Source organism: Capsicum annuum, chromosome 1 (assembly GCF_002878395.1).
Source record: "Capsicum annuum cultivar UCD-10X-F1 chromosome 1, UCD10Xv1.1, whole genome shotgun sequence".
NCBI classification, from domain to species: Eukaryota; Viridiplantae; Streptophyta; class Magnoliopsida; order Solanales; family Solanaceae; genus Capsicum; species Capsicum annuum.
Genome location: NC_061111.1, coordinates 249666872 through 249721027, shown reverse-complemented (window position 1 = coordinate 249721027; position 54156 = coordinate 249666872). Strand labels below are relative to the sequence as shown.

Here is a 54156-nt window from a genome sequence, read left to right as displayed (position 1 = left end):
TGGGAATGGGGGCGGGTAAAAGAAGAAGATGAAATGGGTTCTTGATTTTTTTTAATTTTATATATAAATATATATATATATATATATATATATATATATATATTTATATATAAAATTAAAAAAAATCAAGAACCCATTTCATCTTCTTCTTTTACCCGCCCCCATTCCCATCACCCCCTCCCCACCCCAACCCACCATCATCATCAATTGTCACACCCTTTTTACAACCAAGAGAATTGATTTTTAGGTTTTGAAAGAGTTTTATTATTAAAGTGACAAAGGGATGAGAATTTGTTTCGAAAAGGGATTATTTACGTTTCAATTCAGAGTCGCCACTTGGCATAATCCGGTGTGCCAAGTCACCTTTGGAAAATCCTTTTCAAAATAGTTTTGACTCTTTTAAACTGATCCACGAATAGAGATTCCGGCTAAGGAATTCTGTTGACCGAGGGGAAGGTGTTAGGCACCCCTCGATTCCGTGGTTCGACCATGGTTGCTTGGTAGAGGTATCGGCTAATTTGGCATTACAAATGTATAAAACCACACAAATCCAAGCCAACAAACAAATCAAACAAAACATCCAAACCAAAATAATGTCCAGTCCAATTATACAATCCCAAAATAGAAAAAGAATGCAAAAATATAAACCTACTCTATTCTAGGCTAATCCTAAACTACGCTCCATGGATTTACTCCACCCGATGTTTCGGGCCTTGATTGTGCGTCGTCTTCAAGTACATGATACTTCGGGGCATTCCCCGGTGAATAAATACAATTCCTTCGGGGTATTCCCCGACAAATGAATACAATATCAATTTCATGCGATAAACTAGAAAACATCCCAACACATTCGACACTCCACGCATTCACCCAAACATCATTCCTAAATTTACCACCCATTTTGACATATCATAATCCTATCGCGTTCCAACAATATCATGCTTATTCCGAATTAAACAACAATAAACCAAAGTTAATCTAAATTCACCCTTTTATCAATTTCTCAACTCCACCCCCAAATTCCTTTTTATCAATTTCTCTATTGAAACTAATCAAATTCATTCCTCATATCATCGGAGTCACATCACCAAGCACATGATCATAACATCAACAACATCAAACAACTACAATCACCCAACACATAATCATAACAATTTCAACAAAACAAAATAAAGAAGAAAGAATGAGAGTAAAGAGATGGACCGCAAGAGCTTTCGATTGATTTTAATAAGAGAAATAAGAGTCATCCCGATAACCTCGACGGATACCCAATCTCAACTATCAACCCACTCGAACACGAAAACTTCCTCGAATAGGATTTGAACACAATTCTACAGTGAAGAACAGATAACCCAAACGAGAAACTGCACAAACCAAACCCATACATGATTTTCGGTGAAGCTCTGCCGGAATCAACTAAAAAATAGGCTGATTTTGGGTGATTTAATCACTGGTTTTGCTTTTCTCTATGGTGGGAAGTGGATGTTGGTCGTTTGTGGTGGTGGTTGACCAGCTGGTTGTATTTCCCGGCGAGGAGGCGGGCCGTTTCCGGCCAAGAACGCCGGCCAGATCGCGTTTTCAATCCGCACCTCTCAGATTCTCACCATTTTTTTACTCTCCCTCATCGATTTCTCTCTCAAACCCACTTTTTATCACTCGACTTTCTCTCTGTGATATGGTGTATGTGTGCCTTCTCCCTTAATTTCACTATGTCCCTCCAATTTCTCTCTCTCACACCTCAAGCTCTGTTTTTTTCTCAATCTTCGGTGTGTGGAAGTTTTTTTTCTTTCTGACTGAATTTAGAGTGTGGTGTCGATGAGGTGCAAAATTGTCAAGAGAAAAGGAAGGAAGAGTGGTGTGTGCGTCCCCAGGGAGCCATGGTCAGCTGTGTGCCTCTATGTTCTCTCTGTTCCTCTAGAGAAAAGATGAAAACTCTCGTGTTCTCTGTGGATCCCCTATATATCTATTCCCCCTTATTCTGTTGTATATATTTCTATATATATGGAGGAGGATCAGTGGTTATCCCCCTTTTTTGTTCCCATATTTTGTTAAGAAAAGGGAATAACATATGATTTGGTAGGGTGGGGGGTACACGTGGCAGGAGTAGGAGTGGTTAGGATATGATAAAAATTGTTATGAGTTTTTTAAGGGTTGTTATTTTGTATTTTTATGGGGTATAATCACATGGGTGAGGATACGTGGTGAGGTGAGCTAAAAATGGATAAAATCAGACTTTGAGGGGGACAAAATTAGGTGTCTACATAAAAAAAATAAAAAAATAAAAAAATAGACTGAAAAAGGAGAGGGGGCGTCGGAATAGTGGGCTGGTGAGAGGTTCAATTTTTCTCTGAGCTTTTTTAGGCAAAACTTGCCATGAAATTGATCTTTTGTTCGTCGTCCGTTTGACCCATCTATAGAAATATCAAAATTTCTTCATTTTTCTTATGATTTCTGAGTTAGATCTGGCCGACGACATTGAATTTAACGATGGTCTTTTCATATACGGGTCAGGTTTGTGCTGTTGCGATTTCTGTCTCGAGTTTATCGTAGTCGTTGTTGGTTCGGGGATTTAGGTTTTGGTTTCTCCTGACTTGTTCGTTGAGTTCAATTTTGGGTCTCAGTTCTTCGATACCGAGCTTGGATTCCATCGTTGTTGAGGTTCCCCTATTCGGGTTTTCGGTTTGGGCTTCTTTAACGTTATTATCAACGAAAGTTGATATCGAAAGGTCCATTTCTTTAACCCATTGCCTCTTCTCTATTTTAATTTGTTGAAACGACTATGATTATGTGTTGGATGATTATGAATGGTTGATGTTGTTGATGTTATGACCATGCGCTTGATGATGCGACTTTGTTTGTTTGAGGAATGAATTTGATTAGTTTTAATGGCATAAAAAGGAATTTGGGGTGGAATTAAGAAATTGATAAAAGTTGAATGTAGCTAAATTTTGGTCTGTTGCTATTTTGTTTAATTCGAGATAAGCATGAATGTGATAGATTTACGATACGTTGAAATGGATAGGCAACATAGGTTCGGCTAGGCAAAATTTAGGAGTGATGTGTTTATTGAATGTTTAAATGTGTGGGTGAATGTTTGTTTCTAGTTTATCGTATTTATTTCAAATGTATTCATTTAGCCAGGGAATTTCCCAAGACACATTGTATTTATTCACCGGGGAATGCCCCGATGGCGGAAGACGTTCGTGATGAAGGTCCGGAACATCGGATGGAGTAAAGCATCGGAGCATAGTTTAGTACTAGTGTAGGTTAGAATAGGATTTATTTTTCGCATTTTTCTTATTTTTGGACTGTATAATTGGACTGGACACTAAACTTTGAATTGTTCTGTTTTGTTTATTATTTTTGCGTGCTTTGTGTGGTTTATACATTTGTAGTGTCAAATTAGCCGATACGTTCCACCAAGCGACCATGGTCGAACCACGAGATCGAGGGGTGCCTAACACCTTCCCCTCGGTCAACAGAACTCCTTAGCCAGAATCTCTATTCGCAAACCAGATTCAAAGAGTCGAACGGTTTTGAAAAGGATTTTCCAAAGGTGACTTGGCATACCGTATTATACCAAATGGCGACTCTGAATAAAAAATGTAAATAATCCTTTTTCGAAACAAACTTTCATCTTTTGTCACTTTAATTATAAAAACCCTTTCGAACCTTAAAACCTAATCTTTTTGGAGTTAAAAAAGGGGTGTGACAGCTCTGGCAACTCTGCTGGGGACTTTTCAGAATTCGAGCTTATTTATCTGGGAGTTGTATCAGCTTAGTTTGGCACTATAGGTGTATAGACATTTTGTTTATGTTGTTTTGTGTTATTGTTTATCATTGTTGAGTGCCCACGTGCTCTTTGTTTACAGTTTTTATCGTATGTGTTACTGCTTTATATCTGGCATCATGTGCATAACCTGCTGCAACAAGTCCTGGAGTGTACATTGTGCACACAAACTCTAGTTGAGTCACCCTTATTTTAGGAGGGGAAGCCGTCGGACGTATGGAGTGGGTAGAAAGCAAAGTAGCCACTATCGACCATATACTCCCCCGAACAGCCTTATTAGTAAATCCCAGCGTAGGTCAGCCTTTAGGTCATGCTTATCTGCATCATATTGAGACCTAGAGGGACCCACGTGGCCCTTTGTAGGAGACTCACCTTTAAAGCATCTTTACGTGCCAAATATTGCATCTTTAAGGGTAATATGATCATTTGACGGATTGATTTGGGAGAAAGCATGTGCTAGAATTAAAAAAAGTGTATAGGCAAGGAATAATTAAAAAAAAAAAAAGAAAAATCGAGTGTGTAGGCAAGGAAAAATTGAAAAAAAAAGAGGAAAAAGAAAGAAAAAGTGAGTCGAAAAGAAAAAAAGAGTTTCTGAGTTTTTAGAGTTCTTTATGACTTTTATTTTTCACAATTCAAAAATTCAAAAAGATTTTTTTTACCTTTCGCACTCATTTTCTCAAAAATATCAAAAAGATTTTCCTTTTGTTCCTTTACTATGCATTCATAATTCGAAAATTTCAAAAATATTTTTTTCAATTGTAGCTTTTTATAAAGAAAAAAAAAATGCAAAAAAGATGGTAGAAGTTTTGTACATTTCATATAATGAAAATGCCAAAAAGATTTTTTTCTCTTTCATAGTTGTTGGTGTCAGTTTTGTGTGAAATGTCTAATTGAAAGCCCAAAAAGATTTTATTTCTCATCATCCGTCTGTAATCGCGTCTCTCAAGTCAAGTCTTAGTTCGTTTTAATCCTTAATTGTCCAATCTGGATGAACTACACACCTCTGATTCTCCTCTCTTGAGAATGAGATACGTAGGCAACCTATTATTGGTTCGGGGATCTTATTTAAAAAAAATCAAAAAAGATTTTTCTCACTCACCATTTAAAGTAGGTGTCATATACATCTTTAAAAGAAAACTACAAAAAGATTTTTCGTTAATATTTTCAAGTTTCATTTTCATATGAAATTCAAAATGAAAAAACTAAAAAAAGATTTTTCTTTGGTAATCATAGGTTTCATTTTTTTATAGAGATTTAAACCTGAAAAATGGAAAAAGATTTTCGTCAATTCTTTTGACAATTTGTTATTTTTTTTTTTTTTTAAGTTTCAAGAAAAAGGAAAAAGAAGGAAAACAGAGTTTAATTGGCCATTTTAGCAAGACTTCACGAACTACGCACACCTGATTCTCCTCTCTCGGGAGTGAGATACATAGGTGCCCTTATTGAGTTCGATGATCTTTTTAAAAAGAAAAAGGAGGAAAAGGAGGTTTAGAAAAAATGTTGAACTCTAACCCCTTTGTTACCTTTTGTTCATTTAGTTTAAGGTGGTTGGTTTGTGGTATCCTGGTTGGTCCTCCACATCACACCAAATCCAAGGAAGAGTTAGTTGTGTCCAACAAGGATATAGAGAGTGAAATCATGGATCAAACAAAGAGTAATGAAAATGAGAGTTTGAAGTAAGAGATTAGGAGACTAAGACAACAAATAATAGAAATGCACCGAGCTTGGGCCAGTGGATTGCCTCCTCCTCCATTTCCCGCTATTGATCCTATAAATACCTAGAGTTTTCCACCAAAAATGGAGAGTCAATTTCCTACTGTTGTTGATGCACCGTAACATGACTCAGAATTCAATCCAAGCCCAAAGCATCTCAATACTTCCACCACTTTTCATCTAGATCCTCATTATAAGCCTGCTACATTCACAACACCACATGTCGTCCGTGATCTTGTTGCTCAATCCTCTACTGAGGCTTGTACATTGGCTAGCCGCCCAACGGCTGTGCTTCCCCATGCTGCTAGTGGACCCTTGTTCACTACTCTTGGTGATCATTGCTATACTCCTGATACTAATTTTAAGCTAACTGGATCACCAAAATTTCTTAACAAGAAGACTAGTGTGCCAGAAGAGCCAGAGAAAATGGTTGAAAAACTGAAGAGTGCAAGAAATACTGTGAAAAGTTCCCTAAGACTTGCAAGTGAAGGAGATGTTTCATACAAAAACTGGGGCATGTCTTCAAGTGTTAACCCTCTTCCAAGCTTTGTGATATTGAAATTCGAGGAGCAAGATAGACAGGAGGAATTCGTGAAATATTTGGGACAATATTGCAATCAATTAATGGAAACTGGAGGGGAGAGAAATGAGAAAGATACAGTTGTTGTTGTAGTTGGAGAATGAGCACATCCAAAAAGACGTCGTCGTCATTGCTGTCAGTCTCAAGCCCAAGTTCATACCCAAGCTCTCTATAACCCCTCTCAAAATCCATTATACTCAATTTCCTCACCTCCATATCTAGTATACTGCGCACAACCATATGTTCAACTTCCTTATTACCAACTATGGCATGCACCAACTCATCAGAGTCATCCTCAAACTCCACAAACATACCAAAGCCCTTTTAACCTAGATTTTCGATCTAAGCCAAATAATTAAATGAGGCCGAAGTCGAGAGATAACTTCACACCAATTGGAGAGTTGTATGTCAGTTTATTCCAGATATTGGTATAGCGGGGCATGATCACTCCTCTCATTGGGTATACTCTTGATCCGTATTCAAGAAGTTTTGATCCTAATGCACGATGTGCGTATCATTCTGATGATCAGGGTCATAATATTAAAGATTGTCGGGCTTTGAAAAGAGAAATTGAAAAGATGATTCAAGATAAATCAATTATGCTGCAGACCATCCTTTCTTTTTTAACTCTATCTGAAAGCCAAGTTACAATAAAAAAAAAGACCTTCAGATCAATCTTTGAGAATGTTAAGGCTAAGCATCCAATGGATGTAATGACGCATTTTGGGAACTACTTGTCTTCCTCAGTATAAGGAATCAGGAGAGAAATGAAAATGAGAGTCTTATTGGTGAAAACCCTCACGGGCACCGTAAGACAATAGTAAGCTGAGATAGATAAAATGAGAGAGTCTTATCTGTGAAAACCCTCACGGGCACTGTAAGACGACGATGAGTTGAATCAAATTAAAATAAGAGAGTCTCATTGGTGAAAAACCCTCACGGACACCATAAGGCAATGGTGAGCTGAGAAAAAAAAATGAGAAAGGCTCATTGGCAAAAACCCTTCAAGGCGTCACTAGCCGAATGAGGTCTTAAATGCAATTAACCTAAGGAAGCAACTCACTTTTGAGGTCATTAACTCAACAACAATTGGTAGAAAGTTTTGGATGGAAAGATTAGGCAGTTTAATCCGATATACATATCATAATCCCTAGAGTTAACTGTCATTTTCAGATGAACTTTTCTTTCATTTTTTTCAACGGGGACATTCATTTTTGTTTCTTTCTTCTCTTTAGTTATATTTTTATTTTCTTGAGGTAGTTATCCAAATAAAACAAAAATTGTTGTCATTTTTCTCTTTTCTTTGAGTCAAGTCCATGTCAAAACAAGTGAGAAAAGATTTCAAAACTGGCTACCAGCTTCTTCAATTGCTCAAAGCAAGACAAAGGGCTAGCACATGAACAAAACAAGATTGCAAGTCAGAAAAAGGCATGAAAAAAGTTTTGTCAATAGACAAGTCTGGGAACTCATAGAAATACCATGGTTCAAAGGGTTTATCTGAGGAGCATGGCAAAACAGAAATACTGTGTTTGTTTCAGAGTCATTTCCGTGTTTGTTTTAGAGTCATTTCCCTTAATCTGTGTTTGGGTTAATGACATGATAAAGCAGGGGCAAGTGCCAGTAATCTAAAACAAAATGAAGGGAATGAACACTGGAATACGTGTCAGGAAAGCCAGGTGCTGCAAACCACCACTAAGTTTTTAACTGACAAATTTTCTTTGTTGAAACAAGGGCAACTTCTCTTCACTTAATTCAGCTACCATTGGAAATGCACATCCATAAAATTTACTTTCTATTTAGGACCCTCTTGGAAAATGAAAATTTACTTTCTGTTCAGGACCCTCCTCAAAAATGAGATTTTACTTTCTGTTTAGGAACCTCCTGAAAAATGAGATTTTACTTTCTATCCAGGACCCTCCTGGAAAATGGGATTTTACTTTCTGTTTAGGACCCTCCTGAAAAATGAGATTTTACTTTCTGTCAGGCCCTCCTGGAAAATAGAATTTTACTTTCTGTTCAAGACCCTACTGAAAAATGGGATTTTACTTTCTGTTCAGGACCCTCCTGAAAAATGAAACTTTACTTTCTGTTTAGGACCCTCCTGAAAAATGAGATTTTATTTTCTAGTCAGGGCCCTCCTGAAAAATGGGATTTTACTTTATGTTCAGGTCCCTCCTGAAAATAAGGATTTTACTTTTTGTTCTAGACCCTCCTGAAAAATGGGTTTTACTTTATGTTTAGGACCCTCCTGAAAAATGAGATTTTAATTTCTGTTCAGGACCCTCCTGAAAAGTGGGAATTTACTTTATGTTCAGGACCCTCCTGGAGAATGTGAAATTACTTTTTGTTCAGGGCCCTCCTGAAAAATGGAAAGTTACTTCATGTTATGGGAATTTACTTTATGTTCAGGGCCCTCCTGGAAAATGGAAAATTATTTTTTGTTCAGGACCCTCCTGAAAAATGGGAAGTAACTTCATGTTCAGGACCCTCCTGTAATATAGAAATTTACTTCATGTTTAGGACCCTCCTGGAAAATACGAATTTACTTTCTGTTCAGGATTCTCCTGGAAAATAGGAATTTTAATAATTAAAAAAGAGGAATCCTACATTGCATGATCCGTCATTGTTTGGAGTTAATTAGCATGACCAAAAATGTGAATTTATACCTAACATCCAACCAACGAAGTTGGTAAATTTTTTAGTTAATTAAGTGGCAACAAATTATCTTTTGCCCTTTTCTTTGTTACATACATTAAAGAGGTCAACTAATTGCTACCTAATGCAATTTGAAGATAAACTGCTGTTGTTAGTTTAGAAGTTAATGTAGTACGTATCTTCATTCAATTATGTAATTTCCTTTTTACAGAGATTCATTTTCATCTTTCACTATTTCATAATAACAACACACCCATGTAATTTCACTACGGGCCGCTCTACCTCATTAAAAAAAAAGGGAAAAGGACATAAATGTCACCTCGCCTAAAATATTTCCACTAATATAGCCATTGATTTAGCAATTCCAATAGATAGACATTTAGGCTTTTCTTTATTAGATAAATTTAATAAAAGATCAATCCAACAACTCGAATCACCTAAATAAATGGCCCACCCGTTGACTAAACTCATAAATCCCATTTAATTTAACCCACTCCTTTACACAGCCATTTAACTTTCACCGGGCAAAAGGAATTAGCTTTAATTTGCTGGTAGATTTAATCTAATCCATGTATCGCTTGTGCATATGACACTTAGTTAAAGCTATTTTCCTTGTTTGAATCTGGCATATTATTGTCATAAGAATTCTTAGTTTGAAGATCAGTTATACTCGATTAATTATGTTGGATAAATTGTGTTGGGATAAATTATGATAGGATTAATTATGGTGAGATTACTTTTTTTTACTGTTATACTTGCACAAATTTCACAAAATTTTAGGTGAAGTTAATAAATTCACAAATAACGAATTACTATATATGCTTGCACAAATTTTTTATGTAAAAGGTGTATTTATATGGTATATATATTGTATCAACGTGGTATAAAAGTGTATCAATATAATATAAAAGTGTATCAATGCAGTATCAAAGTGTATCAATGTAGTATAAAAGTGTATCAATATGGTTTAAAAGCGTATCAATTGGATATAGGGACTGCATGTACTTGCATAGAATTTTCTTTCTCTTTTTTAAAAAGTGTATCAATATAATATAAAAGTGTATCAATGTGGTATAAAAGTATATCAATTGAGTATAGAGACTGCATGTGCTCAATTGGGCCAAATGACTAAAAAGGGGAATTAAATTGAACTGATTGGCTAAGGTTGTCCACCTTTTTAATTATGGGCTATTTTTTTAAAAATAAATCAGCTCATGTCCTTTTTCCTAAAAAAAAAAATAGGCAACGCCTTTAGACCCTAAATTTGAGGGGCCTCATTTTTTAATAATAATATATTATAATTTACTTTTAAAAATATAAATATTATTTAAATAAAAATAAACCTTTTGCATACAAAGAATTATTGAAAGAAGTTTAATATACGTAGAATACTATGTTTCTAAGAAAAATTAAATGCACTGATTATATTATTAATTTGAAAAATTAATTAAAAAAAAATTGATCATATAATTTTAAAAATAGAATTTATTAAAATATTTTTCTTAAAAACATAAGGCCCCCATTTGATTTTGATCTTAGGCCAGAAATATCCTTGAATCGTCCCTGAATCGCACAAGTGATGTTTGGAGAGAGTAGTGTATGTGTAAATCTTATCCCTGTCTTGGGAGGTAAACAAGCCATTTTTGATTGAGCCTCAGCTCAAAAAAATTTAAGAACTCATTTTTTTGGGGGCTAAAATATAAAGTATGGTTTGAGATATACTATTGCTAGTAAGTTATTTCGTTTGCATTTTATTCAATGAGATCGAAAATAAGGTTCGCATGTGTTTCACTAACCACTATGTCACACTCTTGATTACCAACACCATTTAGATCCCTCTGCGTGGACGTGAACCAACAATAATTTGCCACACGCCCATCGTTCTCGCTGGCGGGGGGGCTTGGCTGTGCAGGATTGTCGATGTTATCTCCAAACTCTAGCTAATAATGTCAATAAATAAACCAAATTAGGAAAGCAACTTCAATGTCCACATCAATAAAGTCATCATCAACTTATTACCTAACCCATTAGTTCAAAGTATAATCAATGATTCAAGAATGATGACACACCATGGATAAGACGTAAGTAGGAAAAATTCTAAACAATTAGAATGATTCTATGATGGAATATGACTTATGAGAGTATTATGCCAATAATGGTATCTTATATTAATAATAATACCATATTGATTAGCTTATTTATTGTGATCAGAATATTCTAATCTCTGATTATTCTTGGTAAAGCTTATTTAACAAACTTATCAACTTATAACTTAGATAAGTAAAACTACAATTAGCTTGTGTGCTTACTTAAGCAACAAATTATGGTCTAATAAATGAACTTGGAACCAAACTATGCCATCAAACTAAAAAAACACCAAACTATGCCATATATTTTTAAAAGGGAAAAAGGCTCAAATATGCCACTGAACTATCAAAAATGACTCATTTATGTCATTTGTTAAAAGTTGGGCTCATTCATACCATCGTCGTTACAAAACTGGCTCATCCATGCCATTACTTTTAACTGCCGAGTTTTAGAAAACAGCTTAGCCACGTGGCGGCATATTAGAGGTCCACGTCATTTAAAAAAAAAATTAGAAAAAAAATAATTTAAAAAAAAAATTAAATTTCTTTTTTGATGCATTAAAAAGAATCCACCCAACTTTTTGATCCATTAAAAATTAGTTTGATCTATGCTTTTAAAATTTGAGATTATTTATATATTGCCCCATATCAATAGTTTTTTTTTTTTTTCCTTTTCTGGCTTTCACGTGTGACTTTGTTCACAATACGAATCAATAATATGATCATCTCCCTTTGAACTAAGTTTTACTTGATTAATTACTATTAATGAGTTAATTTTGAGATTCTTTGTGTATCGCCTCATATCATCCGAGTATTTATAGTTACCAAGCTCATCGACTTTTTTTTTTGGTTGTATGCGGCTTAAAATTGTTGGCAAATATAGTAAATTGATCCATAGACAAGCAAAGACAATAAGACAATACGTCTCATGCCGTCACTCTATCATCCTCATACTCATCCTGCAAAAATTTCAATATAGTGGCGTTGATATCAATTATTGTGCTAATTAATTACCATAAAATACTTTTAATATTGTATGATATCATTCGTTTTGAACCAAATTGACATTTTTTTTTCAAGAGACCTTAAATATCCGACATTTTATAAATAATTTCATTTCTTTTTTACTTTTTATGTGGGACATTGTCCTCTCAAACACTCATTATACTGTTCTCTTTCATCTTTTTTAATATGTTGTTTAATGTTTTGATACAATCATATATTAAGATAATTATTTGACAATCAACATTAATCATTGGAGGTAGAATATTTATCTAAATTACAATTATATTTTTCTTAAATTACAATTTGATTTAATGATATAGTTACATAAAAATTGGTGAGACGTCATAGTTTTATATCCTTATATAATTAATTTTAAGTGATCCAATGCTAATTAGAAATTGAATAAAAACAATATACAAGCCATGCATGCAAGTTACAACTCACAAGTAGTATGTATGTATAGTCTTTATCATTTCATTATATACTTAATTCAATGAATTGATTAATTCCAAAATTTTATTGTTTTTTTCTCTTTAATGAAATAAAATATCTAAGAAGAAAGAATAAAATGAAGATGACATGGAATTTGTATAATATAGTCTAAGGCCAGTTGACATATATAAAAACAAAAGTAAATCCAATATATTTTTGATAAGTTAGATAACATGGGAGTATATATTTGTGTGGGAGTATAAAATAAATTAATGTATATTTCATTATATACCTAATTCAATGAATTGATTAATTCCAAAATTTTATTGTTCTTTTCTCTTTAATGAAATAAAATATCTAAGAAGAAAGAATAAAATGAAGATGACATGGAATTTGTATATATAGTCTAAGGTCAGTTGGCATACATAAAAACAAAAGTAAATCCAATATATTTTTGATAAGTTAGATAACATGGGAGTATAAAATAAATTAATGTATATATATATATGTTCATTGATTTCTTCATATATATTTTTATGTTATTTTAAAAATTTTAATGAAAATTTTGACTCTACTATTAACCTAATCGTCATAGATCAAACTAATTTTTAATGGATCAAAAAGTTGGGTGGATTCTTTATAATGGATTAAAAAAAAAAATTAAAATAAAATTTTTAAAAATGACGTGGACCTCTAATATGCCGCCACGTGGTAAAGTTGTTTTCTAAAAATCGATTGTTAAAAGTAATGGCATGGATGAGCCAGTTTTGTAACGGAGATGGCATGAATGAGCCCAACTTTTAACGGATGGCATAAATGAGTCATTTCTGATAGTTCAGTGGCATATTTGAGCCTTTTTCCTTTTTCATATTAACAACAAATCGGAGAAAAACCCTAATTTCTAATAAACCCACTTAAACAATCAACAAAAGATGTACTTACGAATGAATTATACTTTTAATAGAACACTTAGACAATGTAATAACAGAAAGAACCAGTTAATTTCACCCAATTAATTTTTAAATTTGGAGATTAGCTAAAAATCCTAATTCAATTTTTTTCAGTTTAGGAAAAAAAAAACACCTTATAACAACAACAAGATTATTCTTTGAAAATCCACAACCAAAATGTTTCAATTAGAACAAAAATCCCCCCCCCCCGCCCCCCCCCCCCCCCCCAAAAAAAAGATGAAATCGCGGTTTAGAGAGAAGATAGAGGAGAGATGAAGATGAAAAGGTTTAGAGAGAAGAGAGGAAGATGAAAATGAAAGTGTGAAAGAGATATTCTGTTTTGTTTAGGCTTGGGCCAGACACGTGAAATGCACGGATGTCTTATTACTTGATTTATGTTGGCAGGTCAGCATTTGAGGGGATGAGGTAATATATATATATATATATATATATATATATATATATATATATCAAAAAAATAGATCAGGGGGGTAATAGGTCACCTTTAAAGGTTGAGTGTATAGTTGGGACTTCAACTAAAGGTTGGGGGATAATAGACCATTTTCTCTTTATGATTTCATTTAATTATTATTATTATTATTTTAGTTGAGGATCTATTGAAAACAACTCTTAGTAATAATAGATTAGGAGTAAGTTGAGTACATATATATATATATATATATATATATATATATATATATATATATATATTGTTGTTACTAATATTGTGCTTGAAGATCCTACAATGAACATCGACCTACCTCCAAAAATGAAAAGGTAGGCATCTCGCTTTTTTTCAACTTGTGCTCTCAATCGATAAATACTTATTGTTTGAAGAATTATGTAATCATACTTATTTGTTGTGGTTTTATTTTTTCTGTGATTTTACTTGTTTGAATTTATGTCTTGGATTTGATGGTTTGATTTGTAGCATGCATTCCTTTAATTTTCTAAGAGTTTCTCTTAATTTATGATAAATCATCATTTTTCTAAGAAAAAACACTTTTGAGAAAACATATAGAAGTCAGAAGTTGTAAAAGAATCTTAACATAACTCTAATATTTAAGACTTAAATCAACACAACCTTTACCTTATACAAGGAGTGTAATTGAATGTGTAGTAAAGTTGAAACATTTGATGATGCAGAATAAGTTGCCTGTTGAATTCAAGTTTCGGTGTTTATCTTTTCTTATTTAAATTTTCATCTTTATAACTCTATAATTGATAAATCCGCATATTTGATTAGCAAAACGAGTTGATAAGAGCATTGATAACACTCACAAGATGAAACATGCATGTATTTGCTTTATTCAGTAGTTTTAACCATTATTTTTAGTGAAAATTAACTATATAAACTTATTAGATTAGTTATTACAAGTAATAGCAATTTTTTTAAGTTTTCAAGTTATAGCAACTTTCATTTTAAAAAAATATATAAAAAAGATTTTTTTGTTGTTCAAAATACAAAAAAGTAATTAATGAAAAAGGAAAATAAATATTTAATACAATTAATGTACAATACCTTCCTTAAATGTAGTTAACCTTAATTACTGATATTTATCCACCCCAAATCCCTCCAACCGGTTTTTTTCCTCCTATTTTAATGCTTGCATTAAGAGTTTCCATCTTCATACACTACCTTTCTCTTTGTACAAAATTAATTTATGCCAGTAAACAAAACATCGTAATTTCGGCGTCAACAAATTTCTGAGTATTATAATTTGAAAGAAAAGCAAAAACAAGTATTTCTTTTGATAACAAATTTCAATCATGAAACGTCATGGAGGGAGATGAGATTCATCAGGTTTGTTAAATTTTTTTTATGAAAATGGATATTTTTCATTCAAATCGAATTTAAAGATTTGTTTTTTTGTGTTTCTTCAATTCTCTATTGTTACATTGTTGAATTTTGTATGTTTATTAATTGCATGAAAGCTAAAATTGTTGTTTAAATAGTAATACCGAGGGACTTTGGAATTGATGAGATTATGTATGATGCAACAACAAAATACAAAGGATTAGTAGAGGCAATCGCAACCCAGCTGATGATATACATATCGAACTGAAAGGTCAAGCGCAAGCAGGTAAAAACGATTGTATATTTTTAGTGTATTAAATTGGATATTATAGTTGTATGTAATTCGGGTATCTGTTTTTTGAGTATTAATTTTTTTTTAATTTAACAGCTACAATTTGATTTGTATGGTGGAGGGCTGTACTTGTTTCTTCGTTCTTCCAGAATTAACAAATCAAAGATTTTTAAGATAAGAATGTATTGTGACATTCATACATGCTCAATAAAGGATCAAGTTTATGCAAGACGTCAAGGGATGACAAAAGTGGTAGCCAGACTGATTTTAACAAATCAAAGATTCCAGAATCACCGGGGAGTAATGGTGTATTTAGATTAGAAAAGTAGTAGTGTTGATTTTTTTTTAAAAATATATATTGTATGTGACACCAAAATATATGACAATGGATATTAATGAAAATACTGAACAATCTGTTATTTGTGTTGGTATATAAGATTCTACATACAAATGACGTATTCTTATATAACTGTTTTTAGTGTATGAAACCAGTATAGTACACAATACAATATTCATAAATTGTTTAATAAATTACGTTGAAACCAGTTTATATACTCATTTCATACTTAAATAATATTTTGTTTAATTCTCAATATATTAACTTGATGTTAAAATTGGTATCGATGAAGTTTCGCATATATCACATTTGTAGTGAATGAGTTTTATGAATGTGACAATCGATAAGAAAAATTATGTTTTATTTTACATAACCTTTGTAGTGTATGTAATGGATATTACATGAAAAACTATCACCGTAAATATTGAAAAAATTAATTGATAATTATTTAATGTCAAATAATTTTTCGTTGCAATAAAAAAATAATTTGTATTAACCATGATTGATATTGGTGTTTGATGAGTTTTCTATTAGAGAATCAGCATAAAAAGTAGACGAATTTTATGATAGGATGTAAGTAAAATTACTAAGAAAACAATTTTATTTAGCAGAAACATAAAAGTGATATTCTCATCATACTATGACTGTCCATTTCATTTTAAGTAAAACGTCTGATTGAAAATTAAGTTTAAGGAATAAAGCAAAGATTTTCAATCATATATATAAGCAATATATAGAAGATATATGCAAATTAAAGTACGTTAATTGTAATTTTGAATGAGCAATGGTAAGAGTTTCACGTGTATTTTCAAATTTTTTTCTCGTAGTAAAAGAATGAACTTTTATATCAACGAGCCTCAACAAATTATCACCTCATTAGTGGCCGTTTGAACATGAGAATTTTTTTTCAAAAATTCTTTTTCACTTTATTTTAAATATAACTTTAAATTGGTGTTTGATCATGAGAATTTCAAAGATAATTTAAAATTATATTTTAAAAAATAAAAATAAGTAAGAAAATTAATTGTTTTCACCTTTTTTACTTTTATCTCTCTCGCAAAAAGTCAAAACAACCTCAATTTATATTTATCATCAAACATAATTTCAATTTCAACTTTAAAAAAAGTAGTAATTTTTGTAGCTCAACACCTATTAATATTAACAATAAAATGTGAACGTTGTGTTAGATAATCGATTTTCAAATATTTAATTAAAATAGATTTTTCTAAAAAGTTGCTATAGCTTGTAATTACTTCTTTAGTCTAGTAATTATTGAAAAATTTTGCTATAACTTGTAATTAATGATGTAATAAATCTATTTAGGATAATTTTCACTTTAAAATATACTCCTATTAAGAACTAATTTTGTTATGTTTATACATCCAAGGACCAAATGAAACTAGATCCCATATATTAAGGAGCATTTTGATAATCTTCTCCTAGAAATCTCTCTTAGGCCCCACATATCTGGATCCATGCGACCCAACCCGACGCCTTCACTCACGCTACCCAAACGGCTGAACATCCCCTATCCTCGATTTAATCCACCGTTAGATTAGCCGACGTCATTCTTTGACTGTCGGTGTTTATTTTTTTGATCAAGTCAACACTTACAATTGTAATCTTTGATGATGAAGATCTAAGGGGAACAACCTCTCTGTCGTCTACTAGGTGGAGGTAGAGTTTACGTAGACTTACTCTTCTCAGATTTTAGTCATGAGATTACACTAAGACCTGTTTGGATAAGATTAAAAAAATAGTTTTTTAGCTTAAGTTATTAAAATCTTAAAATAAGTGCTTATAAATTAAGCAGATAAGTGTTTGGATAGAAGTGCTGAACTGAAAAAAAGTTGTTGATGAGTTTGGTAAACAAGTGATGTTAAACACTTTTTTGTTGTCAAATGATTTAAATGTCCTTAAAATTGTTAACACCATAAATAAGGCGAATTATTTATAATTTTTAATTTTAAAATAAAATTTTTGAACAAACCTTCGATTAATGATGTATTCGATAAAAACAAAGAAGAAGGATGAGGAAATTGGAGGGAAGAGATAAAGCGAAGCGGCAAAGAGAAAAAGAAAAAAACTATATATTTAAAGGCTACAAGTTTAGGATATTGTTGGAATTGGAGGAAAATACAAGGGATAAAAAGGTAAATATTTTGGTCAAACCTAAAAGAATTTTAATCTAAAAGACAAAAAGTTGGGGTACCCAGCTTCTTACTTTTTGATTCGTTTAATCAGTTTTTAGTTTTTTTTAAGCTCTTTTTAGTTTTATCAAGCACCTTAAAAAACTAAAAAAGAAATTAAAAGCTAGTTTGACAAGATTTTAATCATATCCAAACGGGCTCTAAATACTTTTTTTTTTGTTATACTAAGGACCATTTTCGTCATGTTTGTACATTTAAGGACCAAATGAAACCAAATCCCAATATTAAGGACCATTTTGATAATCTTCTCCTAAAAATCTCCCTTCCATCTGGCCCAACATATCCGAATCCACCCGACCCAACCTGACACATTCACTCACACTACCTAAAGAGTTGAACATTCCATATCCCTGATTTAATCCACCGTTAGATTCGCCGACGTCATTCACTGATCCCCGACGTTCATTTCCTAATCAAATCAAGTAATCAACACTTACAAAAATGGTAATCTCCGACAATGAAGATCTATCAGAAATAACTCTCTATCATCTACTAGGTAGAGGTAAGTATGCGTATACTCTATTCTTCCCGAATCTTAGTCATGGGATTACACAATATATGTTGTTTTTGCTATACTAAGGACCATTTTCATCATGTTTATACATTCAAGGACCAAATGAAAACCAAATCCCATATATTAAGGACCATTTTGATAATCTTTTCCTAAAAATCTCTCTTTATCTGGCCCCACATATTTGGATCCAACCGGCCACCTTCATTCATGCGACCCAAATAACTAAGCATCCCCTATCCTTGATTTAATCCACCGTTAGATTAGCCAACATCATTTTTCTGTTCCTGTTGTTCATTTCTCGGTCAAATCAACACATAGGGATCGTTTTGGTTGGAAAAGTGTTATCCCAGGATAAATAATTTTGGGATTAGTTATCCCACATGTATATGGGATAACTTATTCCATCACTATGATGTAAATTATAGGATAAATAATGGTGAAATACATCGCCAGACCCCTCAACTTGGCACCATCTTTTACTTTGACACCTCAAGTGGACGGTGTTCATTTTTAGCACATAAAACAGTCTTTAAGTGTGTCACTTTAGCACTTTTTGCATAATCAGCAAAATAATACTACGTGCGTGTGTTACACGTGACAATGAGGTGGAAATTGACAAATAAAATGTGAACATTTGTCATTTCTCTCTAAATCAATTTTTAAATAACAAATTAAAATTAAAATTAAAAAAATGCCAATTAAATATTGACACCCAAATAATTATTAAAAAAAAGAATCATAACTAACCCTACCCCCACCAAATGTGTCTTCTCCAGCCCACCTACTCGCCCCCCACCCGCTCCTCTCTCCTCCACCCCCCAGTCTTCTTCTTCAATGCCCACCACTCACCTTCTCTCCCACTCATTCCCCCACCAACCCCCACAATCAAAATCTTCTCTTCAATTACCTCCAAATACAAAATTAATCTTTTTTTCACAAAAAGGAAAACATTTGTTAAGAATTCATTTCAAACATAATCTATTAAAAATTTATTGAGATTTCACAATTTGAGAAAATTTTCACAATCGAATTGTCAGCAATTGGATGAAATTTGTTTAAAATACTCAAGATTTCAAATATAATTTATTAAATTTTTGTTGAGATTTCACAATTGAAGGTAATATCCACAATTGAATTGTCAACAGTTGGAGGAAATCTGTTAAGAATACTCAAGGTGCATGAAAAGTCAAGTATTTTATTCAGGCTTTTGGATGGTGATGCCTGATTGCCTTTATAAGTCATTTTATATGCAAAAACATGATGTACTATTGAGTAAAATCGAGGTGAAAATTGAGCTAAAATGAGTGGTTGAAGATTATGAATTTATAGAAATTGGAAGAAGGTGATGTTAGATTATTTCTCCATCATTTTTTACCATCATTAAGGAAGAAGTCATGGCTGTGTGAGTGATTAGTGGATAAAAATGGAGAAAAGTGTTGAAAGAGATCAAAAGGAAGAAGAAAAAAATGAAAATTAGTAATATTTAAGTTGTCCACGTGCTCAAAGTGTGTGCAACACACACAATGTGTCAAGTCAGCAAAACATGCCAAAGTGACATACTTAAAGACTGTTTTAGGTGCTAAAAATGAACATCATTCACTTGAGGTGCTAAAGTGAAAGATGGTGCCAAGTTGAGGGGCTTGGCGATGTATTCCGCCATAAATAATCTCAGTACTAACTAATACCTCATATCAAATATGAGATAAAATAATCCTTCATTTTATTTCGAGACTATATATCCCTTATACCTCACACCAAACGACCTCTTATAGTAATGGTAATCTTCAATGATGAAGATCTATCGGAAACAACTTCTCCATCGTCTACTAGATATAGGTAGAGTTTGCTTATAGTTACTCTTCCTAGATCTTTGTCATGAGATTACATTAAATATGTTGTTTTGTTATACTAAGGACCATTTTCATCATGTTTATACATTTAAGGACCAAATAAAACCGAATCCGATATATCAAGGGCCATTTTGATAATTTTCTCCTAAAAAATCACTGTTCATCTGGCCCCACATATCCGAATCCGTCCGACCCAAACTGATACCTTCACTCACGCTACCCAAACAACTGAATATCCCCTATTCTCAATTTAATCCACTATTAAATTGGTCGACATCATTCTCTGATTCTTGTTGTTCATTTCCTGATCAAATCAACACTTAGAATAGTGGTAATCTCTGACGACGAAGATCTATCAGAAACAACCTCTCTATTGTCTATAAGATAGACGAAGAATTTGCATAGACTCTACTCTCCCGTTATCTCGCTTATGTGATTACTAAATATGTTGTTTTTATTACACTTAAGGACCATTTTCATCATGTTTATACTTCAAGGACCAAATCCCATATATCAAGGACCATTTTGATAATTTCCTCCTCAAAAAATCTCTCTTCATCCTGGCCCACATATCCGGATCCTCCGACCCGACCCGACCCGACATCTGAACACCGCCTATCTTCCTTTCTACATCAATGAAATCCTCCATTTAATCCACCGCTTAGAGTCGCTGACGTCATTTTACGATCGCCGGCGTTCCTTTTACGGCCAAAATAACAGCTACAGTAATGTCCATCTCCGATGATGAAGATGAATCATTAGCTCAATTCCTTGAATTCGAAGTCCTCGCTTTCTCCGATCAGGTATATTTCGCTCGATAAAATTTTCAATTATTTTAAGCAGATTTATTAATCTTATGTAACTGTTTCGCTTTATTAGTCGAATTTTGTATCTGGATACCTGAGTTTTCACCTTATTAGTTATCTTCGATTCCACGCCTTGTAAATTTCTATATATTTTTGTTAACCATTGTAACCATTTGGTGTTAGTTTGATAAAATTTCAGTGATTTAGGGCAGATTTGTAATTTCTATGTAGCTATTCAGCTGTATTAGTGAGCGTTCAATTTATCACATTTAAATGATACGAAACAGTCCACAAACACACGAAACAAGGAGAATACAACACTAAGAAACAAGACAACAAACGGCTTCAAGATAACAAGAGGCGATAACAACGATTACAATAAAGAAAAGATAGATAGTTTAACATAAATTACCACAAAAACCCAAGAACCAAAGTGTGTCTCAAACACTAAGACCCGTAAATCTTGTGATAACAACACTAAATTCTTACATAGACACAAGAGGGACGTCAATCTCCTTGAGCACCAACATTTCTAAGCCAAAATACAACACTAGTGATTCCACACTAAGTGCTACCCTAGTTTCGGTTTCACTCCTCTTTCAAGAGATAAGATTTGTTCTTTCAACAATCCATATCAATAATCAACTAAGGACATAAGCCCTAAAATGTTCTACTTATTGTCTCTTACAAAAGAAGACAAAATGACCAAACTACCCTTAATGAGAAGGGGTGCCTATGGAGTGTCTTTCCAACAAGTGTAATCTCCAAAATACCATTAATGAAGGGTGCTTCTTCAATGCTCCAAAACCGTGGGGTCAAGCTTCAACACTTGTGGTGTCGGGTTGGCATCAAAGGTAAGCCCCCACGCAATCTTCCACACATGGGTTTGCTTTATGTCATACTCAAAACGGTTCCTCCACGCATGTTCTTGTGTCCTCGAGGTAACCAAGTCTTGAGTCTTTATGCGTTGGCCTCCAATGATGTCTTCAAAAACATAGATGACCATTTGGCTCGTATCATCCTCCCCTTCTTGAAAAGGATTCGACCTCGAATCCATACCTTGCAAAAATAAAGAAAGGACAAACAAGCACAACTTCCTCATGGCATGAGGGTTAGGGTTAGTACAACAAATAACATTATCATGCCAAGGTGGTATATACTTGAGATATAACCACGAATCCTTTGTCTTAGTTAAGAAAAGTTTAGTAAGAATGTTACAAAGGAAATGGCTATGACAAGTATCAAGAGATAAAGAAACTACAAAGGTCTCAATTGTATCACTAAGTCCAAAAGGTAAGGCTACCCTTGTCTTAGGAACAATAAGGCACAATTGTTTCATTACCTCTTCAAGTGGCCTCATCAAACGTGGTGCCACTATTGGTCTCAAAGTCCACCAATCCCTCATAGCATTGTCATTCAAACAAGTGGGCCAACCAACAAGACCCCTACCTCTACTTAATGCAACCTCAAAACTAGCATGGAGGTCATCATAGGCAAAGAGGTAGTATAGGAAAGAATCAAGTGTAAAGACATGCATGGGTGAAGACAAAGCATTTAAGCACATACACGCTCTTTCCTTCAAACAAATATACAATTTGGCATCCACAAGTTGGGATTCATGCAATTTAAGCACAAGTGTGTCAAGCAAGGATGCACATTTAGGAACATTAACCCAAGGAGTCAATGACACCTTTGCTCTCGGGTTGTTAAGAAGGACTACACATTCCCTATCCTTAAGAGTACTCTCATCTCTCAAAAAGAGATTTCCATCTTTAGGAGAAATGTTGTCACACCATAGTGGGTTAGCATATAGGTTATAGCCTCTAAGACAAGCTATACCAACATTCTCACCACTAGGTTCATTAGGAGTGTTTTCATCTTCAAACAAGACATTATACCTAAAGAGAGCATGATCTATCCCGCAGGCAGATTTGAAACAAGCAAGTTCTTTGCTCTCTAAAGATCATTATCAAGTTTCAAAGATGTTTCAAGCACAAGATTATCCCTATGTGCCAAGCAAACATTAGAATCTCTACCATAAGACAAGCTCACGGGTTCACTCCTATCCCTTTGGCCAACATTCTCATTTACATGACTTCTATGAGCAAAACTAATAATAAGGCCTTCATCACACAATATGCTCAAAGAATCATCTCCAATCTCGTGATCAACTCTATCAAAATCATCACTAACTTGAGCCCTTTCAAACACATCATACACATGCTCAAGTAGTGGACTACGTTCGTGAGTAAGTTGATCATTATACACATCCTCACTAGTTGTCGGCAACTCACATGCCAACCTAGACTCACCTTGGTTTTCACAAGGGTCAACTAGTGTGTGAATACTCTCATGACATGGCAATGGAACCTTATTCAAGTCACAAGTGCTAGCACTAGATGGACACAAATCATTCTTACGAGAAGAACCAAATATGTCATCTATAGGATCAACTAGTGCTTGCTTACTTACAACAAGAATTGGATCTTCTTGTAACCTAGCAATACTAAGAGTATCACAAAGGGAAGAATCATGCAATCCTCCTTTAAGCAAACTACCAACTATATCCACTTGGCTATTACTAGCCACATCACAACATTCTAAAATTGTAGGAGTGTCGGAGATAGCACTTTTACCTTGTAGATCATATGAGGCGCGGCCTTCACCTTGGTGTGTGTCTTGGCAGCCCACTTGTTCCTTTGGAAAGGAGTTATTGGTCGACCTCCTATGCGACCCAACCTTTCATTTATTGATGACAAGTCCGTGTGTGACCTTTCATGCTTACGGTTGAGAGCTTCAAGGTAGGCCAAGATAGTATGGGCAACATTCTTATCCATGGGACCTAAGAAAGACAACAAACAAACAAAAAAACACGTTAGCTCAAAAAGTACCCTCACCACACTCACACCTTTGTTACCTCACACTTGGCTTCATAAGTGTTGAAAGTTGGCTTGTAATCCGTGAGGAGTTGAGGGATGATTTCTACTCTTGCCCGGAATAGATTTTCGTTTGAAGACTCAAAGAAATCTTTTACGGACTTGAGCCAAGAAACTACAACTAATCACAAAAGATAAAAGCACACAAAGAAACGCTAACATGAAAAAACGGATTCAAAATTAACAACCTAGTAGGTGATTACTAGTTTTCAATTAGTACTAGAATCAATAAATGAAACTATAGAACAAAGAAAAGAAACTTAGAAATTTGAAATTTGTGCTTCAAAGTATTTGGAACGTTGATGACATGGCACTTGGATGATGTGGCAGTTTGGATGATGTGGCAGTTTGATGTTGGGAATTTATTTTTTTTGTTGGCAATTTTAGTTGGTCAATTTTTCAATTGGAAGAGTGGAAATTTGGTTTTGGTAGGGACAAGCAAGACTTTGGAGCCTTTTTTTCAAATTTAAAAAGGAGTTTGACTTCTTTGCATGTTTTTGTCAAAACACCTTTTTGAAGACCTTTCGGCTCTTTCCTCTTTCTCTCTTTTGGTAAACAAGACTTTTGAAAGCCCTTTTGTTCCGTTTCCCTGTTGGATGTCTTGGAGTTGTGTCTTTCAAGACTAACAACAAGACACTCTCTCTTTCTTCAATTTCTAAGATCAAACAACCACTTTCTCTTCAACAAGATATGAAGATGGTGAAGAACACCAAGAACACCAAGAACTCAACTTTGAATCTTGGAGTTCTAAGGTTCACGTTGGACCCCCAAACATCAACAATACATGTTCAAGCTCAATTCTTCAACAACAAACATCAACAACACGTTTTTCCAGCCACCAATCCTCAACAACGACATCAACAAAACATGTTCAAGCTCAAGATTTAGATCTAGACTCAAGTAGTGTTTGTGAGGAAGAACCTAACACTAGAAACATTCAAAACACACAAAAAACCCGTAGACCTAGGTTCAAACTTTCGACCAAGGAACAACAACAAGAACAACAATTTTTTTTTTTTTGAGATTTTTCAAAGCTTCAACCAAGATACAAAACAAGAACAACAATTTCGGCCAAGACACAAAAACGGACAAAATGTGTTTTTTCTTGGGATTTTCCGTTTTCTACACCCTTTTTTTTTTTAATTTTCTAAGTAATAAGCCCAAGATTCATCTCGTAGGAACGAAATCAATTCTTGCTCTGATACCAAATGATACGAAACAGTCCACAAACACACGAAACAAGGAGAATGCAACACTAAGAAACAAGACAACAAACGACTTCAAGATAACAAGAGGCAATAACAACGATTACAATAAAGAAAAGATAGATGGTTTAACATAAATTACCACAAAAACCCAAGAACCAAAGTGTGTCTCAAACACTAAGACCCCTAAATCTTGTGATAACAACACTAAACTCTTATGTAGACACAAGAGGGACGTCAATCTCCTTAAGCACCAACGTCTCTAAGCCAAAATGCAACACTAGTGATTCCACACCAAGTGCTACTCTATTTTCGGTTTCACTCTCTCTCTCAAGAGAAAAGACTTGTTCTTTCAACAATCCATATCAATAATCAACTAAGGAAATAAGCCCTAAAATGTTCTACTTATTGTCTATTACAAAAGAAGGCAAAATGACCAAACTACCCTTAATGAGAAGGGGCGCCTATGGAGCGTCTTTCCAACAAATGTAATCCCCAATACCCTTAATGAAGGGTGCTTCTTCAATGCTCCAAAACCGTGGGGTCATGCTTCAATACTTGTGGTCTCGGGTTGGCATCAAAGGTAAGCCCTCACGCAATCTTCCACACGCAGGTTTGCTTTATGTCATGCTCAAAACGGGTCCTCCAGGCATGTTCTTGTGTCCTCGAGGTGACCAAGTCTTGAGTCTTTATGTGTTGGCCTCCAATGATGTCTTCAAAAGCATAGATGGCCATTTGGCTCGTATCAGTAAATTTCTATCTTTTATCCATTGTAACCATTTGGTGTTGGTTCGATAAATTTCAGTGATTTAGGGCAGATTTGTGAGTACTATGTAACTGTTTCGCTATATAAGTGGAATTTTAGTGGCTTGGAACCAGATTTTTCACCTTATTAGTGAGCGTTCGGTTCGTCACATTGTAAATTTCTATCCTTTTTTTAACCATTGTAACCATTTGGTGCTGGTTCGATAAAATTTCAATGATTTTGGGCAGATTTATGAATTCTGTGTGACTATTTCGATATATTAGACGGAATTTTAGTAGCTTGGTTAGTTGACTACCTGAATTTTCATCTTATTAGTGAGTGTTCGATTCGTCTCCTGGTAAATTTCTATCCCTTTTTAACCATTGTAAGGTGTGGCGGAGGCAGATTAGGATAGATGGGTAGTAGGAATGAGTGCGTCAGTGCTAGTAGTTACGGAGGACTTTGTTATCCGTGTTAATAGCTATAGTACTAGTATTATTTTAGAATGTTGTATCGTTTGTTGTATTACATGATAAGTCTTGTTTATGTTATTAGTGGGTGTGATAATTTCTATTGTATCTTGTCCTTTTACTACTCATTTTCTAGATTTCTTTATCTTTGGGGGGGGGGGGGGGTCTATTGGAAACCCCTCTATTGCACTTCTAGGTAGTGGTATGGACTGCATACACTTACCCTCCTTAGACCCCACTTGGTGGGAATATACTGGGTATGTTGTAGTCATAACCATTTGGTGTTAGTTCGATAAAATTTCAGTGATTTGGGCAGATTTATGAATACTATGTAACTATTCCACTATATTAGCGGAATTTTAGTAGCTCGATTAGTTGGCTACCTGAATTTTCACCTTTAGCTCAATTTGTTGGTGGCTGGCTGAATTTTCATCTTTTGTTATTACTGCAATCATTTGGAGTTGGATTGATAAAATCTCAATGATTTTAAGCATAATTATGATTACTATGTAAATATTCAGCTATATTCGAGAAGTTTTAGTAGCTCAGTTGGTTTGCTACATGAATTTTCTCCTTATTTGGTGTTCGCTCGATAAATCTTAATGATTTTGGGCAGATTTATGAATCATATGTAGCTATTCAGCTATATTTGAGGAATCTTAGTAGCTCGGTTGATTGTCTACCTGTATATTCACCTTATTAGGAAGCGTTCGATTCCTCAGCTCGGAATGAATATAACTATATGAGAGGAGTCTTAGTAGTGCAGTTGGTTAAAAACCTTGAGCAGTTACATAGGATTCTGTGACCACGACAATCATTTGGTATTCACTCGACAAGGTTTCAATGATTTTGGGCAGATTTATGAATTCCGTGTGACTTATTTCAATCTGTTAGAGGAATCTTAGTATCTGAGTTTGTTCACCTTATATTACCACTTACCAGTGCAATAATTTTTTGTTCAATGGATAAAATTTCAATGATTTTAGGCACATTTATGAATCTTATGTAATTGTTCCGCTATATTAGAGGAATTTTAGTAGCTTAGTTAGTTGACTACCTGAATTTTCACCTTTCAATAAATCTCAATGATTTTTGGTAGATTTATGAATCCTATGTAACTATTCTGCTATATCAGCGGAATTTCAGTAGCTTGATTAGTTGGCTATCTGAATTTTCAGTTTTTGTCACTACTGCAATCATTTGGTGTTTGCTTGATAAAATCTCAATGATTTTGGCCAGATTAATGAATCCTATGTAACTATTCCACTATATTACTGGAATCTTAGTAGCTCAGTTGATTGCTAGCTTAATTTTCACCACCAAATATACTTAACTTTGCGAGAAGGATCAATTATATCCTATATGAATTTTATTTTAATAAAAAATCAAAAAAATAAATCTAAAATCACAGTTTTTCACTTTTATCAGTTGAAAAAGGATATTTTTGGGGATTTGTATAAAGATAGGGTATATGTAAGCTATGTAACTATTTGGCGCTATTAGAGGATTTTTTTAGTCGCTTGGTTGGTTAGCACTTGAGTTCTCACGTTATTAGTGAGCGTTCGATTCCTCATCTTGTAATGAGTATAACTATATTAGAGGAATTTTTCTGTAGCTCGGTTGGCTAGCTACTTGAATTTTCACCTTATTGGTGAGGGTTTGATTCTCCCATCCTGTAATTAATATAACTATATTAGAGAAATGTTAGATGTTTCATTGGTTGATTGCTTGAATTTCCACCTTATTGTTGAGGGTTCGATTCTTACCTTGTAATGAATATAACTATTCCGCTGTATTAGAGGAATCTTAGTAGCTCAGTTGGTTAGCTAGTTGAATTCTCACCTTATTGGTGAGGGTTTGATTCTCCACCTTGTAATGAATATAACTAATCAACTATATTGAAGGAATTTTAGTAGCTCGGTTAGCTACCTGTAATTTCTCTTTTTTACCACTACAATCATTTGGAATTAGCTCGACGAATTTTGGGGAGATTAATGAATCTTATGTATCTCTTCCGATATATTGAAGGAATTTTAGACGCTTGATTAGTTGGCCACCTGAACTATTGACTACTTGAATTTTTACCTATTGTTAATACAACAATCATTTGGTGTTTGCTTGATAAATCTTAATGATTTTCAGCAGATTTATGAATCTTATGTAACTACTCCGCTATTAGCAGCTCGATTAGTTGGCTACCTAATTTTTCAGTTTTTTTTTACTACTGCAATCATTTGGCATTGGCTCGATTAGTAGCCTGATCTTCACTTTTGTTAGTACTGCAATCATTTGATGTTAGTTTGATTAGTTGGCTACCTGAATTTTCACCTTTTCTTACTACTGCAATCATTTGGTGTTTGCTCGATAAAATCTCAATAATTTTAAGCAGATTCATGAATCTTATGTAATTGTGTCGCTATATTAGCAGAAGTTTAGTAGCCCAGTTTGTTGACTACCTGAATTTTCACCTTTCGATAAATCTTAATGATTTTGGACAGATTTGTGAATCATATGTAAATATTCTGCTATATAAGAGTAATGTTAGTAGCTCTGTTGAATTTCACGTTATTGGTGAAGGTTTGATTCCTCCCTTGTAATGAGTGTAACTATATTAGAGGAATCTTAGTATCTCAGTTGGTTGACTATTGAACTTCACTTTGTGGGGGTCTTACTACCTAAATTTTCACCTTATTGGTGAGAGTTCGATTTCCCACCTTGTAATGAAATTACAACAACAACAAACCCAGTGTATTCCCACAAAGTGAGGTCTGGGAAGGGTAAGATGTACGCAGTCTATACCGCTACCTCCGAAGAAGTAGAGAGACTGTTTCCGATAGACTCCCGACCCAAGATAAAAAATAGTAAACAAGGGGATGGATGACATAACTGAAATAAGGAATAAGAAATAATAAAATAGAAATCAGAGAAATACGAAATACGAGAAATAAGGGCAACATGAAATAAGAAAATAGGACCTAAGAAATAAGAAATAGGACACCCATCTAGTAGTAACAGACACTCACATACCAAAGACACCCTATATACGCAGTCCTAGGATTACTAACCCGGCTTGCTACAACCCACACACTCACACTAGCCTTCTACCCGTATCTGCGACCTCCACACATTCCTATCTAGGGTCATGTCCTCAGTAAGCTGAAGCTGCTCCATGTCATGTCTAATCACCCCCTCCAGTATTTCTTTGGCCTACCTTTACTCCTCCTGAAGCCATCCAAAGCTAGCCTCTCACACCTACGAACTGGGGCATCCGCGGCCCTTCTCATTACATGCCCAAACCATCTCAGCCTTTCTTCCCGCTTCTTGTCCTTCACCGAAGCCACTCCTACTTTCTCCCGGATAATCTCATTCCTAACTCTGTCCCCTCTCGTAAGCCCACACATCTAACACACCATTCTCATTTCCGCCACCTTCAATTTATAGATGTGGGAATGCTTGACTGGCCAACACTCCACTCCATACAACATGGTCGGACGGACTGCCACTTTATAGAATTTGCCTTTAAGCTTAAGTGGAACGTTCTTATCACACAACACTCCCAAGGCGAGCCTCCACTTCATCCAACCTGCTCCAATACGTTTAGAGACATCCTCATTAATCTCATCATTCCCCTGAATCATAGACCCAAGATACTTAAAACTATCCCTCTTACAAACATCCTGGGAGTCCAACCTTACCACCACTTCGTCCTCCTGCCTCAAGTCACTAAACTTGCATTCCAAATACTCCGTCTTGGACCTACTCAACTTGAACCCCTTAGAGTCAAGGGTTTGCCTCCAAACCTCCAATTTGTCATTCACACCCCCGCGTCTCATCAATCAGCACTACATCATCCGCAAATAACATACACCAAGGCACCTCGCCTTGAATACTCCGCGTCAACACGGCCATCACCTTGTAATGAAACTATTTCGCTATATTAGAGGAATCTTAGTAGCTCAGTTGGTTGACTACCTAAATTTTCACCTTTTGTTACTACTGCAATCATTTGGTGGTAGCTCGATAAAATCTCAATGATTTTGAATAAATTTATGAATCCTATGTAAGTCTTGAGCCGGTGGTCTATCGGAAACAACTTGTCTAGCTCACCTCTGAGGTAGTGGTATGGACGGCATACACTTACCCTCTCCAGACCACACAAACACTTTGTGTGAATATAGTAAGTATGCTGTTGCTAAATTAGAGAAATTTTTGTAGGTCATTTGGCTGAATTTTCACCGTATTAGTGAACGTTCGATTTCTCACCTCTTAATCTCCTCATCGATTTCTCCTTCCCCTATCCCTGATTTTTTTCTTTTTTAAAATTCTACTAACTTCTGTGCAATTTTACTTGTCACGTTTCGCTTATCGAGAGCTAAACTGTATGAATTTTGATCAATATTAGTAGATGTATTTTTTTCATCTCATTAATATGAAAAAGATTTGCATTGCCACTTATTATATTATCTTATGTAGATTTTGAACATCTAAATCTTAAATTTAAAATATTAAATAAATCTAATTTATTTTATCTCCTACATTTGTCAAATTGACTCTCATGAAGCTTTTCATGTAAAGGTTTTTGGATTGTATTCAGATAACCGTTGTTGTGCTAGTTTTTGCAAAAATGAAAAATTATTTTTGGCTACTCAAACACCATCTTTTACATGTTGTTGGCACATTTTTGTTCAAAGCTCTCATTTTCAGAACACTTTTGGAAAGTTGTCTAAACAGTTCGTATCTAATGTGTTATCTGTCCCATCTTTTGCTTTAAGATCGTGTTATATTTTGTTTCCTCTCTTGCCTCAACGATGGATTAAGGACTACAGTTCATTTCTAAGGAAAGAAATGGGTCAAAGGTTGCCCTCTGGGCTTTGTTCTAGTGGTAAGAACTCAGTGCGAGATGTGTGAGGTGGGCGGTGTTACGTGTTTGGCCCCTGCCTTGGACAAAAGTTTGGTGTTTAAGTGGAGAAGGGTATCCACTGAACTTCACGTCACTGGTGTTCGGGTTATTAAAAAGAACAAGGGAGGACAGAAGGTTATCATGTGCTGTGCCTATGAATTTTCCACTCTCTTTCAAAAAAGAATGTCCTATCAAAGTACAAGGGTCAATGCATTTACTTTTGGGTGTTGAGTTGAACATTGATTTTTATTTTTATTGAACTTAATTTATATATTTATGAACTGCATAAAAAATATAACTCTCATTCTTCTTATAGTTACAACTTTCAAGAATTTAAATTCGTTGAACTATTCAAAATATAAACTTTGATGTTAACTCTATGAAACTGACTTTTCAAACACTACTTTGATATTCTCTTCCTTTATCACCACTGTAATATACACATCCAATTAATATATTAAATTCGTCAGTAAATCCAAAGAAAGCGCTTGGAGAGTAATATTTAAAAATGCTTGTCAAAATTGTAATAAAAGAAAAATTGTTAACATTTACCAATTTCAAAAAAAAAAAGAAAAGAAAAATTGTTAACATCTTGTACTCTACAAATTCTAATATCCACATTAAAAAGGACAGAAAATATTAGTATGATTGCAATCTGTATCAAGTCATCTAAAAATCTGTGTCTCTATGAGTGCAGAGCAGTTATTGATATCTCTAATTTTCTGCTACTGGGCACGGGATGGTAGCTTCTGTTGTATTTGTGTTGATGGAATTAGTTAAAGTTTTGCAATTTGATTGATATGGTTCAGGATGAAGGGAAGCAACAGAAAGTTGAGGACGATAATGATATGTTTGCTGTTGAGGAGGAGCAAGTAACAGAGAAAATAAGAGATGTGGAGGATGAGGCAAAAGAGATGGTGCAAGAGGAGGAGGAAAATAGAGGAGCAAAGCGGATGAAATTTGAGGAAAAAGAGGGGGATAAAAAGGTAAATGCATTATTATCATCTCAATCTCTTGCATTGCCAATTGAATTTAATGCTGAAGGTGACTCTGCATCTTCACCTGCAAAGATGTGTGAGACTCTTATGGGTAAGTGTAATGGTGCTAGTACCAGCCACATAAGACGGGCTCCAAGGATGATAGAAACTGGTATTCTCAGCAAAATCCCTCCTGAGTTGCTCCATCACATTCTCAAGTTCCTTTCCTCAGAGGTAATTCACGTTGTTTCATTGTTTTCTGCTTGTCATATTATTATTAATACAGAAAGAGACAGAAAAAGAAAGGATGATGACAGCCATTTGTGCGCTATGGTTATTTCATATTGACCAAATATTTATTCTTTTTATGGCAATACACAGGATCTTGTTGCATGTTCATTGGTCTGTAAGTTTCTAAATGGTCTTGCTTCTGATGAATCGTTATGGCGTCGGCTGTAAGTACAATGCATGTCTTGTTTTGCCCCTTCATCTCCTCCTCCTTCATAGTCTCTTCATTCATGCTGCATATGCTTATCTATAATCACTGTCCTGGTGTTATAGGTTCTTGTACTATTATTTTGTTTTTACTTTACTTTTTGATAAAGGTGGCGTCCGTGCCAACTTTTGTGTGCCTCGACTGTTCCTTTATGTACCTCCTATCTCCTACCATCAACATAGGTATTGAAACCGCAGGTACTGGGTAAACTCTGACCACCAAGCCTTAGACAGATAGGAAGAAACCATCCAGTGTTTTTTGTCTCTTCTGGGGGAGTTGAACCTTGTTCTTCAAAGTTTGAACCCACTTTAGTGACTACAATGCGTTACCCTTGGTTTCTTGTGCTAGTATTCATACTAAGTCATTTTAATCTGTTCCTGATTCCTTGTTTTCGTTTTTAACTATTTTGATAGTGTCTTGTACCTTTTCCATATCCTAAAGTTATATGTTCAGAATATCTTTTTCATCCATTTGGCATTGGTGTTTCTTGATTGATGAAATTTTGGTACAGTTATTGCTTGCGATGGGGTTTGGTGCTCCCAACAAAAAAGCCACGGGAGTGTGCTTGGAAAAAGCTTTACATCAAGGTATCTTTGATTTGAATGTGAGGTTCACTTGTCATCGACCGAGCACTTCAGCCGACCTAATTATTTTTTACCTCTAACTCGCAAATTGTAATCTCTACATTATAGTGTAGAATTGGAAGTTCAAAACTTGTAATTTTATAGTTAAGTAGATCCCAATATAAGTTAAATGTTTGGGTGTTATTTGCATAATGGTTTGGTTAACTTTTAAGATGTTTGCATTTGGAAGTGTGTGGGAACTTTTCTGGGAAACCAAATCAAAGTGTGTGTGGGAACTTTTCTAGGAAACCAAATCACGTGTCGAGAGTATTTCAAAATCCAGCCTCATTTGGTTTTGAAGACTAAAGCCAGAAGCAGAAATCAACTACCTAGTTATCCCAAACCAAATTATTGCCGTTTAAAATAATCTGTTTCAATAATTTGTTTTCATAAAAACCCTCTTCCAAACACAATCAGTCCTAATTGAACTGCAGAATTGATTTTAGGAAATGTTACTCAAACATGGAACCCAATTCAACAAAATTAAGCCAGAACCAAATCCAAATGCGGAGTAACATATGTACTTTAAAAATTACTACAAGCTGGCAAATTCTTTATCAAAAAAGAAAATTTGCCAGTGTGTTGTAAGTTTTAAAGTTTAGATATGGTATTCTTGTGGATTGAGAAGATTTCAGATTTGAGCACTAAAAACATTTGGTTAGGCTTAAAGTAAAAAAGCATTACTAAATTAGGAAAGGGACAAGGGCATCTAATTTCTCATTTCTGTCATCAAGAATGGCCGGATTTAACAAAAAGAAGAAGATATTTTTCTTATTCTGAAGAAAGGTCAATTAATGGGACATTGAAAGAAATGGAGAGCGCAAGCTACAAAGTGGGCCTCTAGAAATTTTCTTTAGTTGTGAAATGATGTATGCAGCTTGTAGATTAAAAAGAAATGGATTCTTTGCAGCGTGATGCAGAGGACATGGTGGGGTTCGTCCGGAATTGCCCTATGGAATATAAGGAGTACTATATCCAAATGCAGACTGCTAAAAGAAGCCAATCTCCTCTTCCTTCTCAGGTAATTGGTATTCTCTCCGAAGTTTCTAGTTACTTAATCCTAATCTGTATATAATAAAAAATAATCCATAATTTATTGACTGGACTTATGGGATAAAGTTTATTCCTATGGTTACTCGATCAATCATAATTGGGTGGATGTATTTTATTCTTTCTTTTTAAACATTTGGGGTAAGGTGAGGCTCAAGATTATGGAAGTGAAAGGAAAGGGCGTTGTGAGAATTGGACCTTGCATCTATGATATTTAGATGTGTGGTTTCTTGAGGGAGGACTTACTGATTGGGATTTAAAATTTTTTTTTCTTTAGTGTTTCTTGTAGAAACTTCCTGAAATTCATTTTTTGGCTTTCTTGTTTACGTTTTTGTTGAAATTTTGTTTGGATTTAGTATTTTCTTTTATGCATTAACCATTCCTCTTATACAAGGCCGTGAAGAACTGATCATTTTCCACAGAAATATCCATAACAGAAAACAGAAAACAGAAATTGAAATTAAAAACACAGAGAGAAACCGGGAGAATAGATGGTAATAGGATGCACAAAATATCTCAAAGTTGGAAACCTAATGGAGGATATGACAATCCAAAATACCATAGGGAAGGAAGAATTCAAGGTTATTTTTAAGAATAGTTTAAAAAGTTTATTCCCCGATGCACCAAGCAAGCACAGTCCATTACAGTATATACATAAAACTTCAATAGTCTTGCATGTTATTGCTTAAATCAGTAATAAAAAATGATTTTCCTTGAAGACACTTCTCTTTTTCTTCCCATGAACTTACATAATGAACTCCAAAATAAGTTGTGCCGCTTTCCTGACCTAGGCTGAATGTTGGGATTTATCCCAATCTCTATTCTTAGTACTCCAGATTCCTCACCCCTTCTTCTCCTTCCTCCTCCTCCTCTCTTTTTCCATACTGAATACATTTTTTTGAGTCAGTCTCCATTTTGCTTGATGAATCAGGTGATTAGCCAGCTGAGTAGTAGTTTGTTCTATCTCTATTAATTGAGGAACTCCATCCAGAAATTGATTGAATGCAGGATTGAGGGAATTCGTTAGTGTGGTCTTTTCCTAGGAACACAAAAATTGCTGGCCGAAATTACCTGAATAAAACTTGAAGGAAAAGAGAAAAATACAAGACAAAGAAAAGGGTTTGGCTTGGAAGGGAATTTAGAGAGTACTTCGAAGGTAGAAAGATGAGAATTGAGAGAAAACAGTTGGGAAGAATAGGAATAGAAAATGTGGATAACAGCTTGTCAGCTTTACTGTGTCTACCATAGGAGCATTTTGTTACATGCCAGTACTTTCTACATATCCAAAAACTTTTCCTGTGTCATTGAGTTTGAACATTTACTTATCTCAATGTGTTTCGTGAAAATAAATACTAAAACAAAAATAATAAATAAAAGTAGTAGGAAATGGTTCATCCCACGTTTTTAATTTGCATTTAGGTGCATTCTACAAGAATCTTCTATGGTTTTACTTATCAAAAAGTAGTCTTCTATGTATTCGTCTTATCTTCTGGTTTTAAATACAGATGAACGATGATCGTATAATTCTCGATAAGACCGTTGCTGATCAAGTCTCTATTTGGAAGAAAAACAAAGGTCTAGGTGATAACGTGGTCGATGATCATGCATGTTCTGGAAAGACATGTGCTTACCATCATATTGGCGATGTATTTGTCTGTGAGAAAACTGGAAATATTCATGGTAAGAAGATGTTTGCAACAGTGCAAACTAGTCATTTAATGGTCTGAAAGATCGACCCCTGTGGGTAATTACTTTGTGCTTATTGGTTTTCTCTCATGTGTTTGGACGCAGTTTGTGATGACACATGCAAGGAAGTTGTAATGGATCCTACAAATGGTCTGCTAGTGTGCACTATTTCAGGCCGTTGCTTTGATAGAATGTTGCTGTCACCAGATGAAACAGAATCAGATGTGGTAAGAAACCTACATGTGGCTTATGGCAATTCTATAATTCAATATTTCCGGAAAAATGTGCAGAGTCAACTCAAGGATACATGAAAAAGTTTATGTTCTCAAACTTGTGAGATTCTTTTTTCTGTGAATGAGTAGACAGTGGTAATACTGATGTGCTTTAGTTCACTTGTTTCTGAAGGTGATAAAATGTGCTATTCTTTTGAAAGTCAGTCTTGCAATTCTAAGATGAAAATCGTGTCAATATATAAATGTATGGTTTATCTTTTTCACTTGGTGATATATAATCTAAGTTGCACAAAAGGTATAAACAATCAGTCAACGGTTCGTTGGATTGTGTTTTGTCAGTGGTCTTTTCCCTTGGATCCTAGCTCCATTAGGAGTGATATCTCCATCCGTCCAGGAATCTCTTATTTATCATTTGCGTCTGGTAGAGTTTATGTAATGTCTTAAGTGTATGCATAGCTTGTTTACAGCTGCTTTTAATTCGAGGATCTAATACATTTGGCAGTATATTTTAGGTCAAAAAACTAAAGATATAAGAGTTAAATGTTCTGAATATTTTTTTCTATTGGATATGTTGTTGTTTCTATAGTGTGTAAATCATTATAGTTACTTTAGCTAATCTTCCTTTGTCTTTTGAAATACAGGACCAACAACAAGCTGGCGCGACAGATGAAGCAGAACCGTTCATGGGCTCAGGTCTCTTTGGTATGTCTGTTGCAGCTTCTTCATCTGTTATATCAATTTCTCAAACCCCCACCAGAGCGCCCATTCACTTACCCCGCTGCTTATACTGCTTCAGCTCGAGCCTATTTACTGGGATATAACTGCGATGATGAGAAGGAACTGGAAGCTGCTTTGCGCTTTTGCTGATTCGACTGTGTATCACCATCGAAGGGTGTGGTTGGTTGGTAAGGATCTTTGGCATGTTCAGAGATGGAATAGTTACAGTTTTGTTTATCATGTAATTGTAGATTGTATAATTTTATGTAGTATAGATTCCGTAATTTAAGTTAAAATTTATAAAGCTTTATATAGTTTGCACTAAATATTTTTCAGTATATGGGTGTTGCTCTTCTTTGATGACCTTATTATTTGTCTATGCATAATGAACCCCATGTCTGTAACGTAGTTAACCAAACACAAGTAACAAGTTTATCAGTCCGTCGTCCGATGCCTCCCGTTCATTCTTCTTCATTTCATCATTTTGTTAACCAAACACAAGCAGCAAGTTAGTCGGTCCTTCCTCCGATGCCTCTCGTTCATTCTTCTTCATATCATCATTTTGTTGCGTTGTTGTGTTCATAGGCCCCCAACCCTTCTTAGAAAGCCCTCTCCCCTCTACTTGAGAAGAAAAAGAATCATTCTTCTTCATTTCATCATTTTGTTGCGTTGTTTAGAAAGTCTTCTCCCTTCTACTTGAGAAGAAAAAGAATGTTGTTTGATTGAATGACCACTGGTTGAACCACCTTTCTAACTGACGCTCCATACCTGTCCACGCCTTGTTTTTCTTTTGAACAAGCTTCCTGAATTCAAATTCTGTTCTTTCGTCTGAGTTCGTAATAATAACTGACAGGTTTCATTAATGAAAAGAAAAGTGTAGAGCGGTGTTGTGTATAGGCCCCAAACCCTTGTTAGAAAGCCCTCTCCCCTCTACTTGAGAAGAAAAAGAATGTTATTTGATTGAACGAACACTGGTTGAACCTTTCTAACTGACGCGCCTTGTTTTTCTTTTGAACAAGCTTCCCAAATTCAAATTCTGTTCTTTCGTTTGAGTTTGTAATAATAACTGACAGGTTTCATTAATGAAAAGAAAAGCAAAGACCCACCATCTACTAACATTGTGATTTTTCTTCGATTCTTTATTGCCTGTCCTTTCTTTGAACCTTGCTAAAACATAAGCTAAGATGAAGGGTGTGTTAAGTACGAAGGAAAGTATTTTTTATGGTAAGAGAGTTTTCTAGGGTATGAGTTTTTTCTTGTAAATACATGCTTTTTCTTATTTATCTTTTGATATCTAGTAAGTAAATAACAAATATTGTGTCAAGAGCACTTTATAATGCCAGTTAATTCGTGGATTATACCTGATACGAGCCCTAAGCTTATACGTGCAACTCCCTTCAGAGGGTGACATCGCGATTAATAAAATGGGAAAGATCACAGGAGATCAAGGTTCAAATTCTAGCATAAATAAATTCTTATAATAATTTCTTCCCGCATGTCTAGTTTTAATTGATAGAGTTGCTTTGTTCTTGTGTAGATGAAATGTAGTAGTATTTCTATTTCTATTACCAAAAAATCCAACTACTTTCACTTAATTACATATCATGTCCCAATAAGATCACCTCATGTAATTACCAAAAAATCCAACTACTTCCACTTAATTACATATCATGTCCCAATATATAATAATTCTATTGTTTCATCATATGGTTTAAATAGTTAATATATTCTATTAATTTATATTAATTAACTATAACTACATATTGAAAGTAATTTTTTTTTTAAATTGTCTTTCATGTTCAAAACTAATTTGTTACCACAAATCATAATAATTAATGGTTTAAAATATTTAAAAGACATAGAGAAATTTTATTGACTCTCATTATTTTAGCAATGTCACATAAATTGAGACAAAAGAAAAAACAACTTAAAATATTTAAAAGATATATAAAATTTTTAATTGACTCTCAAAATTGTATCAAAGCCACATAAATTGGGACACAAGGAGTAAATATATTCGATAATTACGTAAAAATTATTATAAATCACAATAATTAACAAGTTAAAATACCTTTTTAAAAATAGATAAAAGTTTTATTCAACTCTCAAAATTTTATCAGTGCAACATAAATCATGACGAAATAAAAATTATCTTAATTAATTGCAACTAAATATTTAAAGTAAATCAATTTTATTATTTTAATTGACTTTTATATAAAAAATTAATCTTTTTATTTATTTATTTTAGTTAATTTAAATTTAAAATTTTTTTTATATAAAAATAATAATATTTAAACTTAAATTTAAATTTTTAAAGTACAAAATTAATAAATTTAATTTAATAAAATAAATTTCTAATGAATATTTTCTTAGAATTTGTGTTGGGTCAATATGTATCAAGTTAAAAAGAAATAAAGAAAAATATATAGTAAAATTTTATTATTGTGAAAGATAAATATAATGCACTATCCAATATTGTTTAATAATATCATATTTTGCATATGCAAAATATAGCATCCCGTATTTAATTAATATACTACTCCGGTGAGTTATCGATGATTGCTATTGGATAACATAACCAGTCGCTCTTAATTAATTATTATGAGTCATCTAGGTATTAAGAAAAATAAATAATATTTAATAAAAAATAAAATAGACATAAAATATCAAAATTAACTCTTAATGTTTTAAATTAAATTGTCATCTTTCAAACGATGATTTTACTATATCACCCCTTATTATAAGTCATTTATATATTAGAAAATTAAGAATAATAAAATGATATGTCAACATAAAATATTTGATTGACTATCAAAATTATATCAGTGCCACATAAATTGGGACAGGACAAAAGAATATATAAAGCAACATATATTGTTTGAAAATGAAATAAAAAGTACTGTAAATAACAATAATTAACAAAAATTTTTAAAAGTTGACTGATTTCTGCTTCAGCTATTTCAATCGTGATTTTAATGTATCACCTGCAATTAATTATTATAAGTCACTTATGTATTGAAAAATTAATAATATTGAATCCATGATTTTACTATATCACCTATAATTAATTATTATAAGTTATTTATGTATTAAAAAATAAATTATATTTAATTAAAAAATATAAAATAAACATTTATGACATGTCTGATTAAGTTGCTTCAATCGTGATTTTATTATATCACTCCTAATTAATTATTATAATTTATTTATATATTAAAAATTAATAATATTCAATAAAAAAAGTAAAATAAACGTTTATGACATGTTTGCTTCAGCTGCTTCAACCATAGTCTTATTAAATATCACCCATAATTAATTATTATAAGTCATTTAAGTATTAAAAAATTAATAATATTTAATAAAAATAAAATAAATATAAAAATAATAAATTAAATTTTGATGTTTTAAATTAATTCGACGTCTTATATGAAGTCCACTTAAAATTTTCACAAGTAATTTTTATAGTAATTTCACTATATCACTTCTAATTAGTTGTTGTAAGTCATTTAAGATATCTATGCTTCATTGTTTCAATCGTAATTTTACTATATCACCCCTAATTAATTATTATTATTATTTAAGCATTGTGCCACATAAATTGAAATAGAAAGAATATTATAAATCACAATATCAAAAATTTAAATTATTTAAAAAATATAATTGACTATCATCGACACAAAACTCTGGATAAGAAAAGTAGCATATATTATTCAAAAATTACATAAAAAGTATTATAAATTACAATATAATCTGTTATATATTTCAAAAAAATGACTAGAAATCACAACTTAAAAAATTTATAAGATATAAAATATTTGGTCGACTCTTGAAATTATATTAGTGTTACTGAAATCGGAATAGAAGAAAAGTATTATAAATCACAATAATTAAAAAATTAAATTATTTTTAAAATATAATTGACTATCAATGCCGCAAAAATTTGGACAAGAAAAGTAACGTATATTAATTTGAAAATTACATAAAAAATATTATAAATTACAATAGTTAATAACTTAAATTATCTAAATACATATTAAAATAACATATGTTGAACTTATGCTAGATTCCGGATGAATCCTAGAAAACATATGTAATACTTTTATTAAAAAAATTTATTTAAATATTTCAAGATTGAAAAGACAAATAAATATCTTAACGTTGGGCCAGACAAGGGCTATGCTCCTCTAGTTTACATAATAAATCAGAGCTTAATACATAAACATGTCTTTTAACTTGGTTTCAACTGATATTTATTTTCTTAAATTTTGAGTGTGTACAAATAAACACTTTTATATAATATTGAGCAAGTAGACATATTTATTCTATGTGGCGTCTTACGTGACAATTCACGTCTTAAATAATGTGTTTACTTGATCAATTTTATACAAATTTAAATATCTGTTTGTGAACATATAAAATTAGAAAACATAGATGCCAATGAAGATCAAATTTAAAAACACATTTATATATTATTATAAATGCCATAAATCGATCAAGGACCATTACAAAAAAAAAAAAAAAAAAAGTATTCTTTTAACTTTCTTTACCTAGGGAATTGACTTGGTAGTTGGTACCTACATTTTGTCTTTTTCTAAGAGCTAGGTGATGAACATAAATTTTTTTGAATATCATAATTTATCATTAAAAAAAAATAAATTCCACATAATAAACAAAAAAATTCCACATAATAAACAATAATAAGTTACTAACATTTTGAACCTATTAATTAAGCTTGTCTAGTTTGCTCCCTAAATAATTGCTAGCTTCTTGCTGATCATAATCGAAGTCGAATTAGGATTTTGAGTTCATAGGTTCTGAATTTTGGAAAAAATATAGCTCATTGAATTTAGAAATGAAATTTTAAACACAAATATAGAATATGTGCCAAAGCTACTGAGTTATGCAGACCCGTAAGCAGAATAATAACTCCGCCTTGATCAAATTTAATCTGTGCTAAATCTTGAATATATCTCTGAGAACAAGGTGGGCCCTACTATATATACAAGGATACAATATACATTTGGTCATAGAAAATTCAAACGTTTGACATTTTTTTCAACTTCTTTTCTTTGTCTTGTAATTAGATGATTTCATTTGATAAGTTTACTAAATCTCTACTCTTTATTATTTGGAGAAAGAATAAGTTTCTATTATTTGTATATGATATAGGCTTGAATTAAAAAAAGGGTAATATAAATAACATAAATTTCGATAGTTTGAAGTTTATAAATTTTTTCGATATTTTGCATAATTACTGAAAATTTCGGTCCAGATACATAATTAGCTCCCGATACATCCAACGAAGATGTATTTTTTCCTTTGTAAAAATACATAATTAACTTTTGATATATTTTTTTGATTTTGGGTCTGTCGAGATACATAACTAGCTCTTGATACATTCAATGAAAATATGTAATTAGTTGAAATTTTTGTAATTACTTTGTAAGTGTAGAAATTTGTGTAAATATGATAAGTTAAGGTGTACGTTTATGTTTTTTTTTTTTTTTTAATTGATATAAATTGTGGAGAGGTGTTCAAAACTCAAAAGGTCGAAAGTAAATGATTTATTTGGGAACAAGTCAAAAGCCTATGTTATGGAATTAACATAGAATTAGTGAGGAAAAGAAGAAAACAAGGCAAGAAAATAGTAAACATAACAAAGACAACAAAAGTCAATTCGCCAAGAAAAAGGTTGACCTTAAATAATCTCCATAATAATAAATATTTCTAGTTAGGGTTAATAGCATTTTTGGTCTCTTAAATTTAAATAAATTATAATTTTAGTCCTTGTGATATTAAACTAAACATATTCAACTTTAGATTAACTGAAACACACACTTTTGATTTCTTTGCTTATGAAAATTCACAATTTTACGATGATTATCAATTGTTCCGCCACTTAATTACTCGTATGCTATATTAAGCTTGTACTGTTATTCCATATTTGACAACAATATAGTTTTAAAAGTATTTTGAAGATATTCTTATATAAAAGGACCTTAAATACACATTTCAATTAGTTAAAGATTAAATATGCCTTTTCACATGAATTAAATTCGAATTTATCAATAATCGGGGGATCAAAAGTGCTATTATCTTTTCTAGGTAATATTTGTATAAAATTTGAAAAACTAGAAATTCTAGAGGATAAAAATATTGAACACCTCAATTAGTATTAATTAATCACGTCATATATGGTCTAATTAACGCGTGGAAAATAATTAAAAGGGTAAAATGACCTATAAATATTCATCCATATCCACTAGTAAAAATCTTCCTTCATTAATATACATTTTTTATTTCCTATGTATCTTCACAAGGAAATTTGTAAGGACTCCTTTTCCAATTCATGAATTTTTTTCAGACTCCATTTGTGCAGTTACAATAGTTTTTTTTTTTTTTTTTTTGGTTAGTGTATATGAATTTTCGAAGTTCATAAAATTTATTTTTATCAAGCAAGAAATATAATGTTCTTGATTTTATGTTAGGAATTTTTTTGAGACATTTTTTTGTTTTTTGATCATGTTGAAACATTCTTATTTAGGATCTTTTGGATTTGAATTTGACATTGAGAATATTTTTCATCTCATGAGGAGAACATAATAAGAGAATAATTGATATTCATTTTTTTCCCATTGAACCACTTTACTATATTATCTCATAATGTGTTTCGAATGTCCATAAGACACCATTGCATCATTTACAAGCCATCTTGAGAACACAGAATTCCAAGAAATTCGACATAATTTAGAAATAAAAATTTAGCTATATTATGAGCTGACACATTCCATGCTCGAGGAATATATACAATCTTGATTTCTTCAACATATATCCTCGCATGTGATATCTGTTTTTCAAGATATTGTCATCTTCTTTTGTAACATTTGTACCACATATCTTGCCCAATTGCTCAAACATATCTAACATATTAGTTCTAACAATTTCTAGCTAGGGTATGACTTTGTCACATGCAAGAGGCCACATATATACATTACTTTATGCTATCTTTTTCACTTGTTTGTTGGCCTACTTAGTGTTAGCATTGCCAAGTGCAAAATATTTGGTTTCATGTGGTTTTTCAATTCTATGATATTGACTATTTCATTTTGCCTTTTTGGGTATTTCTAGGTACTTGAGAAGAATGGGAGGTGGAAAGGATAAGCATGCACACAATCCTCCCGGAGGACAGTATCCTCTTGGAAGACAATATCCTCCCGGACAGTATCCTCCGGGACAGTATCCTCCAACACCCGAAGGATACCCTCCACAACCTGGGGCTTACCCTCCTCAGCGAGGATATCCACCACAAGGTTATCCTCCGGCACAGGGATATCCACCTACAGGATATCCTCCACAAGGGTATCCGCCTGCAGGATATCCTTCTCAAGGGTATCTGCCTGCAGGATACCCTAGTCAACCTGTTCCACACCATGGAGGTACCATTGCTTTAATTACTTTTAGATGTGGCTTGATATGAAACTATTGCAGCAAAACACTTTAATTTATCAAGTACGAAAGTCGTGAGGAGAGTAGATAATTTGTTGTGTTTCAAATAAAAAAACTTGTTTTAAGTGTTGAATCATCTATGTCACTTCATCGAAAAGGTTAAATTGTTATATAGGAAGGCATATGTGCAAACATGCTCTGATACCATGTTGAATTTTTTTCATACCACATTATTAAAAAACATAGTCTGCTAGAGTACTGATGATTTATGTATTATTCAAGAAAAGCTATACTTAGAAGCTTTCATTACCAAAATAAGTTATTTTTATTCAACTTATAGAGTATTATTAGTTTTCTTGTTAGGTAACACCAATATCCTGCCTATAGCAAGGCCCATAAATGGTCTAGGGTGGCCTGAGTTAGAATCATGATTGAAATGATCCTTGTTTGGTGGGCTTAGTTAAGAAATAAAGTTGCGCCCTTGCTATCAGCTGTAGTTTTTGGCATGATGGTAAACACATGATCCTAATAAGTGGTACTAGAGTCCTAAGAGCAACATGCTGCATGAGGTAGGTGTTGGGTAACGCAAACATCCTGCCTATTGCAAGGCCCATGCGGGGGCTAAGGTGACCTAGGTTCGAGTCATGATCGAACATGATGTTTATTAAAGGCAGACTAATTTAAGAAATAAAGTTAACATTTTGGATGAAGGAGATCGATCAATTGAACCCCCTTCCTTTTCATTTAGTTTCTCCATTAATCAAATCTATCAAAGCTTAAATTCTGAATCCGTATCTGTAGGGCATCACGGAATGATGGCGGCCGGAGTTGCAGCCGCGGGAGTGGCAGCTGTAGGAGCGGCCGCGTATGGTGCTCATCACATGGGGCACGGCGGAGGTCATTACCCTGCACATGGTGCTGCTCATTATGGACATTATAATCAAGGAAAGCATGGCAAGTTTAAGCAAGGGAAGGGACATGGCAAGTTTAAGAAAGGGAAAGGTCATGGCAAATTTGGCAAGAAACATGGAGGCAAATTTAAGAAGCGGAAGTAACTAACTAGTCATAGTATACTTTAACTTCACATTTTTGCTTCTACACTTTCTCTACACAAATAAAGTAGTAGTATAGGTGCAGCGGATGAGGTTGCTTCTTCCTTAATCAGAGGCCTCGGGTTCGAGCCTTGGGTATGAAAAAATCCTTGGTAGGGAACGCTTCCCCCTGAATGGGACCCTATGCGATGCAAATCTAGATTAGTCGAATTCTAATACGGGTACCAGTCACCGGATAAAAACAAAAAAAAATAGTAGTAGAGGTTTGTGTTCTTAGTGCCAATAGGCATGAGAAGTAATATTTTTTTTTTTCTAACTTTAGAAGGGACTTAGCGTAATCATAATAGTTTCTCTCACGTGAGAAGGCTTACATATTCAAGTCCCATGAAAACAACGTCCTACATAAATGTAAAATAAACTTACGTATAATAGATTCAATGTAATATAGCTCTTTTCGGATCTTGCACATAGCGAGAGTTTTGTGAACTAAGCTGCTTTTTTTCTTTTTATAATTTATATCTACCTAATTCATTTTTTTCTTAAATTGAGTAATATGCTTTTTTTTACCTTAAATTGAGCATTACAACATCTTTATATAACAATATCTCACCATAAAAATTAAGTTTTTCTGGCAAAAAATTTATTTTATATGATATTATTTATTAATTATGACAACAACAATCATTTTTATAAATGTCACATTTTGTAAAATTACTCCTCTATCATAACTCTCTTTTTTTTTCTTTTGTTTTTTGAAATATAACCATCTTTATAAAAATAGACTCTCTACTATTATCAATGATTAATCTTAGAGATTTTGATCAAATATTTTGATACTTAATACATCATTTATGACATAGAATAATATATGACTATATATTTCCATCTTAACAAAAATTTCCTTCTTTATACAAAGCATGATGAAGCTTAGCATTTGCCATTAAAATATCCTACATCCAAAAGTTTTCACTTGTATAAAGTATGAATAAAAAGTGTGAGGGGACCTCCATTGTTTGATTGGAAATGTACTTAAAGTATTTATGTGAGACATATTTTTAATGTGTACTAACAGTCTTCTATTCTAGTTGTGTATTAGAAATTTGAGATAAGCCTCCAGTATCCTTTGAATTATGGCCAAAGTTGCTACGACACACTCCAACTTCACACAAGTTCTATTACCCACTAAACCTGATTTTAGCGTATTTTTGTCATCCTTTTGTGCTGACGTGACACCTCTATTACATAAATGAGCCCGCATCAAAGATGCCACATCAGCTAAAAAAAATGACAAAAATCCGCTTAAATTAGTTCAGAGGTAATAGGTCCCGTAAAGTTATAGTGTACCATAACAAATTTTGTCATAGTTTAGAGGGTACGAGATACTCAAGTTGTCTGCAGATATGTCACCAAAAACAAATAAGGAGATGGAACATGTATCTAGTATACCATCCAGTGTTGTCAGCAGCACCAGTATGCCTGCATATATGTGATGGTTTGCACTGACCGTGACATTTCACATGTTGTTAGTGTTGTGTGTAGATACATGCGAATAGGGGTGTATAAATCGAATCGTTAAGTCAAATTGAATCGATGAATTAAATTAAATCGAGAAAAAAAATAGACTTATGGTTTGGTTGGATTGGTTTAGTGTTGGCAAAAAAAATTGACCATTCTTGGTTTGGTTTGGTATTAGCAAAAATAAAATCAAACCGAACTCAAACCGAACCGAACTAATACATATATAATTTTAATTTTTTATATGTAAAAAAATAATACTTATAATTTACTTTCTAATTACTTTTATTATTTTTTTATATTTAGAAAATAGATATCTATTTTTGGGTCGTTAATTATAATATTTTTCCATTAATAACAAATTAATACAAAATCCAATATTAATATAAAAACCTAAAACTCTTTAATTGCTTCGCTTTTTACATTTTACTTTCCAAGTTTTCAGAGAATTCTCATTATTTCCTCATCTTATTTTCATCTTACTTTTCTCATTCGTTAAGTTGTGATTTAGGTTTGTTTCTTTTCTTTCTCTTTAAATAACATAAATACCAACCTTTTAAAAGTAGTTACACTCTCTCCCACTTTTTTAATTACTTTACTCTCTCTCCCTATTAATCTACATAACATAGCCGACATATACATAACATTTTGTGTATATGTGGAATTTTTGTAATATGTTTAGGGAGTTGAGATTTTTTGTAATATTGAAAACATAAGTTGTGTATTTTTGTAATTGTTAGTTTTTTTTTATGGAATTATGTTATAATTAATTACTTTATGGAGTTAAGTTTTTAATAAGTTGTCTCTAATTATTCGTTCTTTTGTATGCTCACATTTTATGTGAAGGGAACTTTCAGACAAGCTATTGTGACTAGTGACTTAGAAATTGAACTACTTGGGTATCCACATAATATTACTTTGAGAGATAGTAGTTTAGACGTCTTAATAATTTGCCAACTTAATTTTTATTGGAACTACTCTATGACCATTGTTTTTTTTCTTCATTTTTTTTAATGAAAACATTTAATTTTTGTCTTCAATCACATTATAATTGTAAAAAAATCGAGAAAATCGAAAAATAAAAAAAAATCCGGAAAAAAACCAAAATAAAAAAACTGATTGTATATTGATTTGATTTGGTTTATAGATTTAGAAAACCGACATTATTGGTTTGGTTAGATTTTAATAAAAAATCGAACCAACCCGACCTATGTACTCCACTACATGGCAATGTTAGGACCAAAATAATGAGGTGTCATGCGGAAGTTAGCAAAACAAATCTCAAAGATGCCATATAAGAAGACACTACTAAAAAAAACAGCTTTTGCGACCACAAAAAAGCAGCCACAACTGGTGGTCACAATATAAGCGACCACATGTGGTCGTTTTTTAAATTTTTTTCTAAGAAAAATATAATAAAAAGCGACCACATGTGGTCCCTTTTATATTTTAAATTATCAAATAATCATTTCAAATTTTTTTATATTAATTATAAACAACTTTTGCAACCACAAAAAAGCAGCCACAAGTGACTACATGTTGTTGTTTTTTAATTTTTTTGTTTTAAAAATATAATAAAAAAGTGACCACATATGGTCCCTTTTATATTTTAAAATTGTCAAATAATCATTTCAAAATTTTTTATATTAATTATTATGTTTTTTGAAAATTAAAAGCGACCACAAGTAGTTTATTTTCGATAAAAAAATTTTAAAAAATAATATTTTTGTAAAAACGATCACTTGTGGTCAAACATTTCTCAATAATTTTGTAATACCCAATTATTGACCCGACCCAAACCATCTTAATTGCCCCTTTTCCTTTGTAATTATCCTAGTATCTCAATTCATCACAATCAACTACCTCACCTCAGCTCACCGACCCGACCTCTCCAACAGCAACTCACCGACAGCTCATCTCAGTGACCATAGGAGATTATACAACCTAGGAGATTCTGCCAGATCTGTTAAAGGTAACCACCTATCTTTTTCCATACAGAAAATTCCTCAACAGTACTAATTTCATAGTATATGTTTGTATGTGTTGTTGGCACAATCAGTATATGTTTGTATGTGTTGTTGGCACGATCACTTGTAATTTTATGTAGACTCTTTCATTGTTTTGACTGTTTGGTTTGTGTTTTATTGTTTTAATGTTTCTCTGCCTTCCTTTTCCCTTTCGATTTTGGTTTTTAAGACTTTGTAAATCCTTTCATAAGTTGATTTGGTTTAGGAGAATGGAATCCTTTCATAAGTTGGTTTGGTTTAGGAGAAAGGGAATAACAACAAAACTCCTTTCATTAGTTGTTATGTACCTGTGTGTTATCTTGGATTTTACAAATAGTTAATTAGATATTGTTAATGTTGCAGATTTTATCTTGTTTCATGTTTCATTACGACCTTATTTACTATTCTTTATATTGAGTCGGAGGTCTATCAGAAACAACCTCTCTATCTCTTCGGAGGTAGCGGTATGGACTGCGTACATTCTACTCTCCCCAGACCCCACTTTGTGGGAATACACTGGATTTATTATTGTTGTTGTTGTGTAATGTTGCAGATTTTTTGACTGAACTCGAATTTGAGAAAAGGATTATTTTGCTATTTTTCTGTGACCGCTTGTCTCTTTTTCTTCTCGCTCCAACAACTCCAGAAGGACAAGAATATTTCTAATACTATATAAAAGATGGAAAAGTAACAACAGTAATCTTACTGAGCTGTTTGATGCATACAACCTGTTCAACCTTGGTATAAGAGGTAAATAATGCATCGCCTTAAGAACAATTTTACTTCCATGACAACCACGCTTATAGCGAGGGTGTGGAAAAAATTTAGAAGAGTCTAGTTTGGCATCTTCCTTAAAGTATAACATGCAACCATTTTCACAACAATCAATTCTAATCGAGGAGACACCTAACTATGACACCATTCTTTTTGCCTTATAAAAAGAATCGAAAAACTCTAAAGTGGGGTCAACTAACTCTTTAATAAAGTCTATCATAGAGTCCATTCTTCAATCAGATTTAATACTTAATAATCTTACAACAATAGACAATTGAGAGTGCTAACACCCATCAAACAAAGGATGACGCAACATGCAATTCTTCATAAAAACGGTGTGCTTCTCAATTGGGAACATCTTCGACATTTTCCCTACATTCGACCCCTTGTTGCATCCCAAAAGCATCATGCACTATTTCTGTCATCCTAATATCTTGATAGTTATTATGCCCTGCAGACCTATTACTTTCACCAACAACAAAGTTATTTTGCCCAACTTCACCATGACTAGTATGCAATCTTAAAAGATCCTCATGAAACCTTTTTCTATAAAGATGATCCTTCACAACTTCTTTTAGAAGACTTGTACCATCACATTTTACACAAGAACAACGAATCGCCAGCAAGAGTGACCAGTCATCAAGTGTTTTGGCATGTTCGATAAATCGATTGACACCTTCAACAAATTCTACCCTAAGACCCACTCTATTATCCAGTGTTGTAAAAGGTGCTCGCGAATGGCGAGGTGAGGCATAGTCACCTCTTATCGTCGTGGCAAGGCGAAATTCAAAAGGCGACGCCTTTTCGAGAAAGGCGACGATGGCGTCACCTTTTTAATTTTTTTTAAAAAAATAGGTTTTTAAGGTTAAAAAGTTAATTTTTGGGCATATTTTCATATTTTGGCTATACCAACTTACTCATTGGCGACTGCGGCTACTACCTACTCACAACTTTCAAGTTTGACTTCAACTCTGGCGTCCGACGACTCCCCCTACTCCAGTAAGTCTTGATTTCTATTTTTTTCTTCTTTCTTCTTATTCTTCTTAATCCGACGGCTGAACATTGACATGCTATTTTTTCTTCTTCCACCTTTTCTCTTCTTTTTCTATTATGTAAAAGCGATACAATGTTACAACACACTGTCACTGACTCACTGTAACAAACTAACAGTAAGCTGTAAGCACTGCATAAATTTATTATGTAATTTTTTTTTAATATCTTATATAACATTGTATGACAAGGGAAAAACAACAAGTTCAAGTTAGACTTGGCCCTAGTTGATGAAGAATCCAAAGAGGAAGAAGATGAGGGGCAATATAATGAAATGCATGTTGGCATTGAAGATTATGCGAATCTTGAAGAAGAATAAACTTTAAAGTTATAGTACTGCTCGTTTTATGAATATTGGATTGTTGAGTAATTCAAGTTCTATACTTTTAGTATTTATTTACTGTCTATTTTTAATTCTTGACTTGAAATATTTCTTAATATATTAGTACTATTGATATTTTGATCATTTATATCTTATTTTAATTTTTTTGTACTAATTGTCGCCACACATTCAAAAGATGACCGCGTGGGGCCTTACCGCCTTTCACCGTCCAAAACACTGCTTTGTTGATATATCTAGCTATAATCAGTTTTCATCTACACAATCAATCACTAAATCAAGTTCCATTCAAGTCATGAATTTACATTTAAGTGACCTGACTTAATTAAATTCAAAACACAAGTTCACATTTTCAAGTGACCACACTTAACTAAATTCAAAATACAAGTTCCTCTTTTAAGTAACTAAACTTAAAATTTTCAAGTCACTAATTCACTTCTCAAGGAACCACACTAACTAAATTCAAAACACAAGTTCACTTTTCAAGTAACTTCACTTAAATATTTTCAAGTCACTAATTCATAATTCAAGTCAATACACAAGCATTTTCAAGTCAGTAATTCAATTCTCAAGTGACTACGCTCAACCATTTTCAAGTCATGAATTCACATTTCAAGAAACCATACTTAACTTAATTCAAAACACTAATTCACATTTTCAAGTGACCACACTTAACTAAATTCAAAACATAAGTTCATCTTTCAAATAATTACACTTAAATATTTTCAAGTCACTAATTCACTTCTCAAGTGATCACATTTGATCATTTTGAAGTCGCTAATTCACTTTTAAAGTGACCACACTAAACAAAATTCAAAACACAAGTCACTAATTCATAATTCAAGTCAATACAGTTAAACATTTTCAAGTCACTAATTCACTTCTCAAGTGACTACACTTAACCATTTTTAAGTCATGAATTCACATTTCAAGCAACTACACTACACTATTTTCAAATCACTAATTTACATTTTCACGTGACCACACTTTACTAAATTAATAACACTAGTTCATCTTTCAAGTAACTACACTTAAACATTTTCAAATCACTAATTTACTTCTCAAGTGACCACACTTGATCATTTTGGAGTCCCTAATTCACTTCTCAACTGACCACACTAAACGAAATTCAAAACACAAGTTCACGAGTCAAGTAACTACACTTAAGCATTTTCAAGTCACTAATTCATAATTCAAGTCAATACACTTAAATATTTTCAAGTCACTAATTCACTTTTCAAGTGACTACACTCAACCGTTTTCAAGTTATGAATTCAAATTTCAAGCGACCACACATAACTAAATTCAAAACAGCTATTCACATTTTCAAGTGACCACACTTAACTAAATTCAATACATAAGTCAGTAATTCATAGTTCAAGTCAATGAACTTAAACATTTTGAAGTCACTAATTCACTTCTCAAGTGGCCTCACTTGATCACTTTGAAGTCACTAATTCACTTTTTAAGTGACCATACTTAACTAAATTCAAAACACAAGTTCACCTTTCAAGTAACTAAATTCAAAATACAAGTCACTAATTCATAATTCAAGTCAATACACTTAAATATTTTCAAGTTACTAATTCACTTCTCAAGTGACTACACTTTTTTCAAGTGACCGCACTTAACTAAATTCAAAACACAAGTTCATTTTTCAAGTAACTACACTTACACAATTTTCAAGTCATTAATTCACTTCTCAGTTGACCACACTTGATCATTTTGAAGTCACTAATTCACTTCTCAAGCAACCATACTTAACTAAATTCAAAACACAAGTTCACCTCTCAAGTAACTAAATTCAAACCACAAGTCACTAATTCATAATTCAAGTCAATACACTTAAACATTTTCAAGTCACTAATTCACTTCTCAAGTGACCACACTTAACCATTTTCAAGTCACGAATTCACATTTCAAGCGGCTACACTAAATTATTTTCAAATCACTAATTCACATTTTCAAGTGACCACACTTAACTAAATTTAAAACACAAGTTCACTTTTCAAGTGACCACAATTGATCATTTTGAGGTCACTATTTCACTTCTCAAGTGACCACAATTGATCATTTTGAGGTCACTATTTCACTTCTCAAGTGACTACACTTGATCATTTTGAAGTAACAAATTAACATTTCAAAACACTACACTTAACCATTGTAGGTAACTAATTCATATTTCAAGTGACAATACTAAACCAATTTCACCACATGAATTCACATTTTCAAGTGACAACATTTAACTAATTTCAAAACACAAGTTCATCTTTCAAATAACTACGTTATTCTTAATCATTTTCAAGTAACTAGTTTACTTTTAAAGTGCCTAGACTTAACCATTTTCAAAACGCAAGTTCACATTCTCAAATAACTACGCATAATCATTGTCAAAATACAAGTTCACATTTTAAAGTAAATTATTCCTTAGATACTGTAGACACCTAATTTGGTCCCTCCCGAAGACCCAAGTTATCCATTTTTACCCTCGTCTTACCATGTGTACTACCCCATAAAATAACCTCCGCACAAAAGGACAAAATAACTTACTCTAAGAAAATTGATAACAAATTTTATCCATTCTAACAACCCCTACCCATCCCCTACCTCACCCAACCCCCTAATCCTATAGCCACGTGACCACCCCCAAATCACATATTTTATCTTTGGTTTTACTAACAGAATACTAGACAACAAAATAGTACCCATGGAATAAATTCATAACAATATATACATTCAAGGGCCCCACCTAAGATTCCTTCTTTTGATTATTCTCCAATTTCATAAAGGAGGGATCAATATATACAATAAAAAAGAAAATCATCAGGGGGCACCAGGTAAATACACTCATACACGACCCATAACCCCATTTTCTCCATTTTTTTGAATCATCAACAACACAACATACGGACTGGA

General features: G+C 33.1%; 2 protein-coding genes and 1 long non-coding RNA gene across 4 annotated transcripts; all 3 read left to right on the top strand.

Moving 5' to 3' along the window:
- Positions 1-20708: 20708 nt before the first annotated feature.
- LOC107853043 (F-box protein SKIP31) lies at positions 20709-37395 on the top strand. Of its 2 annotated transcripts, XM_016698062.2 has the most exons (10): positions 20731-21016; positions 32085-32261; positions 32346-32486; positions 32634-32707; positions 33260-33335; positions 34282-34392; positions 35927-36101; positions 36213-36334; positions 36982-37042; positions 37137-37395. In XM_016698062.2, exons 1-10 carry the CDS (start codon positions 20942-20944, stop codon positions 37205-37207), a joined length of 1083 nt encoding a protein of 360 aa, XP_016553548.1. In that variant the 5' UTR covers positions 20731-20941; the 3' UTR covers positions 37208-37395. The 2 variants fall into 2 exon arrangements, with proteins under 2 accessions (XP_016553547.1, XP_016553548.1); XM_016698061.2 differs by having other exon boundaries at positions 20709-21016; positions 32085-32486.
- A 5910-nt stretch (positions 37396-43305) lies between these two features.
- On the top strand, positions 43306-46064 carry LOC107853042 (protein CYSTEINE-RICH TRANSMEMBRANE MODULE 10-like). Its single transcript, XM_016698060.2, has 3 exons — positions 43306-43384; positions 44186-44493; positions 45305-46064. Exons 2-3 carry the CDS (start codon positions 44199-44201, stop codon positions 45556-45558), a joined length of 549 nt encoding a protein of 182 aa, XP_016553546.2. The 5' UTR covers positions 43306-43384; positions 44186-44198; the 3' UTR covers positions 45559-46064.
- Positions 46065-48764: 2700 nt separating this feature from the next.
- On the top strand, positions 48765-51366 carry LOC107853046. The gene is made up of 2 exons (XR_007048535.1): positions 48765-49042; positions 49630-51366. It is a non-coding gene; the product is annotated as an uncharacterized LOC107853046 (long non-coding RNA).
- Positions 51367-54156: the final 2790 nt, after the last annotated feature.

Coding starts and splice junctions, on each gene's coding strand:
- LOC107853043 (XM_016698061.2), top strand. CDS start 20,942: ATGTCCATCTCCGATGATGAAGATGAATCATTAGCTCAATTCCTTGAA. Junction 34,393..35,926: donor AATCTCCTCTTCCTTCTCAG/GTAATTGGTATT, acceptor TTTTAAATACAG/ATGAACGATGATCGTATAAT. Junction 36,335..36,981: donor ATGAAACAGAATCAGATGTG/GTAAGAAACCTA, acceptor TTTGAAATACAG/GACCAACAACAAGCTGGCGC.
- LOC107853042 (XM_016698060.2), top strand. CDS start 44,199: ATGGGAGGTGGAAAGGATAAGCATGCACACAATCCTCCCGGAGGACAG. Junction 44,494..45,304: donor ACCTGTTCCACACCATGGAG/GTACCATTGCTT, acceptor CCGTATCTGTAG/GGCATCACGGAATGATGGCG.